At 41.1% G+C, this 68,623-nt stretch overlaps 3 protein-coding genes across 7 annotated transcripts in view; 1 reads left to right on the top strand and 2 right to left on the bottom strand.

Annotated features, from left to right (window-relative positions):
* Plac1 (placenta enriched 1) overlaps positions 1-30,039 on the bottom strand; it is a 167,270-nt gene extending 137,231 nt beyond the window's left edge. The window contains exon 1 of the mRNA XM_021154054.2: positions 29,965-30,039. The gene's annotated coding sequence lies outside the window, so the exon portion shown is untranslated. The remainder of the gene's footprint in view (positions 1-29,964) is intronic.
* Positions 30,040-33,162: 3,123 nt separating this feature from the next.
* On the bottom strand, positions 33,163-59,688 carry Fam122b (family with sequence similarity 122B). 2 transcript variants are annotated; one of them, XM_021153388.2, is made up of 9 exons: positions 58,745-59,688; positions 55,899-55,977; positions 50,365-50,408; positions 50,220-50,274; positions 49,869-49,970; positions 49,503-49,588; positions 48,584-48,645; positions 43,675-43,771; positions 33,163-35,106 (listed from the first exon to the last, which is right to left on the bottom strand). In XM_021153388.2, the coding sequence occupies exons 1-9, from the start codon at positions 58,840-58,842 to the stop codon at positions 35,037-35,039; spliced, it is 693 nt and encodes a 230-aa protein (XP_021009047.1). In that variant the 5' UTR covers positions 58,843-59,688; the 3' UTR covers positions 33,163-35,036. The 2 variants fall into 2 exon arrangements, with proteins under 2 accessions (XP_021009047.1, XP_021009046.1); XM_021153387.2 differs by having other exon boundaries at positions 33,174-36,029.
* Positions 59,689-62,679: 2,991 nt separating this feature from the next.
* LOC110286980 (protein FAM122A-like) overlaps positions 62,680-68,623 on the top strand; it is a 60,535-nt gene continuing 54,591 nt past the window's right edge. For 2 of the 4 annotated variants that reach the window (XM_021153670.1, XM_021153669.1), the window contains exons 1-2: positions 62,762-62,813; positions 66,876-67,077. In XM_021153670.1, the coding sequence (XP_021009329.1) occupies positions 62,783-62,813; positions 66,876-67,077 (233 nt within the window). In that variant the 5' untranslated portion in view covers positions 62,762-62,782. The other 2 variants (XM_021153671.1, XM_021153672.1) reach the window with 2 other exon arrangements.

A 68,623-nucleotide genomic window follows, 5' to 3' on the forward strand; every position in this document is an offset into this window, starting at 1 on the left:
TTTAATGACAAGATAAGAACATTTACAATTAGCACATTTGGTCTGTAAATGGGCTTCGCTACACTCCTTGCCAACAGTGTCTTCCCAGGTTTTTTGAGTAGTATGAGCCTCTGTGCATAGTTGAGTTTGGGAGGGGGTAGCTGGTGAGGAGTGGGGCATAGCTAGAAGGCAGGGTGTAACTTCAAACCCAAGAGTTACAAAAAAAAAAAAAAGACATTTGGAACAAACTACAAGGGTGATCAGAAGGCCCCCTTGCTGGTCCCTGATACTGCTGGGAATAGACACCCACTTCTGCTTCCCCCCCAAATGGAATGAATTGACAAAGGTCCTGTGTGCATTCTCCCATGGTATACACACACATTAATGCACACATGCATTCCATACACAAGTCCTTTGTTAAGCTCTGAAGCAGGAAGTGGGAAATTAAAAAAGAGGGCTTCCTGCCATCCGTTGAAGGAGCCAGCCCTGAGACAGACCAGAGTCCCTTTCACAGAATCTTCGAGTTCATCCTAGACGCAAAGCAGAAAACTTCCAGGGCTCAATGCAAGAGACGATTTGCCTATTGGATGCTCAATAACCCCCACAGTTGCCCTGTAGGTGCCGTGGGTCTGTGTGTGTGTGTGTTAGTGAGGAAATCAACAGGACAGACTGCAGTCACCTACTCTTGCTATGTCTGGATAGGCAGCCACATGGAAAGCCAGATTCATTTTTCTGCTTCATACTTCTTTGTTGGTTCAGGGTGGTTTTGTTTTTGTTTTTGTTTTTTTAGGGGGCTCCTCTGACTAGCAGGGAGGTTTGGACTTGGTAGGGATGTGCATGTAGGTGGTTTGTGTCACACAGCCCCAGGCTGGCTAAAGCAGAGAGGGTAGAGATACCTGACCCTCTCCTCAGAGAGTGGGAAATGTACAAGGATGGAGAAGCCATAATTTATCAAAGGACATTCCAGAAGGAGCCCTGCAAGGTGGCCAGGAGAAGCAGTAAGGACAGAAGAAACCTGATTGCTCTTGTTCGAAACTACATGATAAAGTATAAGAGTATTCACTGCCCTTCCAATGTGTGTGTGTGTATGTGAGAGAGAGAGAGAGAGAGAAAGAGAGAGAGAGCTGTGAGTGTGTGTATCTGTGCATGTGAGAGTGACTACGTGAGTGTGTGTACTCTGAATGTGTGTGCGAGTGATTCGAGAGTGTGTGTACAAGTATGTGTGAATGATAGTGTATATGTATGAGTGTGAGTATGTATAGCATTGTGTGTGAGAGTGTATGTGTGGGAATATGCATGCGTGTGTGTGTATGTGTGTGTGTGTTTTGTGGGGGTTGCAGACTGATGTGATTTTGCTTGCTGCATGTCCAGCACAAGGTCTGTCTAGTAGCTTCATCTTTGTAGAATAAATCTCTCATCTTCAAAGCGGCTCTTGGGAAACCTGCTTGAGGTTCTTGCCCAGATGAAATAGAGTAAGCCAGGACAGCTGTGCCTGATGTTTCCTGTGCCTGGCTCTGCCTTGTCTGGGAGTGGAACATTCTGGTGGGAGCCTCTACTGCCAGACTCCACTCAGCCCCTCTGCTTCCACACCACTTCCTCAGCCCTAGCTTCGACCCCCTTCAAATCAATTGGGTTGAAGGTTGAGAATAAATGGTGGAGATGAGGTGGATTTTTTTTTTTTTTTTGTCCTTTGTTTTGTTTTGTTCTTTGTTTTTGCCCAGACTCCATCCTGGTGGCCCTTTCACACTTAGCCTATTGTCCACTGCCCAATGGCAACAACCTGGACTTGATCCCAAAAGCAAAGCCTGCTAATTTCTAGATAAGTGCGAGCGAGGGCTGGGAAACCGTGGGACTCAGGGTGGCCCCAGAGCTCGGCAAGCCAGCTCCTTTTCTCTGTTCTTGTGGGGGCTGGCAGGAGTTAAAATGCAGGCCGAATCCCTCCACTCCACACCTGCAGAGGGGACAGTAAGCGTAATCTGCCCCCAGTGGCTGGCTATACAGGGACCTCATTCACAATTCACTGCCTTCTAAGGGGCACTGCCTCTCATGAACCGTTCTTTCAGGAGCCTTTAATCTAAGGAGCTACTGCTAACAGCCAAGCTACCCTAATCTGGTGGATAGGCCTCAGCTTCTCTCCCTCAGCACATTTTTAAGGAATGGTGTTTTCCCCCCCTCTAGCTTTTTTTTTTTTTTATCATCATCAAAATATATTCACAAAACACCCACATCTCTGTCCACACTATAAATCAGGGTGGGGAGCGTCTGGCCCACAGCCCAGATCTGGCCTTCAGCTTGATTCATCTGGCCTGTGGGGGATACTGTATTGGCTGCCACAGCTGCAAGCTGGAGAATAATGCCTCCCTCCCCACAGCCCCCACCCCCCGCCCTGCTGGGGCCTTCCCACTCCAAATGGAACCTCGAAAATAGCCAGGCTCCAGTGTGTGTGTGTGTGTGTGTGTGTGTGTGTGTGTGTGTGTGTGTAAGGAGGGGAGAGCATCTCCTGCAAGTCCTTCAGTTGCTATTAAACAGGAAACAACATGACAAAGCCGATGAGGTGATTTTCAGACTGAGCAAAGTCCCTATTTTGTGGACACTTTGCTCATTTTCAGGATTGGCTAACATTTTCTTCTCTAACTGTCCGGATTCTTTTGCGCTGAGACCTCGCTGTGTTTCCCTCTGCAGGGGAAGGAACGCCACTAGTGAGCAGCACAGCTGGAAAGCAAGTTCCCACACAGCTTCCCCGCACAGCCTAGCTGCTGTAACCATTCCACCCCACGACTGTCCTTGGAGGAGCTGGCCTCCAAGGCAAGGCTTTATTATTTTCTGTTTTGCTGTTGTCGATGTTGTTGGTCTTTGCTAATTTATTATCTAGCCATCTACTTTCTTATTTCAGATAGACTCTCATTATGCAGCTCTGACTTGACTGGTACTTAAGACAATTGCCAGGCTAGCCTTAAGCTCCTTTCTCAGCTGGACTGAGATGACTACTATGTAGACCACCAGGCCTGGCCTCTCCTGGTTCTTGATCATAACCCTGTAATAATCTGGAAGCTCTAGAGGTTGGGCCCCAATTAGTCTCACAACTTGTGCTCTAAAGAATGAATTTAAAAGAGACACACATGGTTAAAGGATGGAAAGTGTGTTGCTCAGCTAGAATTCAACTGAGACAAGGTCTCCCTCTGTTACTCAGGCCAGACTGAATCTCACCAGGAGAACAGACTGGCCTTGAATGTGGAGTGATCTTTCTGATTCTGCCTCCTAAGCTGGGAATCCAGACATAGACCAACATAGCTGGCAACAAACTAGTTCAACGTCTGAAACTCTTCTGAAGTTTAAAACACAGAGATTCCTCTTCCTTATTCGCCTATATATGTCCTTACTAATTGAGGGAGATGAGAGGAAGACATATACATACACACACACACACACACACACACACACACACACACACACTCACACTCACACAGAGACTGGGGTCTCAGAGAAACAGAGATCATGGAAGCCCCCAGGGCTCATCTACCCAGTGACTTCTTCAAATCTTGCTGTAGCACTTTGTCGCCTTAGCTCCTAGGTGATCAAGTTGGCATGGTGGCTCTGAGTGGGCTAGCTGAAACACAGAAACTTTACCCCAATAAAATTGTTTGTTCAAGAAAAAAATGGTACATGTCCTGGAGCATCCAGAAGTGGAGTGGTTAAAGGCAAAGAAAGGATAGGTAGTCATTTGAAATGCCCGATCATCTGTCTGTCTTTTTTTTTTTTTTTTTAAGTATGGCTATGTAGAATCAAATGAAATCTATATATCCTTGCAGGCTCACAAATGCCCGTTGCCGACACTGCAAGGCAACAACCAACTGTTTGGGTTTAGGAAAAATTAGGGGGAACTCTAGACTGATCCAGGAAAGAAAGACAGCTGCTTGGCGACAAAGCCTGCGGGGAGAGGGGCAGATTCCTATTGCTTAAGGCCCAAGCGCCTAGAAGTATAGAAGAAAAGGAAAGCTTGGTTGGGCTCCAGAGCCACCAGCAGGGGTGTGTCTGCCTCCAACAGCTGGTACTAACGGTCCTGGCAGCATAAGACTCCAAATGAGAACATCTTGTCCTCTCAAGATCCTTGGTGACTGAGGATTTGCTATGCTCATTATGAGAAGGTTCTGGCACCCTTCAACCCATTTGTACCTCTTCATCATCTCACTAAACATTTGTCATCTGGCAGGCACAGCTGCAGGCTCCTAAGAAACTATGACCCTAGACCTGTGGAAGAGCCCACGGAAAGGCACCAAGTGGAAGAGTGCCTTGAGAGCCATCATTCCTAGAAGTCACTGGACTCTACAAGGCTGACCACAGAAAACTCATGCCTCTGTCTTCACAGATGGAATGCATGTTCCACCTGGATGGCACTCCAGAAGCCAGCAACTCAAAGGAGTCTGATTCTCCCCAGAGGGAAGTGTATAAAAACTACAGGAGTGTAAGGAAGTAAATCAAAATAGCAGCGCATCTTGCAGCCTGGTGACCTATTTCCTGAATTGGATGCTGGAATCTCCTTCTCATAGAACAGCCAATTGTGATGTGTTAGTATTTTCATGCTGTGCAGCCCTCTGGCATAGAGGCGCTGCCCCATTCCTTCCCAAGGAAATTCCACTGCAGGCAATGTTATGATTAGTGGACTAATAACACTTGTCGTTGGAATACTGCAGACAAAGCTCCAGTGTGGACTGGCCTCCAAGTCCCTTAATCACCTATTTCATCATCTCGACACTGAAGCCCTGGCAATGGGGGTGGATTTGTGGATCCCAATAATTAACCAAAGGGACAGCTGCTCCTTTGCATGGGGATCTCCCTTCCATTCATAATTCCAACCCAATCTGGGGTGTTAACTAGTGTGGTTACATTGGCCAATACTGGATGGCTGCTTAGGGTTTGTGTGTGGGGGGGTGCTGCAGGCTCATTCTGAGGCAAGTCACCTGCTGGTTCACTCATGACATTTATGCACGCACAGTTTCCTTGTGATTAGCTTGCTGGCATTCTGGACTGGGGCCAGTGGAGGAGCCAGGAAATGCATGAATGTGCCTGAAAGATGATTGGGAGCACTGCTGATTCCCAACTACAATGGTGTGCTGCTTTATATTTCCCCTTGACGTTGTAAAGGGGGATGTGGAGGAAGAGACGCAGAAGCTCTGTACATTCCAAAGTATGTAGGAAGCCACTTGGGTGGATGCAAAATCAAGAGGAGATGGGGGAGGGGGAACAAGCGGCCAATTTTTCATTCTGGCCCTTTTTTTATTTCATTTCAAACCAAATGGGAGTTAATTAGGCTCTGAAGGAACTTAACTTACAAACGAACCTGGGTGAAAAGAAGTGAGTAGAAGATGATGAAGCTGACATGATCAGAAGGGGAAAAAAGACCCTTTGGGGACTTACTGTTTTCTCACAACTTCTGTTTATCACCAGACCAATGAACCTGACCTCCTTTGTAACCCCCGAGAGCCACCAGAGCTCTTTGGCCACATCTTTGAGGGGAGAAATAAACATATAAGGAGAGTGCTGTGATAAAGGAGAAAGCACAGAGTGGGAGAAAGAAAGGAAGACTGAAAATGAAGGAGAAAGGTCAGTTATTACTGGAAATGGGCAATGCCTGGGATCCCTCAGCTGAAGCACTGGAGCAGACCTCAGGAAGACGCTCTTCTTCAGTGCACAGAACTGGACTGTGTAAGACACTCCAGCAGTCCCCTTGGAAACAACACCCAAAGCATACAACTCCCCATGATTGCCTTCCCACAGATGTTCTGCTCCAACCCCAGGTTTCTTACAGACAGGTACTGTTCACAGAGTTCAAACAAGCTCTTTCCCAGAATGAGATAGCTCCCCTTGCCTGAAATCAAGTGGAAAAGTCTTAGGTTTCCAGCCCCACTGGGCCCAGGTACCAAGGGAGCATCTGCTCCCTTTTCCACCCACTGTGGAAGGCCAAATTGTGCAGTGACCAGACAGCTCCTGGAGCAGAGGCCCAAACATTCTCTGGGAAAGTTCTACCCCAATCCCGTTCCCAGTGACCTTTCCAAAATTCATTTGGCTTTATTTTGTGCTCCACAAGTTATGAAAGTTGGCTTCCAAGGGAGCTGGAGAAAGGCATTCCCAATGTGGGATTTAGAATTTTTCTTTTCCACTCAAGTGCTACAGTAGAGTTTAAGGCTCTTTCTCTCTCATATTTAGACAATGATACAAACCCTGTTGATTTGTTTAGATATAATTGTTCCTCAGCAGGGCAGATGGTTTCCGACAGAATGGAATAATTAGGAAATTTAAAAGAAATAATTATGTGGAAAATACGGTTGGAGTCAAGGAAGCCGAATAATCTATATGAAGAACTCAGGTTAAAACTGCATGAAAATTGTCATTATGGCTTTATTGCCTTGCTATCCCAAAGTAAGATAACTCCATCAAGAAGACATGTTTTATATTGTACTATTAAAGACAAACTTAAAAAATGTATTCATGGGAACAGTGACACAAAATGTTCAGTTCTTAAATTTCTTCCTGTGGAAACTAAAGTTCCTGGTGAAAAAAATTATGAGAAGCAATGACTTCATTATACCAAATTGTTTTTTAAGAAATAACACAGGAGGGTGTGGGAAAGTTATTTTATTAAATTATTTTGTTGTTGTTATTGTTTTCCAACTTTGAGCTGCTTTTTGGCTCTTTGAAGCTCAGGGTCCAAAAGATGGGTTGCTTTTTTAAAAACAGATCTTTCTTTAAATGAAATCGTTCGGGTTCTGGAGGTGGAGGTGAAGGTCGGTGGTGGTAGAGTGCTTGTTTACTATGTGTGAGGTCCTGGGTACCATTTCCAGAACCACATAAATACATAAACAAATAAATTCTTCATGCATAATACTCCTTTGCTCTCACAAGTGAGGGTGAGAACTTGCCTAAAACACTGAATCCTGAGCCAGTTGACTCTTCCAGAAAACAAGAGGCCCAAATGTAGGGAAGAAGTCGTTTGGCCTTCCTTACATACTGGTTCACACAGTGTACTACTTGCCTTACCCACACCCCACACCACTGAACTCTCTTTCCATCCCACAATCTGATAAGGACTATACAGCATGAGTTTGGCTCAGTATGTGGATGGAATACTTGAGCCAGAACGACCATCTGTAATTCTTTAACATTATCTGTCTAAGCTGAAGATACATACGTTTTAGGACCCATAAATTGCATTCCTACATAAGCCCAATGGAAAAGCATGCCTGGGTTTCCAAGAAATAAATACAGAAAATGCTCCTAACAGCATTACTCATAAAATCCATGACTGAAAATAACCCAGAAGTTGTATCAAGAACAGAAGGGGCAATAATAATAAAAACAAAACACAAAGCATCCAATGGAAGGTGGTATAGAAACAGAAGAATGGTGAATCTCCTAGGTGAAGGTTATAAGCATGATGTGGAACAAAAAGCCACCCAACAAAAGAGCATATCGTATATAATTCCATTTGTACAAAGTTAAAATTTAGAAAAAACAACGAATCTGTTAGAGGCCAGGCCAATGGTGACATCTGAAGTGGGAGTGGTGGATATTTTAAAAGACAGACTCCCAAGTTGATCTTGAACACTATGTAGACTAAACTGGCCTTGAACTCACAGCTATCCACCTGCTTCTACCTCCTGAGTACACAACTAAAGGTATGCTTCACCCAACCTCAGGAAAGTTAATCCCATGTAACTAATTTATGGATCTCAAGATGAGATAATCCTGGATCACCTGAATAGGTCCCTTCACTCAAACATTCAGTGTTCTTATGGGAGACAGAAGAAGGGAAGGCACAACAGAGGAAGAAGACAGAGGCAGAGATTTCTAGATGTAGTCACAAGCCAAGGCATACTGAAACTCATGAGAGCTGCAGATTTTTCTCCTAAAGTCAAAGAAGAAAGCACAGTAAGTTTTGCTGGCTTCTAGAACCATGAAGGAACCAATACATTTTCTTTCTTTTCTGCTTCATAGTAGTATGTACATGTGCATGTGCCCATGTGTGTGCATGTTTCTCTCTGTCACTCTCTCTCTGTCTCTCTTTCTGTGTGTGTGAGGCTGAAGCTGCAACTCACACACACACACACACACACACACACACACACACACGCACACACACACAGAGAGAGAGAGAGAGAGAGAGAGAGAGAGAGAGAGAGAGAGAGAGAGAGAGAATTAGAATGTGTACAGGTCAGAGAACAACTTTCAAGAGCCACATCTCCCTTTGTAATTGTGAGTTCCAAGGCTGCAACTCCTCGGCCTTCTGAGGCAAGCATCCCCCCTCCCCCAGAGTTGCCTACCCATTTCTTTTGGTTTTGGTGTTGTTGTTGTTTTTTGTTGTTTTCGATTTTTTTGAGACAGGGTTTCTCTGTGTAGCCCTGGCTGTCCTGGAACTCACTCTGTAGACCAGGCTGGCCTCCAACTCAGAAATCTACCTGCCTCTGCTCCCAAGTGCTGGGATTAAAGGCATGCGCCACCACTGCCCGGCTATTGTTGTTTTTTTAAGGGTCATATGTTGTTCAGACTAGTCTCAAACTCTTTAGGTAGCTTAGCCAGCCTTGAACTCCTGATCCCCCTGCCTTCATCTCTCACATTCTGGGATTACTGGTGTGTACCACATACACGGTTTAATTTCTGTTGTTTCAAGCCACTAAATGATAGTCATTTTGCTGAAGCCACAAGCTTATTAGTACAGGAAAGTTAATCCTATGTCTTGTTTCGGTCATTTGTTCTGATCATATGAGTACCTTGATTTTTTTTTAAAATTCAACATGTTAGGCAAAAACATAAGCAAAATAAGCCAGACTAAAAGAGACAAATATTACATGTTTTCTCTAATGTGGAGGACCTAGATGTAAATATAAACAATATGGCAGGAAGGTAGAAGGGAGAGGAAGAAATTGCATGGAGGGGAGAGAAAGGAATGGGAGACACAATATCCTGGTTTTCTACTATACACACACACATGTGATGTGGAAGCAGTGGGGAGGGGAAGGTGGTACTATCAATCGAGGAGGGTCCAGGTAGCAGAAGCATGAATCAAAGCAAGTTACCACGCCTGAAAATGCCATACTGAAACCCATTATTTGGCACACAAATTTCAAAAAAGAATAATATGCCAGGAGGATCTTTGCATTTGCAAACAGTCCTTCCAGAGATGAGTAGAATATTTAAAGACAAGTTAAAGAGTAAGGCGCAGTGCTCAGTGCCTGCAGAGCCAACTACTTGGGAGGCTGGGCAGGGGTATCCTGAGCCAGAAGGCAAAGTAAGCCTGCACAGCATAAGGACACTTAATCTAAAGCAAAGAAAAGTTCAAGTTGTCCACTGATGATTCACGATCCTTTTTCCATGTATACTATACTTCAGTGAAAATCTATTTTAAAAGATGATGATTCTGTAATCTATTTTCCAAGTACTCACCACTTTGAATAAACAGAGGCTGGCTTTACGAGGTTTGTTCCTTTTTCCTTTGAATTATATGAGGTTCTGTTGTTTGTGTTTGAGCCTTGCTCTACAATAGGAAGCACCCCCACCCCATTTTTTTTTAAAGACAGGATTTCACATATCCGGGCATGGGGGTGGGGGTCTTGAACTCACTATGTAGCCAAGTCTAGCCTTAGATTCTTGATATTTCTACTTCTACCTCCAGTTTGCCGAGATACGTAAGTTTGTACCATCATGCTCAGTTTATATGGTGCTGATAATTGAATCCAGCTTTGTGCATGCTACGCAAACGATTTACCAACTGAGTTGCAGCTTCAGCCTCAGCAACTCCTTGTTATCAAATAAAAAAGCATACACATACACACACAACACCACACCACATACATACACACATATCACAAACACAGATATCATATCACACCATACATACAACATCCCACACACATACATACCACACTGCATACACACACCATACACACACACTCACCACACACACCACAGTCACAATCATACACACACACACACACCACAGACACAGATATTATATCACACCATACACACAAAAATTACACACATACACACCACACTGCAGACACACACACACACACTCAGCACACACACACACACCATACACACTCACCACATCACACACACCACACCCATAGCCACAGCCACACACATACACTCACCACACACACCACACACACTTAGCACACAATCACACACACACCATACACACATACCACACACACTCAGCACACAAACACACACATACATACACAAACCATACACACACACCACACACACTCAGCATACAAACAAACACACACACACACACACACACACACACACACCACACATACACACAGACAGACAGATAGACATACACACACACATACACACACAACTTTGGACTAGGAAATCCAGCTTAGCAGCAGTGTTTGCTTAGCATATATGAAGTCCTAAGTTTCACCTGAAGCTAGTCTTTCCACACAACAGTACACTTCTCACAGGCCTCCCTCCCACTCTAGTTCAATGAAACCAAAAATGGCACTGCTAATGTGCAAACATCCGATTTATATGGGCTTTTCTCTTTCTGAAGTAGGTAACAGAATACTGAAGAGACAATATGTGTTTGGACGTCTTGGGTTGGGAGTAGACATGTTCAATCAGAAAGGACTGACAGAGTGGCCAGCACTTTATGCTCAAAGTGGTCCAGTTGTGACCCAATTGTGATGAAAAACAATTTTTTTTTCCAAACTCTACCTAACATCATCTTGTCTGACAATTCTACAGTGTGTTGGAGCAAAAAGCCTTCCATAGTGTTGTTAAGAATGAGATTCAAAGATTCAAAGACAGTTTCCTTGTCCTGAAGAGAGGGGGAGAACACACTTGGCAGCCTACAACAAGAAACCAATGGAGGTTTCGTATTTTTCCAAAAGAATGAAATGCCTCCAAACTGAGCATGTTTTCCGTCTTCCACTCTCTCCCAGCCCAGGCGGACGATTCTGAACACACACTCTCTTCTCACTGGCTCTGAAGAAGCTAGGGTTTGCCAGAACTGTGGACTCAAGGCGAAAGCCAAGTGCAGATGGAAGTGGCTGTGCAGAGCAGGCCCAAATTCCCTCAGCAGGGATTACTGCGGAACAAAGCTGGCGGGGTGCAGATTTCAAACAGTCACAGGTGCAGAGAGGCCCAGGGTGGAAGCTCCAAGAAAGGGGTTTGGGAAAGGGTGTTTTCCCACCCTCGTTCAGGCACCTCTCTGGCGCGTTGGTTTAAAGGGGGCCATTGCTGCCTGAGTACAAGCACCGAATACACGTGTGAGTACAAGGGGGCCTCATCACTGAAGATGAGTGCACAGGCCTGCTCTTGCCTCCATGAGAAGATTAGCCCTCCCCACCGATCTTGCCCTGGCTCTGAGAACAGAGAATGTGAACACCCTGATTGGGACATTGAAGAAAACTGGAAGATCCAGATTGGGCTTTAGTTTTCAACTCAGGGAGGACTTGGGAAGGCCAAAGAAGGAAGAGGCCAGGTGTGGTAATCCCTGGAATCCCAACACTCTGGAGGTTGAGGCAGGAGAATTGCTGCCTGTTTGAGGCCAACCCAGCCTACACAGTGAAACCTTGCCTTAGAACACTAAACAAATTAGTAAATGAAATTAAATCAAATTAACACTGGAAAAACTAAGAAAAATGACCAAGTAGGGACTTGGGTGCTGACTTCCTTAAGGAGCTAAATTAGGTTCAAACTGATGAGTCCTCTAAGTCCTCTCTACGCCGGACTCCCCAAATGTGTGTGTTTTCTTCTAAACCAATGTCCTGTCTGTTTCCTCTCTGAGTACAAACAACACAGACTGAAAGGGCTGGGCCTTCTGTTTATTTCTGTTGTCACCTTTGAGCTCTTGTCATCTACATGCAGCTGTTAATATTTAAAAAAAAAAAAAAGACCCAAGGAAAAAAATGAAAGCAAGTGAAGACAGAAGTGAATGGCTGCATGTTCCAAATTAAGTCACTCTTGGATGACCAGAACGGCGACTTCTTCAGCAAGATGAAAAGCTGTGCTAAAGAATGAGAGAGAGACAGAGACAGAGACAGAGACAGAGACAGAGACAGAGACAGAGACAGACAGAGAGATAGACAGAGACGGAAAGAAAGAAGGGTGGAATAAGAGTGAAAAGTGGGAAAAAAAACCCTCCTCCATAGAGGGTAGGGGAAGACTAGCAATGCTTGTGAGCACAGATAATAAGTAACCAACTTGACAAGATGTCAGAACATTAGGTAATGTGAAATGTTCAGCCTGAAACCTTGACTCCAACATGTAGTGCATATTTTCCCCTTAATTTGGTTTTGTCTGTGTGGCCTTCCAGCCAAATGTTCTAACTGAATGCCCTTGAGGAAAGCCGGCACATGAGACAATGGCTCAGAATTCCATCCTATCAGCATTCGCTGACTGCGGACTACGTGCTCATTCTGCTTGGTGTTGTGCTGAAAGTGTATGGAGCAAAAGGCACAGTCAGGACAGGCAAGAAGCTTACCATGGGGCACGTGCAGAGTCCAACACACAACAGTAAAAACCATCTGATAGGAAAATAAAGGCCCAGGGCTAGTAAGATGACTTAGTAGGCAAAGGTGCTAGCACTCAAGCCTGATGATCTAAGTTCAATTCTCAGAACCCACATGGTAAGAGGAGATGTGTGCACAGATGCATGAAAACACACACATATACATCATACATACATACACACACACACACAAATAAATAAGTACATGTAGTTTTGTTTTTGTTTTTTGTTTTTGTTTTTTTTAAGAAAAGGAAGATGTAGGGCCAGCAAGATGGCTCAGCATATAGAGATACCTGTAGCCAAACCTGTTAAGTTCAGTTTGACACCTGGAACCCACATGGTAGAAGGAGAGAATTGTATTTATTTGTTTATTATTTTCATATGAATGTGTGTGTGTGTGTGCGCGCGCGCGCGTGTGCACGCGCACATGTGCCTGAATAAGTTCAGTGCACCCTGTCATAGCTCTGTAACAGACCTTGTAGGCTAGAAGAGGATGTTGGATTCCTAAGAACTAGAGTTACAGGTGATTGTGAGTAGCCAGGTGGGTGCTGGAAACTGAACCTGAGTCTTCCACAACAGCAGCGAGCACTTTAACCTCAGAGCCGTAGTTCCAGTCCTTTGTTGCTGTAGTTGTTTTTTTTTTTTTTTTTCTCTAATCATAAAAACTTTGCAATGGCCACCAAGGTTTAGAGAAGTTCACAGTTATGAGTCTCTGCATAGGACTCATATCAGTCTACCACTGTTCAATTAGACATTCGGTGCTTTGCTCTTTGTTAGATTTGTGTTCTCAATATTTTATAACTTTTTAGATGTATGTCTTTGATTTTTATGCATATGAGTGGCTGGGCTGCATTTATGTATGTGCAATCTGTGCATCCCTGGCTCCTGTGGAAGTTACAGTTCTGAGCAACCATGTGGGTGCTGGGAATGGAGCCTACCTGGGTGCTCTGCAGGAGCAACAAGTACTGTTATGGATTGAGCCATCTCTCCAGCTTCTTCCCCTACCCCCCCCCCCCCCCCCCCGCCACAGTTTTTGAGACAGGGTTTCTATGTGCAGCTCTCATTGTCCTGGAACTCACTCTGTAGACCAGGCTGGCCTTGAGCTCAGAGATCCACTTGCCTCTGCCTCCTAAGTGCTGAGATTAAATTGGATGCTACCACTGCCCAGCCTCTTCTGTTCTCTAAAAGACAGATTCTAAGTATGTAACTCACTCTGTCCTGGCACTTTGACGCTCCTCCCTCAATCTTCCTAGAGTTAGGATTACAGACCTGTACTATCTATCGGCTCTTTCTTCCTTTGTTTTTCTTAAAAAAAAATATTTTTGCATGTGATGAGAGGTCTTTCCTCAGAGGCCTGCAAGAAATTTCCCTTTAGGTTTAAATGCTAGGTCATATACCCATTCCCAAACTGAGCCTTAGAAGCAGGTAGATCTGAAATATCCCAGGGCCATCAAATTTCCAAGACTGACTCAGGCCAATTACACTCCATCTGCAGGAGCTGGAAGCAAAAGTCAAAACTATTTTGCTAAACAAGGTTCAAAATAGATGGAAAGCTATCAGACCACAATGACCACCATCGTAAGCATAGTGTAGCCGAGTTCCTTAATTCTAGAGATAATGAAAAAATAGCTGTGCTACAAGCCATTGGCCTCTCCCTGAGAGCCAGCTAAAGTTAAGGTCTACCCCAGTGACCTCTTTGAAACTATAGTCATATCCGGAGTAACAGGAATGCCACTGCCTGGAAAAACAGGCTCCTTTTCTAAACCGAGCTTTCCCTTCTGGCCAGACTGCTTGGTCCATAACTTCAGTTGATAGGATCTTTGGGAGAGGTTTCCTTGGCCTTTTGTTTGAATGTTGTGCCCCCTTTATGATTCTATACATGAATAGGAAACCAGCCCATTCCAGCTATGTCAGGACCCTGATTAATGCCTCAGTAGCAAGCACGACCCAGGCCATAGGGAGCTGGACTCCTTCCTTTCCCAGAAGGAAACTAACCCACTCTCCCTTTGTTTGAAGGTGCTGGGCTAAAAAACACCAGCATCAATTTCAGAGGGAGGTGGGGGTGGGGAACAATAATCTGCTCCCTTCTCTGTTCCTCTGTTCTTTTTGTTAACTTGAAAATAAATCAGCCTTGAGAAGGGAAGATTCATCCAAGACAATGTCCATAGCCACAGACAAAGCTGCAAAACTCAGCCACAGGCAAGGGTCCAGAACTCATTGTGACCCCTGGTTCTGGGGGTGTGCAACCAAGGAAAGGCCTGCAGACCTTAGGGTGCAGCTCTCATCATCTACTTCTTCCTCGACCTGTTTCTAATTTTCCAAATTCCCACACCTCCTGCAGAATAGTTTCAGCTCCTTGTCTGCCCTCTGCCTTGTCTTTCCCGGCGGTAACTTGCTCTTTTCTCTCCTGGCCTGTCTGGCTAACTGCCTCGTCATCCCAATAGACATGAAGGTACCCTTTACATCTCTGCTTTGGGTCCATTTTCACTGTTCTTCTGGAGTTCAAATTAACGACTTTAAAAACATTTTGGTAAATGGAGATATAGAAGCTAGATAGGATTGTGGTCATTTTGGCCCTCATTTTTCTTGCTGCTTACAGAGTAGGAAAATTCAGTGCTGTTTTTGGATTTGACCCAATACCTTTTCTGTCCAGAATGCCAATAATTCACTCTCCAAGTGACTTGTTTGGCTCCACTGACCATATCATATACCATATATTACAGATAATTTATCACAGTCATTGGCAAAGCTGACCACTGCCCAAACTCCACTCATGTGCCCCAGCGTCAATGCTGCCAGAGGCAAGCATCCGTTCACGTTTAGGGAGATGTGGTGGGCTGTTAAACCAATCTACATTATTTGAGGCAAAGGAGTGGAAGCAAAGAAACTTCCAGGGATCTTGGATAAGTATCAGTACAATTGCTTTTGGACTGCAAATACTTGAAAAATTGCCTTTTCAACATGACTTAGAATTTGTTTTTTAAATCCTGTGAAGTGTTGTGTACAGACCATTTTGCTCAATGTTGTGGGAGCTACAGGGTTGGAGTAGTGAGGGATACATACCATATACTCTGAAGTAATGTTGAACAGCCCAAGTCACAAAATAGACTACCGCTGAAGTAGGGGACTTTATCCTTAGTTGATGCAGAATAAGCTTAACTTATTTCTAAGCATTGCCCTTGAGTCTTTTCATTTAGGACAATGACATACTCAGGGAGAGTTGGGGTGGAACACCACTAGCCATCTAGAGTTAAGCAAATCCTCTCATTAGCCTATAGCTACTCTATACCCAAAAGTTCAGTTACTCGCTTGCTGTGGCCAGAGTTGAACTATTGCTGGGAAGGGAAGATGAATGTGAAAAGGGGTGGGGAGAATGTTGATCAGACCTCCCTGGGAAACACACTGTTATATTCCAAGTTGCCTGGTCACTGAACTTAGTAAGTTTAAAAAAAAAAAAAAGACATTATTTTGTTTGGTGACCTATAGTGAAGCTTGCTCTCTGGCAAAGAAGAGAAAATAAATCTCTGGGGGAGGATAGTAGGACTCTCCTTAAGAAAGTCTCTGCTGAGGCTGGAGAGATGGCTCAGCAGGTAAGTGCACCGACTGCTCTTCCTAGAGGTCCTGAGTTCAATTCCCAGCTACCACATGGTGGCTCGAAACTGCCCGTAATGAGATCTGACTCCCTCTTCTGGAGTATCCGACCAGAGTGAGCAAAGGTCCCAAAAAGTCAGTTCCCAACAACTACATGAAGGCTCACAGCCATCTGTACAGTGTACTCATATACGTAAAATAAATAACTCTTTTTAAAAAAGAAAGTCTCTGCTGGTCATTCAGCTTATTAATTTTTAAAGAGACATTATGGGATCTAAAGAGAACCATAGATGTAGGGAGAACACTGGCTTCTAGAAACTTACCAGTGGCATTTATAATAACAACAGTGGCATGGGTGTTTTGTGTGATGCGACTTAAGTCTTCTTCAAATCACTTTCACATTTTCTACCATAAAACCATAGCACCCTAAGCACAGGGTAGAAAAGTACCATAGAGTTGTGATCACTCCTAGCACTCATGAATCAGAGGCCAGCCAGGCCAGCCTTTGGAGAGACAGTGTCTCACAAAGGAAGAATGAGATGGAGGGAAAGAAGAAAGGAGAGAAGGAAGAGAACTAGAGAAGAAACTAGGCAATGTAATATCTAGTCAATGCTGCTCTTCCAGAGGAACCAAGTTAAATTCTAGAACCTTTGAAGTGGCTCATAACCACCTTTAATTCTAGTTCCAGAGATCCAGTGTCCTCTTCTGGCCTCCTTGGCCACTACATGCATGTAGTACACAAACAAACATGTGTGGAAGTGGGGGCACTCAAGACACATATAAAATTAATCCTAAAGATACATACTGAGAAGGTTGTATGTATGTCCTCCTAGGGATATAGATATATAGATATATAGATATATAGATATATAGATAGATTATATAGATATATAGATATATAGATATATAGATATATAGATATATAGATATATAGATATATAGATATATAGATATATAGATAGATAGATAGATATATAGATATATAGATATATAGATAGATAGATAGATAGATAGATAGATAGATAGATATATAGATATATAGATATACAGATATACAGATATACAGATATATAGATATATAGATATATAGATATATATAGATATATAGATATATCTATATATATATACATATATATATAAAAGAGAGCAAGGAGGGGTATAGAGGAAGGTTTGGAAGGAGGAAAGGGAAGAAAGAAATAAAATAAAATTTAAAAATAAGGATTTTTAAAAAGATGTATTTATTTTTATTTTTTGTATGGGTGTGTTGTCTGCATTTATGTTTGCATACCATTTGCACACAGCACCTGCTGAGGCCAAAAAAGGTCATTGGATTCCCAGAACTGAAGTTGCAGATGGTTGTGAGCTACTGGGTTGGTGTTGAAAATTGAACCTGGATCCTTTGAAAGAGCAGGCAGTGTTCTTAGTCACTGAGCCATCTCTCCAGCCCCTTTCTCTTTTTAAAGATTTATTTTTATTTGTCTGTATATGTGTCTCTGTGTGTAATGTGCACATGAGTGTAGTGTCTGTGGAATCCTGAAGAGGGCATCAGATCTCTGGAGCTAAAGTTGCAGGAAGTTGGTTGTGAACACCCGACTAAGGGAATTTTTGCTGGAAAGAAAAATATAAATCAAACAAAACATATGTCAAGCCATAATGATTCCCAAAGCTACACTTTAGAATGAACTCTTGCACACACTAAGTGAGGCTCAAATTAAATGAAAATATTAAAAGTCCACAGATATGTTAAAACCAAACAGTTGTTAAAATGCACTACGGAATCTTGTGTTCTTTAAATCTATTCCCTAAGGAGCAAATTGACTTCAGAGATTACATATTCAAAAAGTTCTTTTTTGTGTGTGAACTTGCTGCTCTACTCTGCCCCGTTTTTTATAGGAAGAATACTCCAATGAGATATGGACAGATGGGAAGTGGCCTCCGAACAACCTAAACAGTTTTGCCTTTTAGATGAAAGAGCTTTATTCTTTATACCTTAGGAACATGCTGGGTTTTACTCTTAGCAATTTTAACTTTACCTTTGAAAACTTCATTTACTTGTGGCCCCTGTAGCTACTAAGGCAGCTTGACTTTTTTTTTTCTTTTTTGTTATCAGGGCTTAAATGGAGAAACCTTGATATTTTATAGCAGATTGCATTTTTTCTCCTTTCAAATTATTGTCTTGTTATTTTGTGTGTGTACACATGCTTATATGTGTGTTAGTGATTTTTCTATTAGTGTGATCAATACGACATATAGGAGAAAGAATTTATCAGGCTTCCAACTTCAGAGGGTTAAATTTATGAGCATCATAGTGGGGAGCGTGACAGAGGATAGGCAGGCATGGTGCTGGAGCGGTACTGAGAGCTACATTCTGATTCATAAACATTAGGCAGAGAGAGTGCTAAGTGAGAATGGCCTAGGTTTTTGAAATCTTTAAGTCCACCCCCCCAGTGACACAACAAGGACACATCCCCTAATCCTTCCTAAACAGTTACACGAACTAGGGATCAAACATTCAAATATATCAGTCTATGGGATCATTATCATGCAAACCACCACAGTGTGTGTATGTATGGGCATGCAGTGATTAGACTTTAGAGAGAGTTTGTTCCTTCCACTGTGGGATCTATGGTTTGAACTGAAGTCAAGCTGTCAATCTTGCATGGCAAGCACTTTTTACCAATGGAGCCATCCTGCTGCTCTGGACTGCTTTTCTTTATGCATAAAATGACTGGCAAGAAAGGAAATGACTTAGGTCTGATATTGGCAAGTTAAGGAGCCAACATCTGTTTTATTTCCCTTAAAGCCTTGGCTGGGATGATAAAGAATGGAGAGGCCATGATGCTCTGTTCTGACCACCAGGCTATAATAAATGAGATGTGTGCTCAGTTTTAATCTCATATTGGAGGAAATGTTCTAATGAGGATTACTCATAATGGGCTTTTGACACATTTTTGCCACTTCCAAAAGTATGAGGATGCAAAGAAAATGAGAAGCGAAGCCTAACAGGAAAGCCTAATTAAAAGACTTTTTCCTCTATTTAAAAATATGAAACTGAGTCAGGCCAGGCTTAGTTGTATGGACATAAATCTCAGATACTCAAGAGGGTGAGACAGAAGGACTGAAACTCATGGCCCACATGGACAACACAGAATGAATTCAAGAATGAATTAAACTGTACAAGTCAGTTTAGTGAGACCCTGTCTCAAGATCAAAAGAGGGCTGGGGATGTAGTCATTGACAGTATACTTGCCTAGCACGTGTATGACACTAAGTAGATAAAACAAGAGAAAGACTGAAGAAATGTTTCTGCTTTAAAAAAAGAAAGTGTTTTAAACTTCTGTATAATTCCTAGGCTTCAAGAAGACCTCCTTTAAAGTTCATAATTTTTAGAAACATAAAGAAAATTCTATCTAATCAGTTTCTATATGCTCATCACTTTATTTTTCTTCTTCTGTACCAAAGTATCCATTTTGTTAAAAAGTTTCTCTTGACCCTGTCTCTCATCCCAAGAACATCTACAAAGGGTACTTGTTAAATAGGAATGGATTTGTACTACACTATACTACAATACTATACTTCTTGTGACTATGTGGAAACCCTTAGCAGGTCTAGTCCAATCATCAGAGATAGGTGGTGAGCAGCCCTAAAGCTTTGATAATAAGAGGTGAGCAAGCAATGGAATCTGCCAGGTCACCTTACCTTGACCCTGTCAAGGATTAGATTTACCAGAAATAAACAAAATTAGCTAGGAAATGTTTAATTATAAAACGCAGCTCTTGGAATACACTTGAGGATAACTTTCTAGGATTAAACTACACAACAACCACCCTTTATATATCCTTTTTTTTTTTTTTCTTATTTCATAAGAAACTTTCTCTGGAATAAGCACCCAATTGGCCTCATGTACATTTGAGTCATGTTGGGCCATTTCAACCACCAGCTCATGCTGCCAACTTAACATTTATTTCCATCACTGTCCTGTCATTCTTCATATTGTGAATAGTCTAATTTTCCTCCTCAGCCCCAACTCAGTCCTCTTCCTCACAACTTGACAATTAGATTGATGAAAATTTGAAACTGTGGTCAGGATCCCCGCCCCCCAACAATGAGCAGTCTTTGAACACATCCCATCAGGTAAAGATGTTTTTTTACATTGTATTGCTTGTGTATGGTTGGAAGAAAATGCATGTGTCATGGTCTCTGTGCGGAGGTCAGAGGAACATTTAATAGGGTCTGTTCTGTCCTACCTTTATGTAAATTCTAGGGGCCTCATGAGACTTCCACTGCAAGTGCTTTGCCCACTGGTCTTGCTGGTCTCAGATGATTGTTTTCCTGAATATTGTTTCCCCCCAGTCTGCTCTAGAATCTCTCCGTTCCTACTTTCTTCCATTTTTATCATTTCTCTTATTTATCCTACATGGTAACTTTATGTGACTATTTAAGTGGAAGGAAATTAAAATGAATCTGATGTATAAGTTCAATTTTGTTATTGTGTTAGCCACATTTCAAGTTTTCAATAACCCTGGCTACTGAATGGGATATCATAAACTTAGCACACTATTATCACCACAGAAAATTCTACTAAACAACATTGCTTGGTAGGGTTCCCTGACTTCTTTCTTATGCATAGATTACTGATCTCAGGAAGACAGCTATCTTTTTATCCAACGGCAGTGAGAGCCATTACACAGGGACTCTCCTACCCCTCTAGTCACCAGAGCCTTAGGATACCACCAAAGTTTTAGAATAAATGCCACTTTCCTTTCTTGGTCTTGCAGGATCTTTCTAGCCTGCAAAATGAATGTGACTAAGACTTCTGCAGCATCCTTCTTCAATCATCACCTCCAAAAATGTCTCTCCTCTGGTCTGTTCCTCCCACCTCGTGACTCTTTCATGTCACAAATGCTAAAGAAGTGCTGCTTAAATAAGGCAATATATTTGCTTTTCAGGTCACTCACTCTGCTAGAAGCTTCCCTCCTACCTTTCCTCCATCTTCATGGTCTAGTCTTCTGCTCTTCAGCCAACCCTCTTCTTGTGAGCTCACCTTTCCATTGACTTTATCTGCTCATGAATATGGGTTATTTCTGTCCTATTCAGCAGAGGTAAGATATGAAAGCAGCCTAGATAGCCACAAACACATGAAAGACTAACAAAAAACGTTATATATATATATATATATATATATATATATATATATATATATATATATGCCATAAAGAAAAAAATAAAACTGATTTTCTTTTTTATCCGCAGGATCTTCTGACCTCTGCAGTCACCAGGCACACACGTGGTGTGGTGCACACACATACATACAGGCAAATATAAACATAAAAATGTTCAAACTCTTTCCCAAGAATTAAAAAAAAAAAAAAAGAATAAACCTTTAAAAACAAACATACCAAACGGAGTCTCAATCTTCCCATTTAAGTGACTAATTCTCGCCTATATGACTGACGTTACAGGAAAAGTGCCACGAGTAAATGTTTACATTATTCATGAACGGCGCCAGTGATCCAGTGAAATGTGTCTCCGCACCCCAGTTACCTCTGCTCTTGCACCACCATGGGGGGACATCTAACTCTGAGAAAGTAGTCTGTCCTTTCTTTGGAAGCTGTGTGGAGAACTGAGGCTGTGGAGTGACTGAGAGAAAACCTGCTAACTCAAAGGCACGGGACATCCCTAGTCAAAGGAAGAGAGCTACGTTGCTCTACCAGAGTCCTTTCTTCAGACTTATCTCTCAGGACGGCTTGGAAATGCCTCCCCCTTTCCCTGTTTCTCCCTTTTTGAAGGAACAGGGGAATGGGTTAACAGCTTCTCTTGCTTCTTTCTAGAGACCCCCACAATTGTTGCAGATCGTAAAGGAACTCCGGTCACTCCCACCAGGACAATACCATGCCAGAAGCCTGGAGCAAATTAGACGTGGGTGTTAGGTGAAGAAAGCTGACAGGGCAGCACTAGTTCCCTTCTCAAAATGCACACAGAATGTCCACGGCAGCTTTCCACAGCGCCGGATGGCGAGAGCTAACTGATAGGGAAGGCAGCCACTTTTTCCTGCCTTTGCCTCCCTGCCGCTTGCTTTCAGTACACACACATCGCTGTGTTGATTACAAAGCTAAGCACATGGTGACTTCGGAATATACAGCTTCTTCGGCTTTGCGAAAATAAAAGAAATGCTGACAATGTGGGATAAGATCCTTGATTTCTCACATGTAACTAAAAGACCAACAGTCCCTGACCAAATAAATGTTCTTAAAGTGTAAATTCAATATTCAAACCCATAAGTGACATTAAGAACACTGGAGAATAAAAAAAAATAAATAAAACCAGCAACGGGGGAAATTTGCATTGGACACATGTGGGGTGTTGGATACTTTGTGATTTTTTTTTTTATAGCTGCAAGGTCAAGGTAGTTTTTCACAGTGATTTGTACAGTTTGCTTATAAAAGAAAAACAGATTTAAGAGAGCGTTCAGCTATGTACAAAATAATCAAAGTTATAAAAATAACTCCCCAAATGAACCCTGACTGGACAATTTAGATGAAAATTCTATAACAGGCAGATTGCTTGGGCCGGCAACCTAGCTTTTGGTGTACTGGAAGAAAATCAGTAGATGAAGAAACTTCTTTTACAAATATAAAAGAAAGAAAGAAAAAGAGAAGAAAGGAAAGGAGGAAGGCTTCCTGCTTCACACCTGTAACCCCAGCAGGTCACCCGGCCTGTAGGCAGGGTGATCTTCATGAGTGATCTTCAAGGGCAACCTGGACTACATCGGTTTTTGATACCGTTGTCCTGAGCTACAGAGTGAGAGACTGTTTCAAAACTAACTGACTAAATTATAAATCAAAATGCAGTAAAATAAAAATAAAAAAGAAATGGAAAAATCAATATGTTGATTTTTTTTTTAAAGAAACCCTTCCAGAAGGGCTCCTTCTCTCCACCTTCTACCAAACAGATTCTGTTGTTAGGTAAACATAAGATAGCAACAACTTATGTACATATCTATGCACACACACATATATATATGTGTATATTATATATAATTATAGTTAAGAGAAAGCTTATGAGCTTATAAAGCAGATGGTAGATTTGTGTCACAGCCTAGAAATGAATGGTTCTTTTGATGTAAGGAGCCAATGCAAGTGTATCTGACAGTTTCCTAGCTAAATACATGCTCTGGCCATACATGTCTCAAAGATGGATAGAATGGAGAATCCTGCAGGACAGAAAAGATGAGCCACAAGCCTTGGCAACACTGATATTCTTTTACAGTGAGGATTTAAATTTTCAGCTTTGTGCTTAAACCAGCAGAAAGTAAACCAACCCAGCTCATAATGCAACATTGGGCTGGCCATCTGGTTTGGAGTCAAGTTTAATAAACCCAGAGACATTAAATCTACTTGTCTAGCACTACAACTAATCAAAGAAAGACGGGTCAAAGCATCAGGGGTGGGAACAAGAGGACATCATTTGTGAATTGTGTAACTAGAGTTTCCATTCCTGTTTAAATTTTGAGAGAGAGAGAGAGAGAGAGAGAGAGAGAGAGAGAGAGAGAGAGAGAGAGCAAGCGAGTGTGGGGGGAGGGAGGGAAGGGAGAGAGAGGGGAGAAGGAGAGGGAGAGTCTGATTGATTTCAGGCATATAAGGGTCCTTGCAGCTCATATTTCTCATCCACAAGGAACTGGTGTTTGTTTAATAAGCAACTGGTTCACAACTGGGCTTCAACCGTCTGACCACATCCTGGAACACGCTGTTGAATCACACTCAGACCCACACTGACATCTGCAGGTAATTGAAACAGGGCTTTCCAGGACTGGATTCGAGACTCTGGATCCTCACTCGGGCCTTTTAGCTCATCACAGTAGGGTGCTAACCCATAAAACTTCAATATCCTGGCTGGCAATGAGTTCCTTTCAAACATATTCTCAGCACTGAAGTGATTTCATACAACAAATTAATGCAGCATATAGAAAATGTGCTTGACTTCGCAGCAAAGGCCACAGACAGAGCGGTTTCCACCTGGTGTAAGTCCAGCAATTTTTATTTTCACTGTACACATTTCCCCCCTTTTCACACAGTCTCCAAGTGGCACCCAGTACTTTCTCAGTACCTTTTAGAAAGATTACTCCCCAAATTTTAAACTCAAGTTTGTAGTTATCCTAAGTTCACATCTATCAAAGAGTTTACACACACACACACCACAATTTACTGTAATAGATCTCTGCTAATCAGCATACTTCATTATATATTTCATCAAAACTCTAAACCATCTATAAAAATAGGAAGAAAACAGAACTGTGGCAAAAGTCAAGCTGCTCCATTCTGCCTAAGCATTCAGTTGTTCTGTAAAGCCTTTTAAGCTGGCAAAAAATGACAAAGTAATGTTTTATTGAGTCAATTTATAATTATAATTTATAATTACTGTGTTAGCAACAATAGGATCTGTTAGCAAGGGGCTTCTTTTACAATGACTATTTTAGAGAAAGCCTGTTTTTCCAGGCTTATAAAATCAAGTGACTCATTCAACTTCGGAGGCAAAAATCAACATATAAAGAAGGCCTTATTCTACACATCGAGAACACGTTATAAAAACAACCGCATCAAGGATTTCTAGTGGTAAGAAACCAAGGAAACAAGGTTAACTGGGTGTGGTTGTGTACACCCGTAATTCCAGCAGTCAGGAGGTAGATGCAGGAAGGGTGTGAGTATAAGGCTATCGCAGGCTGTATAAAAATAACAAACCAAGTTAAAAAAAATTCTAAAGGGTGAGGATGGGAGTCCACACCCTTAATCCTATCCTAACACTTAAATGACACAGTTATCTGTGAGTTTGAGGCCAGCCTGATCTACAAAAGTGAATTCCAGACCAGCCAGGGTGATACAGTAAGACCTTGTCTCAAAAAAAAAAAAAAAAAAAAAAAAAAAAAGAAAAAGAAAAAAGATTTTAAGAAGAAAGAAAAAGAAAAGGAGGGAGAAGGAGGAAATGAAAAAAAAAAAAAAACAACCCAAAACAAAACCACGGGGGTAATTGCTAGCTTGAGGGCTCATTAATACATTCCATCAACAGGCGCTCATAAATAGACAGTTGCCAAATTTGGCAACGTGTTCCATTGCAAACATTTATTGATATATTTTTTTTTTTTTGGTGCCCAGAATGTATTTTCTTAAAGAAATGAAGTTCTAGCGGTTAGAGTTGCAAGTTAATTAGCGAAAGTCGAGATACTGTACTTCTGCCGTGAGAGGGTGGAAGCAGTTGTGGCAGTAAGAGGAAACATATGTTGGAATGATTTTTAGGCCTGGTTAGTTCTCAGTGTTCTAGTTTTGCTCCATGAGGACACCATTACAGAAAGATAAGAAAGCAGGACATTTCAAAGCACTTTATATGCTAGTGTCTGATTTCACTTGAGAATTTCCAAGCTTTCTTACTTTTGATGACGGCACATGGTTTATGCACATAGGCACTGCTGAAGTTTTTATTTAACAAATGGAAACATAAATTTGGGAGAAAAGATAGAAAGGAGATACTGGCACGGAAAGAGCAAGAACTGAAAGTGGGGAGAGAGCTGGAGAAAATATGCATTTAGATCCTATGCCTCACCCCCATGTTGTTCACTCTTTTCCTTTCAACTAGCATGTGGTGAGCTGTATTAGTGAGTATGAGGACCAAGTCGTTCCATCATTTATTAATTTAATAAATGCTAATAGAGTGTTAACATTATACATAGAGTAAAGGATAGCGACCTGAACAAGACAATCTTGATCACTATGCTCACAGACATGAAACAGATAGCAGCATTCTAAGCAAGGAGTTCAGGTCTGTCTCTGGCTATTTGGGGTTGAAGGCTTCAAAACAACAAAACAATAACAAGGAAAAAGAAAAACAAGCAAATAAACATAACTTAATACCTGTAATCCCAGGTACTTACGGGGTTGAAGCAGAAGGATCACCACGAAACAGAGTCAAGACCAGCATGGTCTATATAGTGAAATCTAAATCAGCTAGGGCTACAAATGTAAAACGATCTCTGTCTCTCTGTCTCTGTCTGTCTCTCTGTCTCTTTCTCTTTCTGAGTCCACGTGTGCACGCATGTGTGTGTGTGTGTGTGTGTGTGTGTGTGTGTGTGTGTATTTTAAAATTTGAGGACCAGTCTAGGCTACAAAGCAAACCTATATCTTCAAAACAAATAAAAATAAATCAGGGATGGAGGAGCCAGGCATGGTAGCACAAGCCTGTAATGTTAGCACTTGGGAAGTGAAGGTGAATGGATCAGGAGTTCAAGGCCAGCTTTAGCTACATAGTTTGAGGACAATTGGGGCTACACAATGTCCTGTCTAAACCTAAACCATACACACACACACACACACAAAAAGAGGGCGGAGAAAAAGAAAAGAGCGAGTGTTAGTGTCATAAAAGACGAAGCCAGATCTCGGATTGCCTCCTGGCATCACAGTAACTCCTTTCCACTAGATGGCTGAAGGTAACAGACAGAGGAGCCTGATAATACTGGCTGGAGCCAGGACAGAGCAACTGGTCTCTAAGTGACTTAACTGATAAGTTAACATCAGTCGAGCTGGGCCCTGAACAAAAGAACCATCCAGCTTACACACAGAGCACCCTGGAAAACAAACAATTGTTATTTAAGTCTCTCACAGTTTTAAGGGGGAGGGGGTAATGTAGGCTATTTTATAATAGCTCATCCAAGCTGTGCATGGTAGATCAGTCCTGTAATCCTAGTGTTTGGAAGGTTGAGACAGCAGGACTTTTTTAATGAATTTTTTTTTTTTTACTGTGTATCATTATAAGTCTGTTCTTCCATTATGACCACTTGAGAGATTTGTACTTCTTTTTTCACCATAATATTTGTATTGATTATTTAGAAACTTCACATAATGTACCCCAATCACACTCACTGTTCAGTCCTTCCAGTCTTGCCTACCTCCCCTGTTCCCCCCACCCACCCTAACACCAGAAAAAGAAGAAAAAGAAAACAAGACCAATTTGTGTTGCCCACATACTCACTAGAGTATGGTCAAATTCCCAGTGGTCAGCCCCTCAGAGAAAACTGAGTCCTTCCCAACCCCCACTCTGCCAGAAACCATCAACTATGAAGCCGTTCCATCCTGATTGGTCTCTTCTGATCCCGGAAGCTAAATGGGTCGGTCAGGCAGGCTTAGTGCTTGGATGGGTGACAACGGGATTTTTCAGAGGCCAGCCTGAGCCACATTGCAGGCCATATGAGGCTACACAGAGAGATTCTTTTTCAAAAGTAATGTTTCCCTCTATGCCCAAATAAATATGCTACTTATTGTGTAAAATTTTGGGGGGAGAAAAAGAAAATGTGGAATTTTTTTTGTACATGCAAACTTTCTCTGCCAGTATACACAAGAAATGGAAACCAATTGCTTCTGGGGGTAAAGGCGCTAAAGTAGATTGGGAACGTGGCAGGGAATTCATTTAGAATTGAGAATTTAGAAGCATCCGAATACATTTACTATGAATGAATGATATCTATTCTTTATACTGGGGTCTTTCTAGAACCCTTGAATAATATCTAGGGGAAACTAGGAAATCATAAACTGGTATAATCTTTGTAGTTTGAAGGCATGGCTTAAGCAATGCCTATAAAAATATGCAAATACATATGCAATTCACAGACTATCCCTGGGAGAATCTGCCAGAAGCTGTTAGCATTGGTTGTTTCTGAGGAGAGATATATTATACCCTTTTCCCTATATACCCTTTTCACAGTTTGATTTTAATTTTAAATTTTAAATATGATGTTTTATTAATTCATTGAGAATTTCATGCATGCAAACAATGTATCTCAATAATATTCCCCTCCACTCAGTCCCTTAAACTCCTTTCAAATTTACCTTCCCACACTACTCACATCCAACTTTGTGCCCTCTTTTTTTTGTAACCCACTAAGGTCCAATTTGTGCTGCCCATGTGTGTCTCTGAGTGTGAGCTGTTGATTGGAGTGCAGTCGACCTATTAGGAGCCACACCCTTAAAGAATACCAAGTCTCCCTCCCCTAGTAGCCATCAATTGTCAGTAGTACCTTGACTAGAGGCAGGGGGCGCTCATGAGCCCCACCCCTGCAGAAAGCTCACTGTTTTTTTTTTTTTTTTTTTTTCCTGCAAGTTTTGTGCAGCCAAGCACAGGGATTTTTAAATACGTACTGAACTTGTGTTGTCTTTCTGAAGGGAAACTAAGTGAAAATGCATGCCCTTTGAAGTACCTCTAAGAATCTCTCCTAGACATGTTAGTACACAGTTGTAATCTCAGATACTCAACAGGCTGAGGCAGGAGAATCAGAAGTTGGGAGTCCAACCTCTGACACAGTGAGAATCCTTGCCTCCCCCAAATGATTTTTATAGAAATACAGATAGAAACAAAGATAAAAAACCCTGCCTCGAAAAAGAAAAGAGAAAGAAAAAAAAGAGAGAGAAAGAATGAGAAAGATGTAAAATCCTATACATATTAACATGTTATTTAACAAACTCTTTAGTGGGGCAAGTGAGATGGCTCAGTGGGCAAGTGAGATGGCTCAGTGGGTAAGGAATTTGCCACCAAGCCTGAAGACCTAAACACAATCCCCCAAGCCCACATGGTGTCAGGAAAGAACTGACTCCCTCAGGGTGTCCTCTGACCTCTACAGACATACTGTGGCATTCTCGACCATGCAAGTACACATGAACAAATAGGAAAGAAAGAAATATAAAGAGAATTAAAGAACCTAAATGACCATCAATTAAGAATCAATTAAAATGTAGACTGTTCATAAAAGAAAGTACTATATAGATATGAAAAGTGAATCCATAATCCACCACCTTGCTCAACTTATAATACATTTTTGTTTGCTACAGGGTCTCACTGTGTAGCCATGACTGTTGTGGAATTCACTCTATAGACCAGGTTGGCCTGGAACTCAAAAAGACCCATCTGCTTCTGCCTCCTGAATACTGGGATTAAAGGTGTGTGCCACCACACCTGGCTAACACAGAATATTCTTGAACTCTCAATGAACACCCCTTCTAGCCATTCATTTTCTTGCCTCAGCTTCCCACATGTTGGGATTATAAGCACACAACACTACCTACACATGGCAGAAATCCAGGAATTCTTGGACCTTCACCAACCAACACAGTCCCCTCTCTTTTCAGAACTCCACAGGTCCTTAAGAAAGACAAGTATCTAGAGGGCAGAGTCACCCCATTTAGATTCAGTGTAGTCATCTTGTTATCAGAAGACTTAGGCTGAAAATTCTTTGGACCCAAAGCATCAGGTCTCAGGAACTTGACCAAAATCTTCTCTGAGGAATCCATTCTGACCTTAGTTCTCCTTTAATCAGAGAGATAGTAAATAAGTACAGACCTCAAGGGCATTTTAGGCCCCTATCCCCTAAGCCTCAAGCAAGTTCCCTCTTGTCTTTGAAGACAAGATGGGGGTGGTGTTTTAAGAAGGTAAGAGTGAGGGTGAGGCAAGCAGGCCTTTCTTATCATACTTCACAGAGCAAAGAGTAGCATCCCCAAAGGATAGTCCAAAGAAAGACCCCCATAAAGACCATTCCACAAAGACTAAGCAGGTTCTCTTTTCCACGCATCAACATGACCACTGGGTTTCTGTATCGGCGTTCTTGTATACATTTATCCCTAAGATCTTGGCCATATTCAAATACTTCTCAGAACCATTGCTTTCCTAGAGCATTTCTTTAGGTCAGCTTTTTCCTTGCTACTTATTTTTAAAACACAAGTCCTTAGAAACCTTATTTTCTACATTTAGTTCAATAGAATACTTCATACTATTCAGATAAATGGAAAATGAGGATCAGAATCCAGAGAGAGAAAGAGAATATCAATAAATATTACCTAAGATGGAACTCCTTGACAAAGGCTCCTCATGCAAGTTCTCCTCAGAGATGTCTGAAAGGCGGGCCTGCAATGCTCCTCCTCCTAGAGGTTATAATGTCTGGGAAATACTTTCCAGGAGATTTTGTTTCAGCTTCTCCTATAGGTTAACATCCTCCTGTGATTTTCTTTTAGCTCCGCCTATAAGTGAGAGTGACATTCTTTCAGCTCCCTCTATAGGTTAGAGTGTAGGACTATTAGCCAGCACAATTTTATTGAGTGACTATTCTTTTTCAGATACAGCGCTAACTGCTTGAGATACAGGAGAAAAAGGAAGATAAGCTGTAATTGAACCCAGATGGAGAAAGGCAAGCAACAGGGGTGCTATTAGAAGACATAGGACAGACTAAACACACCAATAGTCTCCATCTTCTGAGCCCATCTATTTAAACTAAGAGTTAAAGCATGCTGGCAGGAATGTCTCAGGGACTTCCAAATGACCAGAGACAATGGGAAACTATCAGCCCACATGTTAATTGACCTTGGTAATCACTCCCTCCTTTGCTTCACTGAAGCAGTTGGCTGCAGAGTTTTCCCCTATCTCCCTGCCACCTTCTCTCTTCTTTAACCAGATGCCTAAATGTTGATGCTTGTCAGGATTTTCCCCTTTACTGTCTCCTCTTGAAGTTCCTGTTGAAGTCTGCACACATAGCTTCTACCTACATAAGCTAGACTCCCAGACCCCAAAAGAACACAAAAGCTGTTTCCCTCTCTAGCCTAGTTTTCAGCTTTATAGCGTTATTGTATTTCTGCAATGGCTCTTTATTCAGCCTGTATCCTAGCTCCATCTACCTAATTCCTGTTTCCATCCCAAGTTTGTTCAAGGCTCAGTCTCAAGCCACTGAGGTACATCAACTATGAGAGCATTCGGCTGAAGATTCAGCTCCAGCTTTCCAAGAAGCCTTCTGGAACCGCAGCCTTTACTTTTTATGCCCCAAACACACTCTACTCAGCCCCTTTGCTGCTTATTATTATTGTTGTTGTTGTTGATATTATTATTATGTATTAGATAGGGTCTATGTCTGGGCTTGGTGGCACAAACCTGTAATCCAAGCACCTGGGAGGCTGAGACAGGAGGATTGAATTCTATGCCAGTTTGGGCTCCATGACTATAAAAAAAAATCTGTCCCCAAAGTAACAAAAAACGGAAAGAAAATTTGAGCTGTAAATAGTCAAACATAAATGAAAAGGAACTGGGAGGCATATGGGGTTAATCACTGGTATTTAAAGTGAGATTTTTGTTTGGCTTGTTTATTTGTTTTAGCCCATTTCCTTCCTTCTGTAGGGACACCAATGCAGGGAGCCACAAGGTCAGTCCTAGGAGAGGGCTCTTGCTGACGAAGCCCAAAGTGATGGCTGGCAGGACACTGGTTACATATCTTACAAAAAAATGAATTATTTTTTGGATAAAAGAATCAGGTCTCTAACTGCCAGAAAATGGAGTTGCAAATATGTTTAGTGAAGACTGAATTGACACTTTTGATGGTGAATTGAAATCAAGGGTACTAGTATGAACTCGTGTGTTTTTTTTCTTTCTTTCTTTCTTTCTTACTTGCTTTCTTGCTTTCTTTCTTTCTTTCATTGAGTCAGGGTCTAAATAGCCTAGGCTGTTCTGGAACTCAAAATCCTCCTGCCCTTGTTTTCTGAATGCTGGGATTCCAAGTGTGTGCCATAACAGAACTCATGATTTTCAATAAATAGACATATAGTTTGTCCATGAACATTTATGTGGTATACATATGCATGTATTCTCTGGGTTCTGAGGCCTTTGAACAACTATGCCCTGGTGGCAATAATGACCATACCTAGTGCCTTACCTAGTTTTCAACATCATTTTCTATTCAAATGAATCAGAGCTCCTTGAAGAAATGGCTGATTTCAGAGGCTAAGATACAGAAAGTATGAACCTGGGATATCTTGTAATCAACAGCTTAACACACACACACACTCAAAACCAGCATCTGGCAAAAGGACATAAAAGGGGCTTAAGAGAACTTGCTACTCTTCCAAAGGGCCCAAGTTGTGTTGCTGGCACCCTACCTAGGGCAGCTCACAACTACTTGTAACTCCAGTTCCAGGGGATCCAATGTTTCAATGTTTTCCTTCGGCCTCAACAGGCACCCCATGAACATTTGGGGGAGAGAGAGAGAGAGAGATTGATTTAAATAATTTTAAGGAATACAGGAGTATGCTTAGAGGGTTCTCACTGTCCAAATCAACCACCAAAGTAATGGTGATGGATTAGAACACACCAAATAAAATAGGACCCAGTGAATCTACACAGATGTTAATATATTGTGGCTGGAAATTCCTCTTTCATAATAAAATACCAGCTAACAAACATTGGAGGAATGATGGGATTAGAGTCACCCATAGGTAGCCACTATGCCATCAGGCCAGAAAAAAACATGGATATTCAAATGGGCAAAATTGAAACAGACTCTCAGATTTAATGGTCATATTGATAGTTGTAACACGGGAGTAGGTGGGTCAAATGTTTTTATATTTAAGAAAGCTACTCTGAAGCATTTCATAGTAATAGAGTATCATGTCTACAACTATTCCTGAACGGCTAAGAAGTTATGCACACACATGCATACAAATACACAAAGTGTGGGGGCATATATTTAGAAAGAGTGATCAAACAAATGTGGCCCAGTATTAAAAACTGGGAACTGAGGTGAACAGTATATAGAAAGTCTTTGGATGTTCTTGCAGTTTTTCTGGCCTTAAGAAATTATTTCACAATGTGCTGTTTTAAAGGCAAGTTGTCTATTTCTTTAAAAAGTACTAAAATTAAAATCAAGTGTTTATAATGTGAAACATGTATTAAAGGCTTTGTTTTTGCCCGTTTATAGAGGCTTATAGAGGTTTTCTTTAAAGGCAAACTGAAAGCAAGCAAGAAATACAACACCATGGCCAAAGCCATCTAAATTGTTGAATGTGACAAAAATACTCCTGAAGAATTGGCAGATCATGTAGAGAGATTTCTTCTCTGCTGGGATAGACAGCTTGAACTAGAATAGAGCTTCCTATTAGTTTCTGTGTGCGGGATAATCCTTTACTCAAAACTTGACCTATTCCCAGAAACAGAGAATAAGCTCCTGGGATATGGGGACAGAGAATAATATCATCAACAGGAATAAGAGAGGCAGACTTTTACGATTCCATCTTTTTATACAGGTATATATACTTTATTAAATTCACAATTTTAGGGTATACACTAGGTCAACATTTCACAAAACTTTCTATTATTCCAAAAGCAGTTATCATAAAACAGTGATTTATAAGTCAGTCAAGCAAAACCAGTATCTATAGGATTTTATTATGGTTTCATTTTTTTGTAGTAGTTTTCAAAGAGAAGCTGAAAATATATGATATAATATGAGAATAGGAAGAAAGAATTTTACTTTATAACAAGAACTACATTTCAAATATTAGACTTTATATAAAAATAAAGGGGTACTGTCAACAAAGCTGCTCTGTGGATTAGCATATTACCAGTTTTATTTATTTCAAAACAATCCCTGCACAAACTTAGCTTTCTAGTCCTTTTAAACAATATAGAAGACAACAATAACAAAAGGTTACTTTACAACGAAAAAAACAAGAATGTGATAAGGGAATCTGTAAGAAGAAGTGGTGACTGATGGTTGGGACAGAGATGCGGAAGGGTAGGGAGCAAGAGTAATCAGAATGAATTGTAGATGAGTATGGAATTGAGAACGAACAAATTGAAGACACTCAATTAGAAACATTAGTAAAAGAGTTGGTCTCAAACAGTAAAGGGAATCCTCCTGCCTCTTTGATCTCATCATACCATTGGGACAGTTTCAGTTTTCTGCTCTGGTTTTACCTTACCATTGAATTTTAAACACAAATTTAGGTATCATCACATTTCAAAGGTTATTTTTTAAGAGTCCTAAATTTGGACTCTAAATTTGAACTGCAAAGTGTCCCTTTAAGGCAAATAAGACAGAAGAGTGAAGGCAGACAAATCTCCTGAAAGAAAAACTCATCTCTTATCATTATGAAGGCAAAAGCCTTTGAATACGGTTCATTAACAGAGTGGATACACCGAGTGCTATGGAAGAATTGTTTCTTTAAAATAGCACACAAGTGGGCGAGTCTTCTAACAGCACATTTATGTGAGGTTTGGAGGATGAGGAGCTTTTCACAGGCTAAAGGAACATGGGAACCCAGGCCAGTAATAGCTTTTATGACAGTGATTACAATGTAAACTTAAGACCTGATTCTATAATGGAACTGCAGCAAGCTAAGTGATGGTCTCCGATAATTACAAGAGAGGTTTTGCTTCAAGCTCACTAATTTCTAGTCTGTAAACACCTTCAAACCACCTCCAAGGACTTGAGATTTCAAAAGACTTATGCTTAATCATTTTCTGTTTGTTTTTTACATTCACTTAATAACACGATTCTAGTGGGAATATTAAACAAATAGTCCATCCACCAGGTTGAACATTAAAAGAAATCTAACAGCACAGACATTGCACTATTACACCATTTCTAGTGTAATGTATAATAAATACTGCCACAATAGATCACACGTGGATTTCTTAAATATTTTAGTCAGGAGTTTTCTTTTGTAAAAATTACAGAGTATATGTTATGTCACACTGCATATACACTGCTTAGAACTCAAAACACTTCTGGAAGCAGAGGGCACAGTAGTACTGACCTTTTTAGCTCCTCAAAGCTTCCGTAACTGATATTAAGATATTAAACTGACCTCTATAGGGCAACAAGGACAAGAAGAGGGTTCTGACTTTAGCACAGCACAAAAACCAAGAACACCAGGTCACCACGTGACAGAACAAACTCAAGGACAACAAGGAATCAGGAAAAAAAAAATCAAACAGAATTTTCCATTTCCATTTCCACAAGACCCTACGACACATAGTCCCTACAGGACGGCAATGTACCCCAAGGCACCTAAGGCCTCATAATACTACCCAAGACACTGACAGCTTCATGGACGCTTGCTTGCTTTTGTACAGTGGTTTGTGTAAATAACTATTCGTTCATTTGTAGATGCTCCACACATCTGGTCAAGGCAGGAATTTCTTCTCCTTGATAACACCACCTAGAAATATCAACAATATTTTATATATTCCTTAAGGCACCAGGTATGGGGAGAGAAATAGCAACTGTGGTAGCAAAGTCCTAAGAACCTGAGGTGACTAATGCAGGCATCCTGTAAGTCTAGTTCATTCTACATTGTAAAATCAGACGTTACTGCATACATTCCAATAGCAAAGAAGCAAGAATGGTGGTGATGGAAGCAACTATGGGTTTCTTCTCCTTGGTGAGAAAAATGGCAAGGAAGCAGGTCAAACAGGCAAGGGAAACAAAACAATGTTCTTTAAAGCTGATGCAGACAAAATGAAAATTTGATATAATCAAAAACAATTTGAATATTACCATGAAATAAAGAGATGGGAAAGTATGTAGTCAACAGAGAATTTTTATAAATCTCTCAAGCAAGAGAATTTCTGATTAACTCTGTTTTGCCACTGCTAGGGAAAAGAACAATTATAGAGAATACGCATGAATGCTCCCCTTAAATGTTTGAAAGTAGGTGCTCTTTGAGGCACTAGGGAAAAAGTCCTCCAAGCAATCAGAAATGTGTATTTGAGATTTAGTCATCAAACGCAAAATGAGATCAGCCCAAACAGATGTTAGTAAGGTGACTCTGCTTGCAAAATTGAACTTTAGAGGAGAGATGCCCAGAAATAGGAGCATCATCGGAATGGTTGCAATCTGCCAAACTTTAATCCCCATTGTGGATCAAAGTTCTCTGCATTCCTCACTGAATGTTTTATGTGGGAAACAGTTAAAACACTCAATCAGAAATGGTTAAGTCACTTGGGTGAGAGATCATCCATCAAGATGAACGAAGAGCATGAATTGGAGCATGCTACTGGAGACTCTGCGGGAGCGCTGCCTGTAGCCAGTGAGTCTGAGGACAAGCCACTGCTGATACTACTGCCATCCAAAATATCTGAACTGAGGACAAAGCAAAAAGAATTATAAGCGAATGCATGTATCAGGGTCAACATAACATGCAATGACATGATTTCACGGACACACGCATCAGTACAGCATTGGTAAATAATAAGAAGCATAAAGGCCACAGCACTGAAATGTATACTACACCATGTTGAGAGACTTGTGAAATTCATAAAACTACAGAAACCCAAAGTGAAACTTGCCACACTGTCTCATATACTTTGATTATCCTTATGGAGGCGCCTGACTATCTAACATATGGTAACTGTTCCTCTTGCCATGCCAGGATTGTGAGGGGGGTTCCTGTCCTCTATCTGAAATATTTCTATCTTCGTATTTATCTTCTTACCTTTCAAGAGTCTCAGAGCAAGAATAACTTCTGTTATTAATAGTTAGTAAGCTGTTTGTTCTCAAACTTGCCGAGTGTGCCTTCAGAAATATTACTTCTATTTTTGAGGAAAGTCTTTCAACTGCCTGAAACTGACCATTTTCCTTGCCCACTCCCAAGAGGCTTCAAGGCAAATATTTTGAATGATTTTCCCCTCTAAGTACATGTCTTTGCTATTCTTTTCATTTTATGAATCCATTTTCCTGTTTCTTTACAGACCCAAATATCCCCTGCTAGCCATAAGAGCCTCCTTTTCTTCCACCTCTCAGTTCCTCTCCACCTAAGCTTCTGAAATGCTCTCTTCTCACAGTCTCCATCACGTCTCTTTAATCCAAACAACTGGCCTCTGCTCTCATCTTCCCTCTGAAACTGATTTGGACACCAAGGGCCTCCATAAGCCATCCCAGGGACATGCTTTCCAACTAGCCCAGATGCCCACAAATCAATGTTGTCCTGCCTTCAAAACCTGGCTTCTTCATACTTTTCATGGAACCAAAACCCTCTGCTTGACATCAAGCTGCCTTTCTTCTTCAATTCCCAGGTATTGTAGATCTATGCTCTGTATATGCCTTGAATGTACTCATTCCCTTCTTCTAATATTTACTAAGTGCCTGCCAAGTGTAGAAGGTATGTAGATACTTGAAGGACAATGATGTAAAGGACAGACAAGGTCCCCAGCCTCACTGAACTTACAGGATAGTAGAGGAGACAGAGATTTAAATATTGAGGCTCATATGAAAATAATTACACTTCGTGACATGAGTGATAAATGGAAAGGATCCAGGGGGTATGAGAGTCTGACATATGGGTAACCTGATCTAATCTGGAGTCCCAGTGAAGGGATTCTCCGAAGTGAGATTTGTGTTCTGGCGCGAAGGATGAGTAGCATTTACAGGAAGGGTTAGGAAGAAGCAAGAACGGGTCTGGAATCACAGAGGCAGGGTAGCATCAAGAGAACACAGGGAGAGATGAACTGAAGGAGTAGTCTGACAGTTTAAGTTTACACAGACACTTTTTTATTTTTTGAAATGGAAGAAAAACATAGAGTTAGAGAAGGAAATATGGGTTCTAGTCTGCCACTAGCTCCTTGGCAAAACTCCATTTTGTTCTAATAAGTGGAATCGAAAGTTACCCCTTTAATATTATTTGTGTAAGTTTCCAAGTTGATTTCTTTCCACTGTAAAGAAGCTTATAGTACATTTGTAACTCTCGGGCCCACACTGTTCTCCTGAAAGGCAACTGTTCCTCTCTTGCCTTTCTACTCATGTGAAATGCCATCTCTTTCTTTCATGATTTTACCTGCAGTGCTAAGGATGGGGTCTAGGCCCTCGTTCATGATGAGCAAGCATGTTACCACTGAAGCTACACCATAGTCCCCTCCACCATCTCTTTCGGTTGCCTGTGGGTTGTTTTTAGGTGGAGACAGATTACAAATAGGATTTGGAAGACTACAATTAAAAAGTAGAAATAGTATCATTCACATTACTCCTCCACTATACACACGGTTGTCAAATGCATCATTAATAATATCACTTTTAAGGAAGAAGTCTGGAAAACTCAGTTGGCTCTGATATTTGCTAAATGACACGGCCAACTGGTCCAAAAATATGAATTATTCAACAACTGAAAAAAAGTTGCACAGATAATCCAAGACACTGGAAAATCCAAAGGACCTTTCTATTTGCCTTGGGAACATATGTGAGTTTTCCCCTGCAGCTTTCTGCCTAGACTAATATTAAAATGAATTGACTTTCCTAAAGCACATATTGGCTGAGCAGCACAAGGGTATGCTCTATGCCATTTGGCAGGAAGAAAAAGACTTAGATTAAAATTTGGCCACCATGCAGATAATCTAAAGATAAAGAAAGAATTCCTTATTGCAAGCAGCAGGAGGAGAGTGAGCGAGCCCAGGACTAGAAGATTTTCTTTGTACCAAGACATGCTAGCTTAGGTGACTCCTGTACTCATTCCAAAACAAAATAAGACTGTGCAGTGAGATGTTTTTCTTAACATTGTTGATTACTTATTAGAAAAAAGCTGACAGAGATATTACCAATTAGAAAAAAAAACCTGAATATTTCAAAATGTCTTCTCCATCACTCCACATGAAAGTCTCTATTTTTTCTAACTCACAAAAATGGTATAGCTATACTTTGTCTCCACCACAATTTACCTTCAAAACCTTGTAAAGCTTAAAGTAGAGATTGCCACTGAACTAAGACTGGGTTTCTCTTCTAGTTAACCTGGCAGAACACATGGCCATGGGAGCTGACACTGCAAGCCATATCACTGCCATCATTAATTATGTCCATGTACAATCAGGACTTGTGCAACTGTGTAATCCACAGGGATTACTGTGTGAACATCAATTGTATGGATTGCCATCACATCTTATACCAGAGCTTCGACAAGCAATGGATTCTGGTTCAATTTGAGTTTTTTTATTTTCTCCCATAACCTCTGATGAGAGTGCTAATGGTACTGAGCCTTCCTTTCACTTGGGGCCCAAAGCTAGACAATCATAGGAAAGAAAAGATAATTCAGACCAGACATAGGACTCTCTGGATTAAAAGGGAACGGATTCATCCCAGCCAGGACTGCTGTAGTGAGATGGCTCAGTGAGTAGGGGCACTTGCTGCCAAGCCGGACAACCTGAGTTCAAAGGACAGAACCAATTCCTGATCTCTACATTTGCATGCCCCACATAAATAAATAAATAAATAAATAAATAAATAAATAAATAAAATGTAGAGAAGGATCTAGGTATGGTGACATATGCCTGGAATCCCAACATTTCAAAGGCAGAAGTAGGAGCACCAGGAGTCCAAGGTCATCATCCTTGGCTGCACAGTGAGTTATCCCAGCACTCAGGAGGCAGAGGATTTCTGAGTTTGAGGCTAGCCTGGTCTACAAAACCCTGTCTCGAAAAAAACAAAAAACAACAACAACAAAAGGCTAGCTTTGGATTAAGAGTAAGAATTCTACCTAAGAAATTTAAAAAATAATGATTATTCATTAATTAGGTCCATGTAGGTCAGGACTTGTGTAACCAGAGTGTGATAGCACATGCCTGCAGGCATAGAACTCATGAGGCTGGGGCAGGGAAATCTCAAGTTCAAGACTAGACTGGGTTACACACTAAATTTCAGACCAGTCTGGGCTATGTAATGAGAAAGCTCAAACTATAAATGTAACTCAAAATGTTAATATTAACCATCACATTAAACACTGATGCGCTGGGTATGAAAACTCAAGAATTTTTCCTCTTATGGGCAGAACAGGGTACCACTTAATTTTTACCACAGGGCTAGGGAGTCTGAAAATACCTTAGTTTACTCTGCAGTGCTACAGACACATACAGTCTTCTTCCCAGTTGAATGAGGAACAGTAGGGGAATTCTTAATATGAAAAAAAATCAATCAAAGTACCATACAAGGCATACTTCTAAATTATGCTCAAACTCTTGATGTTCACAAATACTAAATATAAAATGACATAATTCCAGCTTTGTAGTTAGCAATGCTCCCTTCATTCTGTTGACAGTGACTTCAGGATTTTGTATTTTTAGGGGGGAAAAAAAGGGAAATAAAAAGTATGGCCAAATGGACACAAAGCCTAAATGGATTTACATTCAAAGTTCTAATTTAATTTATACTTCAAAGACGTCAGTTTTAAAGATTATTAAGTAGCACATAAACTTTAAAGACTATAAAATGCATCTTTGTGGTATGGGACAGGGAATAAAGAAAAGTTTAAAAAGATGAGATCATATCTGCTAGTTATCAGATCTTTGAGATACTCTCTAAAAGAAAGAGTCCTTACTTTCATTATCAAGCATACTGCCATATTTAGCAGCAGAAATAAGGACACAGGTGGTTCCTATCTCTGGCCCTATCTCGAAGAATATGGATGTCTGATTTTGACCAATTGAACTGCATCAAGAGACAGATGTTTCTGAAAATGCAGAATCCCGATTCAATATTAAGAGTAACTCACACAAAATTTATTCACTGTAGACATAAATGTCAGCATCCTTAGTATATGAGGTGCCCCACAGATCTTAACGCAATTTTAAGCTTTAAGATCCTTTGAGACTTCACAAATTCAACTAAAAACATTACTTGAAAGTTAATTAACTGCTTTTGCAAGGCTTGTGTATGCATTTGTATGTAGAGTGCATTCATGTGTGTGCACATGAATATTCATGTTCATCACTGCTCATGTAGAGACCAGAGGCCGGAGGATGTTGGGTGGGCTGCTTTAGCACTGTCTTATCTCTAGAGTTTCCAGTTTCCTGGCTATGCTGGCTAAGCAGTAAGCACCAGTGATGCATCTGTTTCTCCCCAGCACTGGAGTTATAGGCCTATGTGGGGCCGGGCTTTTAGGTAGATGCTGCAGATGTATTGTGTGTGTGCTGCATGCATGTGTGTGCATAGAGGAGGCCGCTGGGTGTCATGCTTGTACAGCAAGTGTTCTGACCCACTGAGCCATCTTTCTAGTTGTTGGTTTTGTTTTGTTTGGGGGGAGGGGAGTCTCCGTATGCAACCCTGGCTGAAAACTCCTAAGCTCTATGATCCTTTAAACCTAGCTTCCTGAGTACCTAGGCCTATAGACATGTGCCACTAGACATGGCTAGCACTTGAGAGCTTACTTTTTGTGAATTGTGAATAAGTTTCTTTAATTTTAGTCAGCACTTGAGCCACGCTTCCACAATCTATATATGATCACGAATTAGGCAAATACCTTTTGGGTGCTGTTTTTCTGTTTTGCTTTTGTTTTGTTTTGTTTTGTTTTTGAAACAAGGTAATCACCATGTGGCTGAAGCACTTGCCCAGCTATTTCAAGTTTATTCATGGTTTGTAACAACAGCACTGCTGTAGCCAGGTAGCCAGGTAAGGCTGTGAGGCTTAAAACATGATTGCCCACATAAGGAGTGAGAACCACAAATAAATACTATTACGTTTTCTTTTCTTTCTTGTTTCATTTTAGTTTGAATTTTCGTATTGCTGTGGATCAAACACAGGGCTGCAAGCATGCTAGAGAAGTTTTCTATTACTGTGTTCTGCCTTCCTGTTATTTGTTTGATACAATCTTACTACATAGCTGAGGCTATTCCTTTTCACTATGTAGCTTAGACTGACCTCCAACATGGCAGCCTGCCTCAGCCTGCATTGCACTAGGATTACAGGCCAGTGCTACCACAACCAGCTCCCTAACCTGGCTTTCTAATTTGCATGTAAACTTCTTTCACTGTTTTGTGGCAATATAAAAAAAGGAGATAAAATATGAATATATATAAATCTGACCATGCATGTTTTGCCATGCTGGAGATAGAACGCAGAGCCTTGTATAAGCTAAACATGCACTCTACCACCGAGTTACACACCCAGCTCCTCATTGTCTTTGTTTTCTGCTTGACAGAATGCTGGGAACTTTTTTCCTCATTGGATCACTTGATAAACAACTGGATATGCAAATCTATTTATAGCCATGTGCCTATACTCACACTTTACCATAAAAGCCACATGCAGTGTGCAGCAAGTATATAGTTTCATCCACTAGTCCTCTTGACCAGCTTCAGGAACTGCTCTTTGCAATCTTTACATATCTGGGAAGACACTCTGTACCAAAATTAGCACACTGAGCTACCAAGGACACATGGAGACGGTGGAAGATACAAATAAATAGGAATGATTGAGAAGGCATTCCAACAGTACTAGTCAGCAAGCCTCTCGAAAGATAATAAACTAGGGCTTGCTCACCTCCAAGTGCAAGTTATCTTAAATAAAATAATACACATGCAATTTACGAAGAAGGAATTGTCGACCCTTACAAGAGTGAGTGGCTTTTATACTTTTTCCATTTGGAGAGTACCATTCTATGTTTAAAGTGAGTGCCCCCATGAGGTTTTTTTTTTTTTTTAAAAAGGGTTCTCATCTTTAAATCCCAGGGAACAGAAAGGCCTAAAAGGTGTTATGTAATTGTATATAGAATATGGGTACTCAGCAAGTTGACTAGAATATCCTGAAAGATTACAAAATATTACCTACAAACTGCTACTATGCCTTCCTCCCAGATGTCTGTCAGCATCCAATTGCTCAACTTCAAGAATAGGAAAAGAAGTCAATTCTCTCATAAATCATTGAAAACTCTTACATTACAGACCTAAACTAGAATGAGAACGGCCATCAGTCATGTGACCTGGACCACCGCATTAGTAACTGTTACTAAGAAACCTCACATTTAAGCTGGAGTTGATGGTACATGCCGTGGTCCCAGTACTCAGGAGGCTAAAGCAGGAGAGGTATAAGTTCTGGGCCAGATTTGATTACATAGTGAGCTTAAGGTGAGCCTGGGTTATAGAATAAGCTTGTGTTTCAAAATGCAAAGAGAAACTGCAATCTTAATGAGCATTGTGAATGACTACTGTAATTTCCTAAGAAGATTTTTACCACGATAGATCACATTACTTAGTAAATCCCACAGGCATGTTTTGAATATGAAATGCCCCGCACCAGCTCATGTGTTGAATGCTTGCTTGCCTGGGTACCGGTACTATTTTGGGTGGCAGAAACTTTAGGAGGAGGAACCTATTTGGAGCAGGGAAGCTACTGGGGGCATAAACATGAAAGTCATACCCTGTCCACAGTCTCTTCCTTTCTGCTTCCTGGCTTTTATGAGGGCAGCAGCCCCTGCCAGATGTTCCTACTGCCATAATGACCTGCATCACCACAGGCCCAGAATCAAGAGAGTCTGAGAACATCAGACTGAAACCTCTAAAACCATGAGCGGAAATAACTCTTTCCTCCCTCGTTTACAACAAGGGCTTTGTCACAGTGAGCCAAAGTTCAACTGATACAGATAGGTAAGATGTAGCCATGTCTTAGAAGTGAACAGCATGGAACTTGAAATGCAAGCAAAGCAGTGACAATCAATGTACATTTTCTGCACAGTAACCCAGAGGTTCTTTCTCAGATCAGTCAGTTGATGATAGTACACCACCCCACCCCATTCACTGAGAAAGGCTGACCTAACAGAGGCTAGGAACGAAATAAAGGTGAGAAACGGATACATACACTTCCAAAGTAGTACTTGGGGCTTTCAGGACCTGGTCACTCAAAACCACTTACACCTCCGTGGAGACTCCCCCTATGTGAGCATGGATTATATTTCAAATTCTCAATGTTCTTTCAATGTGGTTCTTTTTAAATGTGAGTCATATACCCTAATAGTTTTTTTTAATTTCATTTTTACCATGAACTGAAATTAGACAATTGTGCAGGATTGGTAGACAGCATGCTGGTGGTGCCTTGGAAGGGTCTCTTAGGCTGGCTTTCCATCTCCATTTCCCCTACAACAAAAGAAATATAGCTGCCATAAAACAATTTTACAAACATGGGGTTGGGGCTAAGTGATGGTGATATTTGCTTAGTCAAAGGAGACTGCTTTTGGCTGCTATTCTGTAAAAGCTCCTGCATGTGCCAGGAGGCCAGAGTTCCCGAGACCAAGGCAGGAAGAGCAAGAGCTCAATCCTGGGCTGCATATCTACTTCCGGGTTAGCTCACACCCACCATAGTAAATCATCTCTCAAAACAGCCCCCTCCATAGAGTCAGTTTCCTATGTGCTTTAACATAAAAGAAATATACTTGTATATACTCTGGCCAAGTATTAATAACTTTAATTTTCATACATTACGCACATGTTTTATACACAGACACTTTAATAGAAGAGAACAAGGATCTTATCAGACAACTTAAATAAAAACTAACCAATGGTAGAAATAAAGTAGGTATTGTCAAACAGTTAAAACTCACAGCGAATATTTTATGACTAGCAAAGAATACTTATTTTATATCTTTGAATATCTTAACGTTTCTTGAGACAGCAACAAAATGTATATTCTGATAGGGTGGACAATAGAAGGTTGAGTTGGATGATATACTACAAATAGAAATATAGCTGAAAGTCCAGCTTTGAGAAAGCAATGAGAGTAACTCAGTTCACACATTTGGAACTATGCTGCTTTACTCAACCCTATAGATTTCCACAGAACTAGTAAACATAAAACAGCATCAACAGGAACAGTGCTTAACATTTGCCTGCTAACTACTGAGGGTTGTTTGCCTCTTCTCTGCCCCAAGCTCTGTTTCTAGTTCAAATGAGCATGTTTTTATAATTTGACGGTGTTTATCTGAGTTTAAAAATAGAATAGAAAAGACAATTTAAGATAAACATGAATTTGTCTGTAATCCAGCATTGGTGAGGTAGAGGCAGGAATATAACCACCAAGTTTGAGAGTAACTGGGCTACTCAGAAAGCCACAGCAGCCTGTCTCAAAAGAAGAAGGGAAGCAAGCAAAAATTATCAAGCATGTCTATACCTCACCAGAACTGTGGAACTGAACGAAAAACTTAGGACAGAAAAAGATCCAAGAAGAACACATGTAGCCTTCATTTTCCCCTATTATGAATTAAATCATATTATTTTTCTTCTGAGCTACTATGAAAATTACTAAAGTTCATAAAAACTATGTTTCTTAACTGGCTTTGTTCAATGCTTTAATACTGAACTTTGAAACTACAAGGTTTGAAACTCCAGCAAAGAACCCCTCCACCTACTGGCAAATATTGGAACAGCTACCAAAAACACTAATTCCATTCAATTTCTGGACAGATTTTACTTTAATAATAACAACAATAATAGCTTTAGCTTAAAGTGTACTTTCACCTAATACTCCTAAGAACATTCCTAAGGTTATAAATAATTGCTTGCAAGATTAAATAAAGAGACCTTACTCACTAAATACAGTTACTGACACTATCAGGATGTACTTTCCAAAGCATTAGCACCTTTATATTTTTGAGAATTTCATATGTGTATAAAATTAAATATGATCGTATTCACTCCCAATTTCCCTCTCCTACTCTCCCCAGGTCTTTTCCCCATATTTGCATTCCAATTTCATATCTTCCTTATTATTTTATAACCTACTAAATCCAGTTAGTGTCTTTTATATGTGCATGAGTTTGAGGCTGTCCACTGGAATATGGGCAACTTTTTCCACTACAGTGATCCTCCTGCCTCCAGCATGTGCAACAACATGCTGGGTGTATCCTTCCCACAGTCTGTCTCTGGGCCTTTGTGTCTCCCCACCCCTCATTCTTTCATAAACAAGGTTTCATGTATCCATCTTGGATGGTGTTGAACTTCCCAGTTAGCAGAAAATGACCTTGATTTTCTGGTCCCCCTGCCTCCACCCACCAAGTGCTGTGATTACAGGTATGCACCAACGAGCTCCTTATACCACAGTAGAGAGCCAACTCAGGCTTTCGTACATGCTAGGCAAGTACTCTACCAATTATGCTATACTCTCAGCCCTATTTGATCTTTTTGAGACTGAGCCTCATGAGGCCAAGTTGACCTTGAAATGGCTAAGAAGAAGGTGAATACTCTTGAATACTTAATCTTCCTGTCTCCACTACCTAAGTGCTATGATTACACAGTTGTGTGGCACCATACAACTGTTTGATGTCTTAATTCTAAGTTGTCTTAAATATAATACTTCTGAATTTGTGTGTGTGCTAGGACTAGAACGACTTCACCAACGCCATTTTCCTAGTATTTTACTGGTCCTGAAGGTGATCTGAATTGCTTATTTTTGAGGGTTTATAAAACAGATTTGTTTATTTTTCTGTGTGTGAATGTTTTAGCCCTGAATATGTCTGTGCAGCACATGCCTGGTGCCTGCAGAAGGTACAAGGGAAGGTATCAGGAGCTAGAATTGAGTCCAGGTCTTGCAAGAGCAGTAGTCGTTCCAGCCACTGAACCATCTCCTTTTTTGTTTTTGTTTGTTTGTTTGTTTTTTTCGAGACAGGGTTTCTCTGTATAGCCCTGGCTGTCCTGGAACTCACTTTGTAGACCAGGCTGGCCTCGAACTCAGAAATCTACCTGCCTCTGCCTCCCGAGTGCTGGGATTAAAGGCGTGTGCCACCATGCCCGGCTGAACCATCTCTTTAGCCTGCCCTCCCGCCTTGTGTTTCGCTGTGTCCAGGTTGGCTTGGAACTCACTATGCCCAGGATAGCCCAAGCCCTGGCAGTCCTATTGTCTTTGCCTTCCAATTTATGCCAGGATTCCAGGCATAAATCTCCACACTAAGCAGAACTGCTTTTTTTTTTAAAAAAAAATAAAGATTTATTTTTATTATTTTTAGCTATGCATGTGTGTGTGCATTCGTGTTGGCGCGTGCATGAGTGGAGGAGCCTTTGGAAGCCAGCAGTATTAGATTCCCCCTGGATCTGAAGTTATAGGTGGCTGTAAGCTACCTAACCTAGGTGCTGGAAACAGAACTTAGGCCCTTTACAAGAGCAGTATGCTCCCTTAACCACTGAACCATCTCTTCAGGCCCTGGATTACTTTTTTCCCTTAAGGCAATTTTTAAAAACTAATCTTTACGATGGCATCTGCTTATACCTGTAGGTTTAAGTGCTTTCCTCTAGAAATTCCAGCATTACAGGTTTTATATTAAGGTCTTTGATCAATTTTGAAGTGCTTTTTCGTACAGTTTCATTCTTCTGCATATAGATGTCCAGTTTTCCCAATAGTACTTGCTAAAGAGGCTGTTATTTTTTTTCTCCAATGTATGTTTGGGACACCTTTAAAAAATTAGGTCGATGTGGGCCAGAGAGATGTTATGCTCTGTGGTTAAGAGCATTTGCAGCACTAGCAAAGGACCCGGGTTCGGTTCTTAGCATCCAGTGGTGGCTCACAGCCATCTTCTCAAACTCCAGTCCCAAAGGACCCAATGCCCTCTCTGCTCTGCACAGGCACTTCATGCATGTGATACACATATATGCAGGCAAAAATCTTTTAAAAATTATGTATAAGTAACTATGTGGGTCTGTGAAACCTGGATATCCCAGATTAAATTTTTATATATGTGCATTTATGTGTAAGTGTGGGTGTGGGTATAGATTATGAAACTAGAAAAGGTCTAAGAAGAAAAAAAGAGGTCTTCAGTGGAGAGCAGAAAAGGAAGGTCAATGATACAAATAAGAAAAGCACCTAGAGAGGGCACTAGGGGAAGAAAGGGATGAGGTTGGATGGTAGAGGAGGAGCAACGTAACTAAGTATGTGTAAAACACATAAAGAAACCCATTACTTTCTATGCTGATCCAAAAAAGAAAAAGAAAAAGAAAACGAGGTGGATATGGTTAGCACCCACCTAGAATCACAATTGGGAGGTAGAAACCAAATGACCAAGAGTTCGAGGCCAGTCTTAGCTATGTAGTGAGTTCACTGCCAGCCTGAGTGACATTAAGACTATGTATCAAAACCAAACCAAGTCAAATCACTAATGACAAAAAGCAAAATAAAATGGTGCCTGGCACTTCTAATTGTACAGTCAAATTGCCAGGAATAATGACTAAACCAGTATCAACTATCTCAGCCATGTTTAAAGAAACAGATGCTATCAGGGGCCTTATAGAACCATGTAAAAGTACTGCTAACTGAGAAAATGTTAGTACTTTGTGGTTCTAAATGGACTTTGTGGACTGGAATAGTTGAAGACTTTACTTTGCTGACACATACTTTGCTGATAGGGAAGTGAATCCCACCTGAGCAAATCCCATGTCTACAGACCTATCTGCTATGCCAGTGTAGATTTCTGCACACAAGGCAAATTGTGCATCTGTTAGATTCAGATCACTGAAAAGCAAATATTTTTGGAATGTATATTGATAATATGAATATAAGAATATGATTCATATATGAATTACAAAAATATAGACAATATAAAATGGTTAATTTATATAACTTAGAACCTATAGAACATGTTGAAAATATTTAACATTTCTTTAGAAAAAAAGTAATTCTGTGAGTTCATTTCAGACCAGAATTCTAGTTTCTAATACAAACTTGGCTAAATGCAACGCCCAAAGTGAGATGGCTCCTTTCCCCCAATATTAGTAACATGACTGTATCCAGACTTAGTAAGGTGTGCAGTGTCAGGTCTGGTGCGTGCGTGCATATACAAACACCTCTATTACCACACGTACTTTGCCTTTTTCCTGGTGGATGATAAGAATATTCAGGAGCTACTCTTGTAGCCGTTTTAAAGCATGTAATATATATATATTGCATTAACCGTAGTTACCACATACCTTTTCTCTTAAGAGGACCAAGAACACTGGGCCTAATGCACTTGACCGGGCTCTGACTCCTCCTGTTTTGACAAATAAACAAATAGGATGATATGAAGTACCTCCAAGATGAAAGTCGAACAGTATTATAGCCCAAGTAAGTAACATGGACAGCCATATAGACAGAAATACAAAGTGCTTGTATTGTGGGATGATTTGAGTTGGCGTGTGGCGTTATGAAAAGACGTGGCATTTTAAAGACATTTAAAAAATATTCTGTGAGACAAAATACACACAATTGCTCAAAGAAAAGCGTCTTATTACAAGTGTTATTTGCATTTTGATTTATAATCGTTTATCTTTAAAATAGGTGTTGGTATGTTAGTGTGTGGATGAGTGTGTGTGTGTGTGTGTGTCTGTGTGTGTGTATTTTCTAAATATAAACCAATATTAAGCACTGGGGCTCTTGCTTTGAGCCTCAGGATCACAATGAATCCATCAATCAGCATTAAGTCCCAAGCCTGTTAATGCCTCAATATAAGTGGTGAGCATATGTGTGTTCATTATGAAGTTCTAACAATTTTGATGTATATCTGAAAAATTCCATAATAAAATTAATGTGAGGGAGCATGTGCATGTTCAGGTTCCTATGCTTGTGTGGTAAAAGCTCTTGGAGGCCAAAGAAAAATGGTTTCTCACTCTCCATCTTATTCCTAGGAGATAAGGTCTCTTACTACATCTGTAGCTAGGCTAAGCATGCAGTAAGCCTGAGCTCTCCTCCTGTCTCAAGCCCGCCAAGTGCTGGGGCTAAAGGTGTGAGTGGCCACCATGAGTTTTTCCTATGGGCTCTGAGATCTAATTGCAGATCCTCGTGCTTGCAGAACAATCGCTTTGACCCACTGAGCCATCTTTCCGGTCTCCACATTTAACATCCACATACCTTGAAAAGTGTCTTGGATTGAGAACAGGACTCGGTGGCATCCCGCTGCTGCTCACAAACATTTGCAAGGATGGCGACAAGCATTGCTAGAAAAGACAGGCACCGTTACAACAGCCACTGCACTTCTTGTTCTCCAAAGGGGCTTTTCTTTTGTTGTGTTGTTTTTCGAAAGGTTCTTTTGAAATATGACAGAAGCAGCATAGCTGTGCAAGTGCCTCATACATATGACATTTTCCAATTTACTGACACAGCTTTTCATTGCTTCTTCAAGTCTATGGAGACTTGAAGTGAGTTGAATTGTAGATATGTATTAGAATAAACAGCTCACTGTGAAAAGGACAGTTAATATCTTGTCAACAATCCTACCTTTCCAAATCCTCTGGTTGGGGAAGGAGCTGGAGAAACTGGAGTGAAGTCGATTCTTTTGGGAGAATATAATTTCTCTGGCTTGTCGAAATCACTATCACTCTGTAAACATAAAAGTATTATCCTCCTTGAGCATATCACAGATCTTAGGCACTACTATAGTAACATACCTAGATTTTGAAGAGTACAAATGGACACATTCAAACATTTCGCTGACTAAGCAGAGATCAAAACTAAGAATCACTGTGGAAGCAGGAGGGGCCTCAGTGTACAAAAGAATTAACCAAATCAGGTGAACAACACAAAGCTTTCTGGAAAATGACAACACAGGCCCACATCAGAACACTTTACCAGGCTCAGGCTTTCGTCCCATGACTGGCTTATCTGCATCCCTGCTTGTGCTTCCCTAAAAACAAAAACAAAAGTAAAAATAAAAAAACCAGGGCTTACAACCAAGGCACATCAGGGGCTAAGCCCTGCCTAGCTAACCACTAACCTTTCATTTGTAGTTTTTCTGTTCTTCATATCCAGGCCTTCTTCCTATAAGGATAAGCATATGTGCTAAATCATAACATTCATCCATGTGCTTATTATTCCAACAAAACTGAAATAATCCCAGGTGGTCAGAACTACCATCCTCAGGTCGTCAGCTATGCTTTGCCGGGATTTTAGAGTACACGCAAGTGTAATGATTCCAGCTAACCGGAGCTGTACCTTTGATAATTTGTAAGATTTTAGTCTTCAATTTAAGACTGAGCTAGTAAGTTAAAATGACCCTTCAGATTTGATGCAGTCTGCTACTAAGAATAGGATTAGGTAAAGGTGGCAGCAACTGGGAAGGAAATGGAAACATTTACTACTTTTGTAACACAAAGCATTTGTCACTATACTGTACAACCTCTTCCTACATAATTCTTCATATTCTTAGAAACATAGCTCTTCAAACCCCTAAACATTAATACACTAGAGGCAATGCATGCAATCTTTAGAAAGTACACCAGGTGTCCAACCTCAAGGCACCATCTGTCGCTAGACAGGCAGTGACTTTAGCACTTTTCCCAAATGAATGGAAAGCTGTGTAAATTTAAGGGAAACAAGACTGCGCCTTGGAAGTATTCATTATTCCACTAATGTAAAATAAGAAGCTATGTGAAATGGGAAAGAAAACAGTGCCAATGCTATCAATTTTTATTACTGATGCACTAATGAGTAAAGATAGGCTAACAGACCCAACATAATACTTTCTATATGATTAATGTTCTCCAAAATACTTTAAAATGGCAAGAAGGACATTGTGCTTGCATGCTGTAAATCATCTCTAAAGTTTGATCTCTAATCTCACCATGAGTCATAATAGTTAAAGGGAGACCAGCTTTAGGGGAAGAGTGTTTGCCTCACATGCACCCTGCTCTAGGACCAATGGTAGAAGGCAAGGTTAACCTTCAAAATAATTGATGCTTTCGCTTATATCATCTTTTCTTCTCTTTCAGACAGGGTTCCATGTAGCCCAGGCTGGCTTTGAACTCACTGTTTAGCTGAGGATGATCTTGCATTTCTGATCCTCTACTCTCTACCTCTTGAATATCTGGTATGGAGAGCTGGGGGTGAACCTAGGGCTTTGTACATGCCAGGCAAGGGCTCTATAAATGGGCCCTAGCCCTCATTTTTTTTTTTAGCAATTTTTAAAATATTTATTTATTTATTTTATTTATTTATATGAGTACACTGTAGCTGTTTTCAGACACACCAGAAGAGGGCATCAGATCCCATTACAGATGGTTGTGAGCCACCATGTGGTTGCTGGGAATTGAACTCAGGACCTCTAGAAGAGCAGTCAGTGCTTTTAACGCTGAGCCATCTCTCCAGCCCGGTGAAAGAGATCTTAATACAGCTGTTTGTCCTGTAGGATTGCATGTTATANTGGTTGTGAGCCACCATGTGGTTGCTGGGAATTGAACTCAGGACCTCTGGAAGAGCAGTCAGTGTTCCTAGCCGCTGAGCTATCTCTCCAGCCTAAGCCCTCATTTTTTAACATCATGAAACTGAAATGATTTGGAAGCCCAATTATGTTCCTTCAAAATAATCACCATCTTGTCACAGAATGTAAGATATAATTCAAGCCAGTGGATTTTACAAGATTGTAGCAGTTGTGATGTAAATAATTAGTATTTTCTCCTAAGAAATACAAATGAACTCGTAAGAGTATAAAATCAAACAAGACAATTATTCTGCTTAAAAAAGCTTTATGCTATTATAACTTTAAAAACAATTATAATGTAGCAAGTGGTATAACAATGGGCTTTTTAGGCAACAGCTAATTCAAGGAAAATTATCCACTGAGACATGATTTTACCTTAAAAGATATACGCCCATTACCCACCCCTTTTGCATTTTTCTTTCCTAGGTTTTAAAACAAGAAACATTTTACAAGTAAAATCTTTTGTAACGTTTTGTTGGTGGTGGCTTTTTTGTTGTAGTTTTTTGCATTATGAAAAAAACACATGCTTACTGCTGAATTTTTAATGAGTTCATTGAAAAATGATAAACTCCCAGGTCAGGACATAAGACAGGGTTGCCCTAACAGGCTGGGGTGGGAAAGCATACGCATGTGTGTAAGTGTGAGAGCTAAAGAATGCCAAAAGGTAGCGAAATCATCTGCAGAGCCAAAATATGGAGGAAGTCAGAATTTCAATGCAACATTGATCATATATACAACTTCTCAATATTAGATAAGTCTACAAAGTGGCTCAGAAACAGGGAGGGATAGGAACAGAACTATATTTAGAACTAGAAACAAGAATAATTTAAGAGCTGAAATTTTTTTTCTAAGAGCTTTAGGGAGATGCTGGCTAACGGTGTTAAAGAAAGCAAAGAGCTCAAGTGGGATACGAATGAGCCCCCGGGCACTGACACTTAAGTGGGCATTAGTGACATTTTCAAGGACAGCCCTTAATGGAGTTGTGGTAGAAGCAGCAACATTACCAACTAGCTGGAAATTAGAAGACAAGGAGCTAGATATAGTCAAGGCTAGATTATTCTTTGACAAAGGTCAGAGAAGGGAAAGGAGGGACAGACTTAGGTGCAAGAAGGCCACACTGTCCCAGACAATATGTGTGAGGAGAAGGTGGGAGCCAAAGATTTGCCAAGGAGGGGACTGAGTGTTTAAGATAGGAGACAACAGCTGTGTAAAGTGACAGGAGGTTCAAAACCAAAGAAACAACCCCCCCAAACTGTCTTAGGCACCAGGGAGAAGCTCCATACGTGAACACAAGGTGTTTTAAGAAGAAACCTGGTATAAAAGACAGGTGTCAGGGCTGGAGAGGCAGCTCAGCAGCGAAGAGCTACTGCTCTGCCAGAGGACCTGAGTTCAATGCCCAGAACCCACATGACAGCTCACTACTACCTGTAACTCCAACTCCAGGGGATCCAACACCCTCTTCTGGCCCCCATGAGGGCACATAGTGCACATTCATTCATGCAGTCTCACACACACACATTAAAGAAATAAATTTAAAAACAAAAAGCTAGGTGTCTATATTCTCTGTGAAATGAGAAGTATCTTTGGCTGGAACTGAACAGGGGTAAAGCAGGAAGTGGGCAGAGACTAAATAACAACAAGGGATTCTAGAGCTTGGGAGAACATGGAACATCGTGCAGTCACTGGGACCTTAGCCCCTGGAGAGAGTTAATCTCCCTTTCAAACTACCCATCTTTTCAACTTCTCTCTGAGTACTCAAGGCAACACCACTTCCCTGGTCACTGTGGAACACAATTTCAGTCAGCTGGAGTCCTCCTTCTCCCAGAATTGTTAGTTTAGAAAAGGTGTAACAGTGTAAAGCTGCTTAAGCAGAATAATTGTCTTATTTGGTTTTATACTATTACACATTCATTTGCATTTCGTATGGAAAACAGTAATTATTTACATTATGGCTGCTACAATCCTGCAAACTCCATCAGTTTGAATTATTTCTTACATTTTTGTGACAGGACTATGATTATTTTGAAGGAATGTGATTTGGCCTCCAAATCAACTGCCAGCAAGTATTGGCAGACCTTTAACCCAAATGTATCCCTTTGGATTTGCTGCCTCTAACACAGCACTGAGAGGAAGCTTACTATAATTGGGTATACATTTTAGATGGTTCACATATATCTAATTGGTTGGCAAATTCTGGAGGTCCTACCTGTGCTTGTCTTTTCAGCATCTCAGCCCTTCCATTTCCTTTGCCAACATTTTACTCTTTGCTTGTTACTATGGGACACGGGTGAACGCATTATGATTCATACGCTGTAATATTAGTATAGAGTGTCATTAATATCATGGTGGTGTGGGAATGTGGACAAAGGAGATAGAAGGATTAAACTAGGTTTCAAAGAAGCAAAAACGCTAGAAAGGAGGAGGATGAGGTTGATGGGTAATAGAAGGACCAGTGAATTACCAGGGCCCTTTAGAAAATGAGGCACCGAGCAAAGGATGGGGAGTGATGACAGGTGAGCCTACCCAGCGCGGATAAGAATCTTCACCTCTTAGAAAAGAGCTAAGTGAAGTGGAGAGAGGCAAATTCATTTTTCCCGTCTTTGCTATGCGGCTCTTATCAGGAGCACAGCTGTATAACACGTAAGAACATTTTTCATATATCCAACAAAAATAAGTACTTATATTTTCAAGTCTCGTCAGGGAAATAGGTGAAGCAAATCTAACCTCTAGATAGCTAACATCCCCTTTTAGTATTTTTAGCTAGTTCAGTGGAAATCTTTCCAAAGTGAATAGTGTTCCCTTTCTCAAACAGGTTCTAGCAATCAGAATGGCACTGGAAGATCTTTATTCCAGTGCCAGCTCTGCCATGTACCACTGTGTGAGCCTAAGCAAGTCACTTATGTCACTTGAGTCAGTTGCTGCAGCTTCTAATTGGGAAAAAATACCTTTTGCCTTGTCTCTTCTCTGCTTCATGGAGACTGTTACATGGACTAAATGAATGAAAGTACTTTGCAACATGGAAAATACCATCGAAGTGTAGATGTTAGTAGAAATTAGAAAAAGGTTAATGACCAGGCATCCTTAAGAACATGACCATAGGTTTCTATACTAGTGACACCCTTGGGACTATCAACAGGCTCTCAGCCCTTGTGCCAAACCACAAACATTGTAAGGAGGAAAAAAACCCTGTCTGCTTTCTGTTTCTCCCTTTCCTCTCTTGCTAGCAAGTATTAGCAGACCTTTAACCCAAATGAACCCCTTCTGATTTGCTGCCTCTAACACACCACTGAGTTGGAAGCTTATTATAATTGTGTATAAATTTTAGATGATTCAGAGGTCAGAGAGGCTGTCCTATAAATAAATGGATGAACCTTTGTGCACAGACTATGGAAATCTAGTTCAGCCATTTAGAGGTCTGTGTGCTTACATCTCAGATGTCTAAAGCTGCCGGGTGAGTGAGCTCTGCATGTGAAGTGCTACTATATAAAAACCTCTTCATAATTTTCCCCAGTGCAGCTATCTAATCCAGTGATTCCCAACAGCCCTGGCTATAGAGAAAATACACACTCATCCACTCTTCTGGGAATATAAACACATAATTTACAGGGGTCTTTATTTTAGACAAGCAATGTTATCTGACAGATGCATGTCAGAAACACTCAGGCACTATTTGATGTTTTTTATTTTATTTTATTTTAACATCCCAGGACAAATAAAGACCACTGTGCTCAGCTATATTTGGAGGTTACTCCTGATTTACCTCACGACTGTGACGCAAGTAGAAATAAATAACAATGAATAATTTTTTTACAAATACAAAGCCCTAGAGCAATGAAAGCAATTTTAAGCCTTCTCCCTCTCCTCTCGCTCTCTCTCTGAACCAAAAGCTGAATGGCCCTGGCAAAACTAGTAAGCAAGATGTGTAAATTAAATCTCTTTTTTTTTTTTTTTCAAAAAACAATTGTGCCCAGCACATAATTTCCCAGAAAGAGCTCTATTTGGAAGTATTTTTCCCGCTGTAAATCACTGCACATACTTACTTTGATACTTACCAAGCTATGATGGCTCATAATTGCCGTACTGGTCCTCCCAGTTCTAAGTGGATATGGCTCAAAAACCTGTGAAAGGTCACTGCAAAGGAAAAAATCAAATCAAATCAAAGGATTAGCGTCTTCTAAAGGAAGCTATCTTCCAACTGAACTCAACACCCTCTAGTCTGTACTTAACAATGGAGTCTTCAGTGGCTCCTCTTTTCCGAGCGACAAGGAACTCCTTACCTTCCACTTGGCCGAGCCAGGCGGGTGTGCGGCAGGAGAAGCTCTAGCTAGATACTTATCTCCTCAGTGGCTGAGGGGACAGCTCTGCTGCGAGCTATAGGGCGGGGCTCCAGACTGGTTCATTCCAGCTGCTTCAGGTCAGAACTACATCCCTAAACCAGTTCCGGTCAGATGTGAACAGCTCATCTCTTTACCCCAGAGAACCGTGAGGATTACTTACTGCTCTGCATGTGCTACCAACTGAGAAGAGCTGGGGACTCTTAAGACCGAAGTCTTACCAACATGTCTGCCCTAAGCACCGGAAATACTGTTCTACCTCGGACTCCTGATGTCCAAGTGAATAGATGGAACTGAAGAAGTTTGCTTTTTTTTTCCTTTCTATTCATGTTTCCCCTCTGACCTCACATGCCCTCCTTCCTACTGTCATCTGTCAAACCCGTCCTTTCCCTTCACACCTACCCCAAGAGCCTTGCCTCCTTGAAAGCATAGCACAAACTTCTCCCTATTCCACAAACATAATACAACCATTTCCTACTTGGAACTCACAGAAGCTGGGGGGTGGCAAGCTTCTCGAGACAGCTCCTTGCTTTTCAAAGATAGGATTTTGCTGTGTCGTCCAGATTTGTTTTGAACTCCTGGGCTCAAGAGTACACCACCACAGTTGGGTAAACACTCTTTTGAGTTTTGCTTTCAGGGCTAGAGATGGAATCAAGAACCTTGTATAGCCAGGTGTGGTGGCGCATGCCTTTAATCCCAGCACTTGGGAGGCAGAGGCAGGTGGATGTCTGAGTTCGAGGCCAGCCTGGTCTACAAAGTGAGTTCTAGGACAGCCAAGGATACACAGAGAAATCCTGTCTCAAAAAAAACCAAAAAACAAAACAAAACAAAACAAAAAAAAAAACAAAAAAAGAGAACCTTGAATATCCCCATCTAAAGGTCTACCTCGAGATATACCACCATGTCAGTATGGTAAATATATCTCTATGTTCCTGTGGCAAAGTCATGACTTTACACATGCTAAGCAGACAAGCACTACCGAACAGCTACATACCAAGCCCACCTTCTAATAAAGAAAGGGGTTCCCCAGCATAACAACACAAGTAGAAAATCGATCCAAGGAAAGAAATGGAAAATACGTACAAATGCATATTAAGTTACTCAGGAGAGGTGCTTTATTCATCTTTGTATAATATCACTAAGTGTCTAACAGTCTGTTTTGCCTGTAATAAGAATGCAAGGATTTTCAAAACTGAACTGTGCTAGGCTCTAAGAGACCACTGACAATCCCTATTTCCGCTATTCTCATTTTAAAGAGAAAACACACATGAAAAGGTTAACTCACTCACTCATTAGCACAGCTAGTTGGTGACAATTGAGACCAGGCCTGGTCTCTTCTCTTGCCTGTCACATCATGCTATCTTTCAAGTAATTACTTAAATTGTGGTTCACAAAACAGTGGGTTTTTTCCTCAATTGTCTAAATGCAGGTCAGTGGGACAGCCCAAGGCCTTAGCAATGGCTTGTTTACCAGACTTTCGCAAGACAAGGAGAGAGAAGGTGGGGTAGCCACAAGAGACAAAGGACACAGTTTCCCCTTAAATACCCCAAAACCCCTTGATGATACCAGGGACAACATCTTCAGTCACTTCATCATTCCCTCGGCTTCAAAATCGTATTTAAATATAGGGAAAAATGTACTTGCCTCTCTGTCAAAGACAGATGTTATAATCTGTTCAATTGGAGGCAAAGCATTATCAAGTCTTCAACTGTGCTTGAAGAAAGGTTTGGGGCTAATATTACTCCCATCCTCTGCTCTGTCCTGAATTAATGCCCTCTCTGTGGGGTCTCGAAATTGACCTCAGAAGAATTGTCTACTTACAAAAGTGGAATACAATAGTTCATTTAGGCGAGCCAACCAGCCTTCACCATCACAAGCTTCCACCTGAAACTCCCTGCTGCCTTGTTCATACAAAAACACAATATCTTGTCACTAAAATTAAAGGAGTGATTTTCCCCATTATTTTCTCAAACCTGTGTTTGACTGACTTAAGCTAGAAACCTTCTCTCTCTCTCCTTTTTTTTTTCCATTGTAACGCATTTCAGGCAGCTTCAAAAACTATAAACACTGTAACAAATCCAAATCACTTAACAGGATACAACCACACCATGGAATCCCAAGTTATTAGATAGACTGTGATTTCTTAAAGCAAACCTCTGTTAATGCCAGGGTTCCTAAACTCAGCTTAGAAACAGCACCTCTTAGAGACAGGCGTCAAGTTACAAGCCTAATTCAGGGGATTCAGCTTGACTTGCCCTGATGGAAATAAGCCAGGGCAAGCAACCTGTCAGCTGAGCCAGAAGGTTTCTACCACATACATTCTCTTTTAGAACTGCACAGCAAGGCCCCCAGGTACAGGGAGGGTCCCTTTCTCAGACATGGCCAGAGTGTGAGGTCAAACTTTCCCTCCATCTAGGGAACCAAGTCACTATTAAGAAAATAAGACCTCAACCCCTTCAGTTTGGAGTCTAGATGAACTCGAACTGGCACTTTCGGGAAGGAAGACTTCTTGCCCAGGGACAAACCTCTGATCCCCACACTCCGTCCTCCCCAGTCCAGCTCACCTGAGCACATGGATCAGGGGAGCACTGTTGGACCGTCTCAGGGTGGCCCCCTCAGATGTGTCAGCCTCAAAATCCAGCTCCATTTTCTCCTGAGCCATTCGGAGACTTGCTAGGCAACACAGCCGGCAGTGCTCTCGGCTCCTGGTGCTTTGCTATGGACTCACTGCAGGACTGAGCTGCTGGGGACTGGCAGCTGGGGGCGGGGGCTAATGGGCGGAGGCTTGGGCGCGAGGGCGGAGAAAAGTAGGAGAGGAGGATGCAGATGAGGAAGGATGTGGAGGGCGGGCGGAGGAGGATATAGAGCTAGTGTTGGGAGGGTGACAGGATGAAAAAGGGGATGGAGGAAAGACAAAGGTGGGAGAAAGAAAAAGAGGCACAGGGGTTGATAAAGGATAGATGGAAATGCAGGGCATAGCACTAATGGAAGAGCATAGAAGTGGGAAAGGAGGACAAAGGTCAGGGTAAAGGGGCACAGGGATGGGGAAAGAGGAGGAGGGAGAATGTGGAAGAGAAAAGCACAGGAGAAGAAAGGGGAGGAAACTAGGCAGTGGCAGAACTCATGCTGTCATTTTTCCCGCCTAGGACCGCAAGCGCGGCTCGGCTACATTTACAGAGGCTGCCTTTGCAGCGCTAGCAATGAGGACTTGACAGCTGGCCAGGCGGCCTCGGCTGCCCCACCTCCACATGCTCAGGGTCTCTGTCCAGTCCGCCATGCTCTGGGCCCCGGTCCCCGGGGCCCCTCAGCGCAGGGATGGCGCTTTTCACTCCCTGGTCCCTGCCCGCCTGCAGGACTCAGAAAAGGGATCGGCCCTCTGCGCCACCGCGGCGCTGCTTCTATCTCTTATTGGCTCTAATGACCCGCGGGACCCTCTGGAGCTCAAATTGATTTCTATAACCTGCCGCCTCTTTTGCCTCCCACGCTTCAGAAATGGGAGCCTCCGAGGGGCCAACTCTTCCGCATCTTGTCGCCCATTGGGCACTGCGCATGCGCTTTACAGCTGCTCCAATGGTCCTGGGGCCAAGGCGCAGGCGTAATAGCCTCTCTCCGCAACCCGCCTTCAAAGGGGAGGGGCGTTTCCAGGGGGGCCCAAAATCTTCCTGCGTGGCATTGGTCCGGGAACCCTGGCGCCATATTTCGAAAAGAGCCAATAGTTTGGAGACTGAAGCCTCAGTTTTCAGTAGTTTGGACTAATATTCAAGTGAACGCGATTTTCACGTTATTTCACTACAAATTTGTATTCTGACCTTTGTGATCCACTGGCACTTTAAATATTTTTTTTATGTGAAAGTCTTTGTGTGGGAATATGCGCGTGCGTGCATGCGTGCATTCCCATGGAGGTCAGAGAGGTCATTGGATCGCCTGGAGCGGCAGTTGAAGGCCGTTGTGAACTGCTCAACATGGGTTCTGGGATTAGAACTCGAGTCTTCTGTAACAGCAGCAAGCACCCTTAACCTCTGAGCCATCCCTTCAGCCCCCCTTATTTATTAAATTCCTCAGCTCCATTAGACAAAAATAAAAGATTTGTTTTCTTTCCAAGGCATTCTAGCAATCATAATATGATGCATGTGACAGCTGAAATTAATTTTTAAAACACATACATGGCACTTACTACATGCAAGGAAGTATTATAACAACTGAGAAAATATTAAATCATCTCATCTTAGCCACACGAATATCTCTTCCTAGATACTTTTCAATCATCCAAAATTACAAAGTATGGGAAATATAATAGTTACGAAATTGGTTTGAAAATTAGCAAAACAGGGTTAGAGAGATGGCTAGAGAATGTTTGAGAGCTCTTGTTGCTCTTCCAGAAGACCTGAGCTGAGTTCTCAGCATCCATCTCAAGCACTGCTTAAGCGCCTATAAGTGGTTAAGAGCATTTGCTGCTCTTGCAAAAAACAGGAGTTCAGTTTCAACCATCCACGTCTGGTGGCTCACAACCACACTGAATTTCAGCTCAAAGGGGTCCAATGTTCTATTTTAGCACGTGCACGCGCGTGTGCACACACACACTACTTTTTTTTCTATCTAGCAAAAATAATTTTCTCTTCAATTTGGTTGCTCCATAATAAAGTTAACCTACACAATTGTCATTTTATACCTCAACATTTATGCTGTATGGCCCACATCTGAAGCTAAGGAGACAACTGGAGGAAGCCAATTTACTTCACCAAGTTAAACTTAAGGGTTAAACTCAAGTTGTCGGGCTTGTCAGGAAACTCCCTTATCCTCACGATCCATCTTGCTGGCCATATTTTGAAGATGTACAAAGAACTTTTGGATAGATTCTCTATTATTTTCTTGGTAAAAGTTATTTAATCGTGTTTACTCTTTAATTGAGCTGATCGAAAATTTAAAATTTAAAGACATTAGGCAAATTAATCGGAGTTTATTTAACCAAAGAAATGACTCATGGTTGTGCAAAACTCTGAACTAGTAAAGATTCACATAGTCCCTCACAACAACCATGTCCTTCCGTTTTCCAGCTGCATTAAAAACATCTCAGTAGTAGGGGCTAAGGTGGGAGGATTGTGAGTTCAGGTCTGCTTGAGTTACATAGAAAAAAATCTGAAAATTTCTTAAATAAAACAACACAAACAAACAAAGATGAACTCTCTAACACTGCATGCTACTGCCTTTGCTCCTTACTAGTCTCTAAAACATGATGATAAGATTCTATTGCTGAAGATTTCAGGTCCTAGCTTATAGAGCCAATTTTATTTTATTTATTTATTTACTTACTTACTTATTGCTTTTTTATTGTATAGGTGTTACAATTAAGGAGATTGCCTTGAGTTTCAGAGAGACTTTGAACTTTAGACATTAAACAATATTGAGACTGAAAAACTATTGGGACTTTTGAAGTTAGACTAAACGCATTTTGAATGAAAATATGGCCATGAGCCAGTGAAGGACGGGAAGTGGAATGTGGTGGTTTGAATGAGAATGACATTGACTTTCAAAATACTGTACCCATTCCCAGTGTGTTCTGTCTCCTTCTTTCAGATCAAGGTGTGAGCTCAGAGCTCTACCTGTTGTCATGTTTTTTGTCCTGCCATCATGGATGCTAACTCTCTGAAACTATAAGCCCAATTAAATGCTTTCTTTTATATAAGTTGTCTAAATTGTAGTGTTTGGGCCCAACGATAGTAAAGTAACTAAGACAGTTAAAGCCTCTTTTGGAAAAGTGACACACTCAAAGTGACACACCATTGCCTCCACTAAGGTCATACCTTGTAATCCTTCCAAGATACTTCCACTAACTGAAGACCAAGTATTCAACATATGAGTTTATGAAGAGTATTCTCATTCAGACTGAACAGGTACCAGTGAGCATATCTTGCCAGGCTGAACATTCCTTGTTGGGTAGAAATAATGATTATATTTCTCCCTTAGTAATATTCATAGTACCTTCCAACACTATGAAAGCTAGTACCAGATCGATTGTCCCATGTTATTTGATTCTAGTATGTAGTGTTTTCGAGATTAGGATCTTACCATCAAGTTCTGGGAGGTAAGTAGGAGCAATAGCAATAGTTTATAATGTTTGATATTTCATTTATGTGTGTGTGTGTGTGTGTGTGTGTGTTTTCACGTGCCTGAGCAGGCCAGAGATATCTGTTCCCTCAGGGCTGACCTTACAGATAGTTGTGACCAGCCTGATGTGAGTGTTGGGAACTGAAGTTGGAGCAGTACATGCTTAATGGTAGTTCCCATGTCCTAGTTTATTCACACCATCAGTGTCTACCTAGTTTTTGTTGCCTTTAATATCAATCTTTTAAGAGGAATGGGTTATTTGTGGTTTGTGACCAGGTATTTACTTCTCGTTGGCTTACTCTTGTGGGAACTAAAGGTTGAAGTGTTACTTTAAGGTTGCTATGGCAACCCAGCAAATAGAGAGCTGATTATGACACTTCTGGGGGACAGCTTTAACAGATGAGACCATTGGCAGATTGGGCAGCAGACTGAGACTTAGGAAGAACAAGATAGTGTAAGTTTTAAGGTAGGTCCAAGGAAACAATTGATCTGAGACCATGGCCTGTTGTAGAAGAGAAACCACTGTGGGTGAGGATACTAATATATGGGTAGAGATAAAAAGAAGTAAGACTAATCTCTTTAAATCCTATGTTGGCCATAATAGGGTACTGTCTTTCTCTGGCTTTGTAGTACTTGATCCTTTTGATATTCTCAGCTGTGGATGTATTGGGTTCTGTCTATGTCTTTACAGGTTTTCAGTTTCTAACATAAAAATCTCTTGAGAAAGAGAATTCCTCCCTTTGAGTAATACAGTACCCTACCATATAGTCATTTCCTATTTCTGTGCCATCCCTTCTCTTTCTCTTTTTAAGTATAATGTCTTTTGATAATTTGAGAACTTCATACACATATACAATGTACTTTTATTATTCTCTTACCCCACTGTTTCCCCTAACTCTTCCCAGGTCTGCCACACCCCTTCAACTCTCACCCCCCCCACACACACAACTTCACACTTTCTTTTTTTTATATATAACCCACTGAGTCCAGTTGCACTACCCCTATTTATATGGGTTTGGGGCCGACCACTAAAGTATGGTCAGTCTACTAGGGATCACACCTTGAAAGACAATGGACTCTCCCACAGCTAGCAGCCACCAACTGTCAGTAGCTCTTCAGTTAGGGGTAGGTGATTGTTAACCCCTCCCTCCTTCCTGCTGGAATGTTGACTGGCTTGATCTTTAGGCAGGCAATCACAGCAGCTGTAGTCCCACTTCACTCCTGTTCTGTTCAGTAAACACTTTCCCTCAAGCCCTTTTACCCATGGGTGCTGGCACTTACAACCTTCCCCCACACCTCTGTCCCAGTGTTCTCTAAGACTTGGGTTGAGGGATGTGATATAGATGCCCCATTTATGGCTAAGCACTTCAAAATCACTTAAATCGCTACATATGGGCTCATTAATTGTTGTTCACTGTACAAAGAAGCTTCTCTAATGAGAAGGGAGAGCACTAATTTCCATCCCAAAATACCTTATTTAGAGGGTGGTTCAATACTATGTTTATTTAATAAAATATAATAAGTTCACCCTTGGCATCTATGAGCTCCCCAGCCATAGATAGGTTCGTGGTCAGAATTACAACACTAGCATGAATTTCCTCTTGTAGAGTGGACCTTAAATTCAACCAGAAAGGAATCAGTTATCCCCAGAACATTCATGCCACTATTGTACTCATGAGCATATCTCGACAGAGCAAATCTTAGTGTGGGTCACAGCATTCACAGTTAGGTAAGAGTGTTCATGATTTTTCTTAACCTTAGAAGCCTATATAGCACTTTCTAGTACTATGAAGTCTACCCGGTGGGGCTGAAGCTTCCCAGTCAGGGTCAGCTGGATTCCTCCATGTACTGTGACAGAAGGGTGTGGTATCTTCATCAATAGGGTCTTAACATCAAGTTCTCATAGGAAAGAAGAAGCAATGTGTGCAACCCTTTTTCTAGAAACACAGTCTCTGGTTTTTTTCCTTGTCGTTGCATTATGCTTATTTCTCAGTGTTACTATACTTAGATGTTTAAAAACTCTCTGAAATGCAGAGGTATATGAAATTCTGTCTATTTATTCAAAATACAGTCATTAAAACATACTACCTCCAAGAATATTAATATATGACATGAAAATTAAGATGGAGGCAGGAACTTTTGTTAATGTGTGTACTCCATAGTCTTTGGTTACACAGTTTTACCTTGACCCTTTCTTCTGTCTTTGAGCACAACCTTTTTCCTGTATTCTCTCATTACTCAACTTTAATAACCATTTTTTTTTACAAACTTTCCAAATACTCAGGGAATTTTCATAATGCCTTTCAGATCATGAGTGGTAAACTGGATTTTACTGGTACCAAGTTATGTATCATTAATCTTTTGGAATCTGTATGAACTGTAAAAAGTAGTAGCATATATATTTTTCAAGACAACTATGAAGTATAGATTATTTAAATTTGTGTGTATTTATATAGCAGTTTAAATATGTATTGAGTGTTTATTAGTATAGAAATCGTGTTCAGACAAACATTCAGAAGTTTTAACCCATCTATGGTTTTACCTTACCAGAAAGGCACAAAAATCTTGTCTTAGCTTCTCAGTACTTGGAATTTGAATAACCTCTCTGGGCTTTGGCTTCCGCCTTTGAAATGTAGGCATTGTGATGGTGCCTACCTCACAGAATTATTGTAAGCTTTAAATGTGATCACATATTTAAACTGATTAGGGTAGTACCAGGCACGTAAGTGCCCAATAAATGGTAACTATTATTAACCTGTCTTACATCAGGAACAGAGACTCCAAATCATCCTCATGTCTGGGACTTGGATAATTCAATTCTGTTGAACATAATCAAGTTTTTCTTCTTCTATTCCCAGAATGAATGAAAAATAAGTGATTATGATCTTACATGTCATAACTTTTCACAAACTATGTCAAGACAATTCCATTAGTTTAAGCTCACCACTGATTAGCTGAACGAGGCTGATGACTGAACCAATTGAGACATATGAAAACATTTTATAAACTCTAAAGTGATATTCAAATATTGTAGCTATTTTAATTTTTAAAAAAATCCCATTTCACTAGGTTTATTTACTTTTTCTGGCCAATTCTGTATACATTTCCTAAAATGTGTAGCTTTACAATATTATTAACATGTTGAAGTCATACCTTAGCAGTGAAGCATTTCCCTAGAGTCATGCTCTAGGTTCAATCCCCAGTATTCCCTCTTTATCCACTCACACACTCAAACATAAAATCAAAGGTGGGCATGGTGCCTTATGCTGGTAAACACTCAAGAGGAGCTTTGCTACAAGTTCCGGGCCAGCTTGTGTTACAGGGTAGGTCCCAGGTAAGGTTGGGCTACAGTGTGAGGCCCTGTCACAAGCCTCCCCCTAATATTCCTAAAATGAAATTAAGATTTTAGCACCAGGCCAGGTGGTGATGGTACACACCTTTAATCCCAGCACTTGGGAGGCAGAGGCAGGTGGATTTCTGAGTTCGAGGCTAGCCTGGTCTACAAAGTGAGTTCCAGGACAGCCAGGGCTACACAGAGAAACCCTGTCTCGAAAAACCAAAAAAGATTTTAGCACCAAATAGGCATCATTATATGATGCTGAAAAAGTCTAAATGAGAAGCTAAGTGTTGTGAGCTATGATGAAGTGGAAGCAGTGTTGAAATGAATACAGCATCAATACTACATAAAATGAAACACTGATTTGGATATATTCTGAGATTTTTGTTTTAAGAAAATAAGCTTTGCTATGTTATATCTGTAAATCAGTTGACAGCCAATTCTAATACACTGTAATATTCATATCAGATTATCGTAAAAAATAGTTATAAAAACAATGATTTATCTGCACATTTGGTTCACTTGGGAAAGCAATTTATCAAAGCCATAAACACTTAGCATTTTGCTCTTCTTTATTTCTGGACTTTAGTTGTGTTTTTTAATTACAGAGGTGTAGTTTGTCTGCTGTTATGGGAAACATACATGTCATTAAGCAAGCGTGTTGGTTTCGGTCATGAAAGATAAGAGATCAGTCCTGGAAGAACTGAAATACAGGGCAGAAAGCAAAGGATTCTTCCATAACTGATGCCTCTGAACTCTTTCCTGAATGCCACAGTCAGCATAGGAACAGATAAATGACCTTTAGCACAGCACTAGGAAGAACACGGGGGAAAGGAGCTATGGAAAGGCTGTTCCTAGACTGCACATGTGTTACTCTGCTGCTCTGGTCTTGAGCCACAAAAGATGGTAATTGCTTTCATAGTTAGTATGCATCATCCGACTGGACAAAAGACGTTGGTGGAGGCATAACTGCCCTGTTCCCTCTGGACATTAATCTGTAGTTTTTGTTTTGACAGTGACTTGTTGCTGTGGATTAGAAAAGGGAACATTTACTCAGTCTTTTGTATTAGTGATTTCGACCTTTTTGGCAATTAGGGGTCCAGGTGAGAACTAGGAGGTTTTAAGCTGCTTCTGCCCAGATTTATGTCCACAGATATTAGGGACAGCAGGGCTGCAAAGGTGAGTGGCCCTACTCATCTAAGGCCTTCTACAACTATTTTCTCACTCTCTGCCATTTGCTTTTCTCCTTCCAGCATCTTACCACCAAGACATGTCTTTAAATGAAGAAGAGCCAGATACCCTCCAAAATTTCCAACTTGGCAGAGGTTTTATCCTCAACACAGATGTGATACAGGAGACTATGGAAGTGGATTCAGGCCTGGTACCCACTTCCAGCTCTGTAGACATCAGCTACATTAGAAGATCCAACAGCAACCCTTTGGTCAATGGATTTGGGTGAGCAGGGTAGATGTACCTGAGGGCAAAAGGGGGAGGGGCTGTGTTGAACAAAATGACATCTAATAGAATTTCCTTGCTTTCATTTATCAAGGTCTTACAAGCATCTCCCATATTCCTGCTGTCTAAAGACCCCACCTCAGCCTAGTGGAGGAGAGGGAGTGGCAAACTGAGGGACAGCATTCACCTCATCCTGACCCATCCTTAGCTTAACACATGTCTGAACAGGACCACTCTCCTCTGATGGGTCTATTAGTGTGGGGCATGGCATTCTTGTAATTTCCCTTTATCTCTTAGCTTCTCCTCTGAAGAAGCTGAGCATCCCTCCACTCATGCTTTCAGACTTGTTATGACTATTGCTTTTTCATCTTTCTCAGCTGACTTGTCACCTTTGTTTGACCTTCACCTCCTGCACACTTAAGATGGAAATTGTTGTCAAGCAAATAAATACATTTGGACTTTTTAAAATACCTAATTTAAAAAAAAAAGTTTTAGGTGCTGCAGAAAGCTGACCTCTTGAATTTTACAATCTCAGTGGGTAATATCCCCCCCAGCCCCCAAAAAGGAAATAATTGATTCAGAAGAAGTATATTTTACTCTCTCTCTCTCTCTCTCTCTCTCTCTCTCTCTCTCTCTCTCTCTCTCTCTCTCACACACACACACACACACACACACACACACTCTGTAAACAAAGCACAGGTATACACATGATATATGAGCAGATAAGAAATACATAGGTGGCTGTACTAGTTATTTCCTATTGCTGAGATAAAGCACCACAGCAACTTAAACAAGAAACATTTGATTTGGGGCTGGTGGTTTAATAGGGTTAGAATAGGGTTAGAGCCCATGACTCTAACCCTGTCAGGAACCATGGCAGCAGGCAGGCAAGCCTGACACCGGAACAGAGCTGAAAGCTCACGTCTTGAGACACACCCCAAAGCAGAATGAAAGACATACACACTGGGGATGGTTTCAGCTTTGAAACTCAAAACTGTCCCCCAGTAACACATCTCCTTCAACAAAGCTGTACCTCTTAATCCTCCCCAAAGAGTTCCACCAACTGGCTGCCAAGTGTTCACACATATGAGCCGGTGGGGACATTCTCATTCAAACCACCACGAGGGCATTAAAGTTTGCTGTTGGGTCTAGAAAGATAGGTCAGTGAGTAAATTGCTTAATACACAGGCATGAAAATCTGAGTTCAGATCCCCGGAGCCCACAATAAAAGCCAGGCTTGGCAGTTAGGCCTTGTAATGTTAGCTAGCACTTGGGGTCCAATAGACAGGTAGATCCCAGGGACTTGCTAGCCAAGCAGACAGACTAGCTTACATGGTAAGCTTTGTAGCTTTAATGTTTACCAAATAAATTACCATTAATTCAATTTTCTGTATAAATGTTACTTCATGCAATAAGACCTTGAGCGATGGAATTTATCTCAAATTGCACATTAATATTAAATAAAACCCTTCAGTCCTGTGTACAACAAAGGAGACTATGGAAAAATAACATCTCTCTCTCTTTCTGTGTGTGTGTGTGTGTGTGT

Source organism: Mus caroli, chromosome X (genome assembly GCF_900094665.2).
Source record: "Mus caroli chromosome X, CAROLI_EIJ_v1.1, whole genome shotgun sequence".
Lineage (NCBI taxonomy): Eukaryota > Metazoa > Chordata > Mammalia > Rodentia > Muridae > Mus > Mus caroli.

Bases quoted from the DNA above. Each gene is read 5' to 3' on its own strand.
- Fam122b (XM_021153387.2), bottom strand. From the start codon at position 58,842: ATGGCTCAGGAGAAAATGGAGCTGGATTTTGAGGCTGACACATCTGAG. The intron at 49,971-50,219 runs GTAAAGTGTTCT...TTATGTTTACAG, and splicing joins GGGACGAAAGCCTGAGCCTG to AGTGATAGTGATTTCGACAA. The intron at 43,772-48,583 runs GTATGTGGTAAC...CTTTTGTTGTAG, and splicing joins TGGTCCTCTTAAGAGAAAAG to GGGAAATGGAGATGGAAAGC.